The sequence below is a fragment of the Staurois parvus genome, unplaced genomic scaffold (genome assembly GCF_062004578.1).
Source record: "Staurois parvus isolate SC_StPar_1 unplaced genomic scaffold, SC_StPar_1.0 ptg003631l, whole genome shotgun sequence".
NCBI classification, from domain to species: Eukaryota; Metazoa; Chordata; class Amphibia; order Anura; family Ranidae; genus Staurois; species Staurois parvus.
In genome coordinates, this window is record NW_028321427.1 from 1 (window position 1) to 53,494 (window position 53,494).

Consider the following 53,494-nt stretch of genomic DNA (forward strand, 5'->3'; position numbering starts at 1 on the left):
ATCATGAAATCTGAGGATTACCAAAGGATTTTGGGTCGCACTGTAGGGCCCAGTGTCAGAAAGCTGGGTTTGCGTCCAAGATCCTGGGTCTTCCAGCAGGACAATGACCCCAAACATACGTCAAAAAGCACTCAGAAATGGATGGCAAAGAAGCGCTGGAGAGTTCTGAAGTGGCCAGCAATGAGCCCAGATCTAAATCCCATTGAACACCTGTGGAGAGATCTTAAAATTGCTGTTGGGAAAAGGTGTCCTTCCAATAAGAGAGACCTGGAGCTGTTTGCAAAGGAAGAGTGGTCCAAAATTCCGGGTGAGAGGTGTCAGAAGCTTATTGATGGTTATAGGAAGCGACTGATTTCAGTTATGTTTTCCAAAGGGTGTGCAACCAAATATTAAGTTAAGGGTGCCAATACTTTTGTCCAGCCCATTTTTGGGGTTTTGTGTGACATTATGTCATATTTGCTTTTCTGCCTCTGTTTTATATTTGTTCCAATACATACAAAGGGAATAAACATGTGTATAGCAAAACATGTGTTAATGCAATACCTTTTTTGTGTGAAATACTTGATTTTCAGGAAAAATATCAAGGGTGCCAACAATTTCGGCCATGACTGTATATATTATACAGTATTTATAAAGTGCCGATAGTTCGCTCAGCGCTGTATATATATGATGGGCAGAACTCCCCCCTGTTTGGTTCACATGGTACCCCCACCTATTCACAAAAAAAAAAGTGTAGTGAAAAAATGACAGGAGACCGTCCCTGATAAGTCCTTTATTAAAAAATAAAAAAATGTCCCCCAAAGTAGATCTGTTCTTAAATACTGTCATGACATCACAAGGAGGTGGGGTGAACCCCGCCCCTTGTGACATCATCACACACTGTGATTGGTCACAGCATTGCACCTAACCTGTGGACAGGTGTGTTGCTTTGGACCAATCACAATGCGCTGTTAGATATGGATGGATATAAATATGGATGGATGGATATGGAGATGGATGGATGGATGGATAGATATGGATATGGATGGATGGATGGATATGGATGGATAGATATGGATGGATATGGATGGATAGATATGGATGGATGGATGGATATGGATGGATAGATATGGATGGATGGATGGATAGATATGGATGGATGGATGGATAGATGGATGGATGGATAGATGGATGGATGGATAGATGGATGGATGGATGGATATGGATGGATGGATGGATAGATATGGATGGATAGATATGGATGGATGGATATGGATGGATGGATATGGATGGATGGATAGATATGGATGGATGGATGGATAGATGGATGGAGAGATGGATGGATGGATGGATAGATAGATATGGATGGAGGGATGGATGGATAGATATGGATGGATGGATAGATGGATGGATGGATAGATGGATGGATGGATATGGATGGATGGATAGATATGGATGGATAGATATGGATGGATGGATAGATATGGATGGATATGGATGGATGGATAGATATGGATGGATGGATGGATAGATATGGATGGATGGATAGATGGATGGAGAGATGGATGGATGGATGGATGGATGGATATGGATGGATGGATGGATATGGATGGATGGATATGGATGGATGGATATTGATGGATATGGATGGATGGATATGGATGGATGGATGGATATGAATGGATGGATAGATATGGATAGATATGGATGGATATGGATGGATGGATGGATATGGATGGATGGATATGGATGGATGGATAGATATGGATGGATATGGATGGATGGATATGGATGGATGGATAGATATGGATGGATATGGATGGATGGATGGATATGGATGGATGGATAGATATGGATGGATGGATGGATGGATGGAATGGATGGATATGGATGGATATGGATGGATAGATATGGATGGATATGATGGTAGAATGGATGGATGGATGGATGGATGGTGATGGATAATGTGTATGAGAGAAAGTGATACAGAGATACGTATAGAGCATAGGGAGAGATTATTATATATCCATCAGATGGGGGGCTGTATGTACAGAGCGGGGGAGATATTAGGGGGGGAGATATTAGGGGGGGAGATATTAGGGGGGAGATATTAGGGGGGGAGATATTAGGGGGGGGAGATATTAGGGGGGAGATATTAGGGGGGGGAGATATATTAGGGGGGGAGATATATTAGGGGGGGAGATATTAGGGGGGGAGATATTGGGGGGGAGATATTAGGGGGGAGATGGACGGATACATTGGAGATAGTCTGCAGAGATACAAAGATATATCAGAGGGAGATGGAGACTGATATATGAGATGGGGTATATACTGTATACAGGGGGGGAGGGCTGTGTGTGGGGGGTATATACTGTATACAGGGGGGGAGGGCTGTGTGTGGGGGGTATATACTGTATACAGGGGGGAGGGCTGTGTGTGGGGGGTATATACTGTATACAGGGGGGAGGGCTGTGTGTGGGGGGTATATACTGTATACAGGGGGGGGAGGGCTGTGTGTGGGGGGTATATACTGTATACAGGGGGGGGAGGGCTGTGTGTGGGGGGTATATACTGTATACAGGGGGGGGGGGCTGTGTGTGGGGGGTATATACTGTATACAGGGGGGGAGGGCTGTGTGTGGGGGGTATATACTGTATACAGGGGGGGAGGGCTGTGTGTGGGGGGTATATACTGTATACAGGGGGGGGGCTGTGTGTGGGGGGTATATACTGTATACAGGGGGGGAGGGCTGTGTGTGGGGGGTATATACTGTATACAGGGGGGGAGGGCTGTGTGTGGGGGGTATATACTGTATACAGGGGGGGAGGGCGGTGTATGGGGGGTATATACTGTATACAGGGGGGAGGGCTGTGTGTGGGGGGTATATACTGTATACAGGGGGGGAGGCTGTGTGTGGGGGGTATATACTGTATACAGGGGGGGAGGGCGGTGTATGGGGGGTATATACTGTATACAGGGGGGGAGGGCGGTGTATGGGGGGTATATACTGTATACAGGGGGGGAGGGCTGTGTGTGGGGGGTATATACTGTATACAGGGGGGAGGGCTGTAGAGATATTAGAGGGATGTAAAACAAGTGATGGAGATACAAGATATATATTGTTAGAGGGAGAGATTGGATGGATTTGTATAAGAGACATTCATACAGAGAAATCTATGAAGCAGTGAGAGAAATAGAGGGAAAGATGGAGGAATTTGATAGATACACTATATTGCCCAAAGTATTGCCCCCCCCTCCCAATCCAGTGATTCAGGTGTTCCAATCCCCTCCCAATCATGTGATTCAGGTGTTCCAATCCCCTCCATATCATGTGATTCAGGTGTTCCAATCCCCTCCATATCATGTGATTCAGGTGTTCCAATCCCCTCCATATCATGTGATTCAGGTGCTCTAATCCCCTCCATATCATGTGATTCAGGTGCTCTAATCCCCTCCATATCATGTGATTCAGGTGTTCCAATCCTCTCCATATCATGTGATTCAGGTGTTCCAATCCTCTCCATTTCATGTGATTCAGGTGTTCCAATCCCCTCCATATCATGTGATTCAGGTGTTCCAATCCTCTCCATATCATGTGATTCAGGTGTTCCAATCCCCTCCATATCATGTGATTCAGGTGTTCCAATCCCCTTCATATCATGTGATTCAGGTGTTCCAATCCCCTCCATATCATGTGAATCAGGTGTTCCAATCCCCTCCATATCATGTGATTCAGGTGTTCCAATCCCTCCATATCATGTGATTCAGGTGTTCCAATCCCCTCCATATCATGTGATTCAGGGTGTTACAATCCCCTCCATGGACACAGGTGTATACAATCAAGCCCCTAGGCATGCAGACGGCTTCTACAAACATTGGTGAAAGAATGGGTCGCTCTCAGGAGCTCAGTGGCTCCAAGTGTGGTCCCGTGATAGGTTGTCACCTGGGCAATAAGTCCATCCGTGACATTTCCTGGCTACTAAATATTCCACCAACTGTTAGTGGGATTATAACAAAGTGGAAGCCACTGGGAACAACAGCCACTCAGCCACCAAGTGGTAGGCCACGTGCAACCACTGGACTCTAGAGCAGGGGAGGCGTGTTCTCTGGAGGGACCAATCACACTTCTCTGTCTGGCAATCCGATGGACGTGTCTGGGTTTGGCGGTGGCCAGGAGAACGGTACTTGCCTGACTGCATTGTGCCAAGTGTAAAGTTTGGTGGAGGGGGGATTATGGTGTGGGGGTGTTTTTCAGGGGTAGGGCTTGGCCTCCTAGTTCCGGTGAAGGGAACTCTTAAGGAGATATTTTGGACAATTTCATGATCCCAACATTGTGGGAGGAGTTTGGGGATGGCCCCTTCCTGTTCCAACATGACTGCCCACCAGTGCACAAAGCAAGGTTCATAAAGACATGGAGGAGCCAGTTTGGGGTGGAGGAACTTGACTGTCCTGCACAGAGTCCTGACCTCAACCCCATAGAACACCTTTGGGATGAATTAGAGCGGAGACTGCGAGCCAGGCCTCCTCCCCCGACATCAGTGCCTGACCTGACAAATGTGCTTCTGGAAGAATGGTCCAACCTTCCCATAGACACCCTCCTAAACCTTGTGGACGGCCTTCCCAGAAGAGTTGAAGCTGTTATAGCTGCAAAGGGCGGGGCCAACTCAATATTGAACCCTACAGACTAAGACTGGGGGGCCATTAAAGGTCATGTGTGTGGAAAGGGCGGGGCCAACTCAATATTGAACCCTACGGACTAAGACTGGGGGGCCATTAAAGGTCATGTGCGTGGAAAGGGCGGGGCCAACTCAATATTGAACCCTACGGACTGAGACTGGGGGGCCATTAAAGGTCATGTGCGTGGAAAGGGCGGGGCCAACTCAATATTGAACCCTACGGACTGAGACTGGGGGGTCATTAAAGGTCATGTGTGTGGAAAGGGCGGGGCCAACTCAATATTGAACCCTACGGACTGAGACTGGGGGCCATTAAAGGTCATGTGCGTGGAAAGGGCAGGGCCAACTCAATATTGAACCCTACGGACTAAGACTGGGGGGCCATTAAAGGTCATGTGTGTGGAAATACTTGGGGCAATATAGTGTATATTATATGGTGATATATAGATAAAACAAGAGATAGATGGATATTTGTGAGAGAAATAGAGGGAAAGATGGAGGAACAGAGATAGATTGATAGAGATCAGATGGGGAGATATATATATATACAGGTGAAACTCGAAAATGAGAATCTGGTGCATTCATTCATTCATTCATTGATTTCAGTGCAGCAACTTAAAAGGTGACACTAATATATGAGACTCATTCCATGCAAAGCAAGATAGTTCCAGCCGTGATTTGTCATCATTGTGATGATTATGGCTTACAGCTCATGAAAACCCCAAATCCACAATCTCAAGAAAATGAGAATATTGTGAAAAGGTGGAATAATCTCGGCTCAAAGTGTCCCACTCTAATCAGATAATTCAGCCATAACACCTGCAAAGGTTCCTGAGCCTTTAAATGGTCTCTCAGTCTGGTTCAGTAGGAATCCCAATCATGGGAAAGACTGCTGACCTGACACCATCACTGACACCCTCCATAAGGAGGGAAAGCCTCAAAAGGGAATTGCAGAAGAAGTTGGATGTTCCCAAAGTGCTGTATCAAAGTACATTAATAGAAAGTTATGTGGAAGGGAAAAGTGTGGAAGAAAAAGGTGCACAAGCAGCAGGGATGACCGCAGCCTGGAGAGGATTGTCAGGAAAAGGTGCACAAGCAGCAGGGATGACCGCAGCCTGGAGAGGATTGTCAGGAAAAGGTGCACAAGCAGCAGGGATGACCGCAGCCTGGAGAGGATTGTCAGGAAAAGGCCATTCAAAAGTGTTGGGGACTTTCACAAGGAGTGGACTGAGGCTGGAGTCAGTGCATCAAGAGCCACCACACACAGACGGATCCTGGACATGGGCTTCAAATGTCGTATTCCTCTTGTCAAGCCGCTCCTGAACAACAAACAACGTCAGAAGCGTCTTACCTGGGCTAAAGAAAAACAGACCTGGTCTGTGCTCAGTGGTCCAAAGTCCTCTTTTCTGATGAGAGCAACGTTTGCATGTCATTTGGAAACCAAGGACCCCGAGTATGGAGGAAGAATGGAGAGGCCCAAGGACCCCGAGTATGGAGGAAGAATGGAGAGGCCCAAGGACCCCGAGTATGGAGGAAGAATGAAGAGGCCCGAGGACCCTGAGTATGGAGTAGGAATGGAGAGGCCCAAGGACCCCGAGTATGGAGGAAGAATGGAGAGGCCCAAGGACCCCGAGTATGGAGGAAGAATGGAGAGGCCCAAGGACCCAGAGTATGGAGGAAGAATGGAGAGGCCCAAGGACCCCGAGTATGGAGTAGGAATGGAGAGGACCAAGGACCCCGAGTATGGAGGAAGAATGGAGAGGCCCAAGGACCCCGAGTATGGAGGAAGAATGGAGAGGCCCAAGGACCCAGAGTATGGAGGAAGAATGGAGAGGCCCAAGGACCCCGAGTATGGAGTAGGAATGGAGAGGACCAAGGACCCCGAGTATGGAGGAAGAATGGAGAGGCCCAAGGACCCCGAGTATGGAGGAAGAATGGAGAGGCCCAAGGACCCCGAGTATGGAGGAAGAATGGAGAGGCCCAAGGACCCCGAGTATGGAGGAAGAATGGAGAGGCACAATTAACCCGAGTATGGAGGAAGAATGGAGAGGCCCAAGGACCCCGAGTATGGAGGAAGAATGGAGAGGCCCAAGGACCCCGAGTATGGAGGAAGAATGGAGAGGCCCAAGGACCCAGAGTATGGAGGAAGAATGGAGAGGCCCAAGGACCCAGAGTATGGAGGAAGAATGGAGAGGCCCAAGGACCCCGAGTATGGAGTAGGAATGGAGAGGACCAAGGACCCCGAGTATTGAGGAAGAATGGAGAGGCACAAGGACCCAGAGTATGGAGGAAGAATGGAGAGGCCCAAGAACCCCGAGTATGGAGGAAGAATGGAGAGGCCCAAGGACCCCGAGTATGGAGGAAGAATGGAGAGGCACAAGGACCCCGAGTATGGTGGGAGAATGGAGAGGCCCGAGGACCCCGAGTATGGAGGAAGAATGGAGAGGCCCGAGGACCCCGAGTATGGAGGAAGAATGGAGAGGCACAAGGACCCCGAGTATGGAGGAAGAATGGAGAGGCACAAGGACCCCGAGTATGGAGGAAGAATGGAGAGGCCCAAGGACCCCGAGTATGGAGGAAGAATGGAGAGGCCCAAGGACCCCGAGTATGGAGGAAGAATGGAGAGGCCCAAGGACCCCGAGTATGGAGGAAGAATTGAGAGGCCCAAGGACCCCGAGTATGGGAGGAAGAATGGAGAGGCACAAGGACCCCGAGTATGGAGGAAGAATGGAGAGGCCCAAGGACCCCGAGTATGGAGGAAGAATGGAGAGGCCCAAGGACCCCGAGTATGGAGGAAGAATGGAGAGGTCCAAGGACCCTGAGTATGGAGGAAGAATGGAGAGGCACAAGGACCCCGAGTATGGAGGAAGAATGGAGAGGCCCAAGGACCCCGAGTATGGAGGAAGAATGGAGAGGCCCAAGGACCCCGAGTATGGAGGAAGAATGGAGAGGTCCAAGGACCCCGAGTATGGAGGAAGAATGGAGAGGCACAAGGACCCCGAGTATGGAGGAAGAATGGAGAGGCACAAGGACCCCGAGTATGGAGGAAGAATGGAGAGGCCCGAGGACCCCGAGTATGGAGGAAGAATGGAGAGGCCCAAGGACCCCGAGTATGGAGGAAGAATGGAGAGGCCCGAGGACCCCGAGTATGGAGGAAGAATAGAGAGGCCCAAGGACCCCGAGTATGGAGGAAGAATGGAGAGGCACACACTGCAAGATGCTTGAAGTCCAGTGTGAAGTTTCCACAGTCTGTGTTGATTTGGGGAGCCATGTCATCTGCTGGTGTTGGTCCACTGTGCTTCATTAAGTCCAAGGTCACCGCAGCCGTCTACCAGGAGATTTTGGAGCACTTCATGCTTCCTTCAACAGACTAGCTTTATGGGGATGCTGACTTCATTTTCCAGCAGGACTTGGCTCCGCCCACACTGCCAAAAGTACCAAAACCTGGTTCCATGACCGTGGGATGACTGTGCTTGATTGGCCAGCAAACTCTCCTGACCTGAACCTCATAGAGAATCTATGGGGCATTGCCAAGAGAAAGATGAGAGACATGAGACCCAACAATGCAGAAGAGCTGAAGGCCGCTATTGAAGCATCCTGGTCTTCCATAACACCTCAGCAGTGCCACAGGCTGATAGCTTCCATGCCACGCCGCATTGAGGCAGTAATTGCTGCAAAAGGGGCCCCAACCAAGTACTGAGTACATATGCAGCTTCTACTTCTCAGAGGTGCGATATTGTTCTATGTACAATCCGTGTTTTATTGATTGCATGGAATATTCTCATTTTCTGAGATTGTGGATTTGGGGTTTTCATGAGCTGTAAGCCATAATCATCACAATGATGACAAATCACGGCTGGAACTATCTTGCTTTGCATGGAATGAGTCTCATATATTAGTGTCACCTTCTAAGTTGCTGCACTGAAATCAATGAATGAATGAATGAATGAATGAATGCACCAGATTCTCATTTCTCCGGTTTCCCCTGTATAGTAGATGGAGAGATCTATTAGAAGTGAGACAGACCAGAGATCGCTATAGACAGACAAGAACAGCAAGAACTATATATAAGATCAGGAGGGATCGATCGATCGACAGACTGGAGATAGATTCAATGGATCGATCGATAGAATACATAGAGAGGGATTGTGATTTGCTTTCCTTGTGATTGCTGGAAGGATTTTTTTTTTCTTTTTTGTTGGAATAGTTTCCCTTCCATGGGGGGAAGGGTCACACCACTCAGTGAAGCCCCCCTCACCCCTCAGTGAATCCCCCCTCTTTCCTCAGTGAAGCCCCCTCTCCCCTCAGTGAAGCACCCCTCAGTGAAGCCCCCCTCTCCCCTCAGTGAAGCCCCCCTCACCCCTCAGTGAATCCCCCCTCTTTCCTCAGTGAAGCCCCCCTCTCCACTCAGTGAAGCCCCCCTCACCCCTCAGTGAATCCCCCTCTTTCCTCAGTGAAGCCCCCCTCTCCCCTCAGTGAAGCACCCCTCAGTGAAGCCCCCCTCTCCCCTCAGTGAGGCCCCCCTCACCCCTCAGTGAAGCCCCCCTCTCCCCTCAGTGAAGCCCCCCTCACTCCTCAGTGAAGCCCCCCTCACTCCTCAGTGAAGCCCCCCTCTCCCCTCAGTGAAGCCCCCCTCACCCCTCAGTGAAGCCCCCTCTCCCCTCAGTGAGGCCCCCCTCACCCCTCAGCGAATCCCCCCTCTCCCCTCAGTGAAGCCCCCCCTCTCCCGTCGCCTCCTTGCTGTATGACAAGTAGCGGTTCGCTCTTCATATAGGAATTGACAGTTGCCGTCAGGGGCATGTTGCCTAGCAACCCCTCCACTGGCCAGCTGGTCATGTGACCGTGTTAGAATCCCGAATTGATTTCTTGACGGAACGCGGAATGAGAATCTCCTAAACTGACGATGTTCCAGCGGAGCGGCTGGTGCCCCCCCCATCAGTCTGCTCAATGAACTGATCTGTGTCATCTACCCAGGAGAGAGACACATGGGGGGGTAACATGAATAGACAGTATACGGGGGGGGGACATGAATAGACAGTATATATGGGGGGGGACATGAATATACAGTATATAGGGGGGGACATGAATAGACAGTATATAGGGGGGACATGAATAGACAGTATATATGGGGGGGGACATGAATATACAGTATATAGGGGGGGACATGAATAGACAGTATATAGGGGGGGACATGAATAGACAGTATATATGGGGGGGGACATGAATAGACAGTATATATGGGGGGGGGACATGAATAGACAGTATATAGGGGGGGACATGAATAGACAGTATATAGGGGGGGACATGAATATACAGTATATAGGGGGACATGAATAGACGGTATATAGGGGGAGGGGGCATGAATAGACAGTATATAGGGGGAGGGGGCATGAATAGACAGTATATGGGGGGGGGACATGAATAGACAGTATATAGGGGGGGACATGAATATACAGTATATAGGGGGGGACATGAATAGACGGTATATAGGGGGAGGGGGCATGAATAGACAGTATATAGGGGGAGGGGGCATGAATAGACAGTATATGGGGGGGGGACATGAATAGACAGTATATAGGGGGGGACATGAATAGACAGTATATAGGGGGGGACATGAATAGACAGTATATATGGGGGGACATGAATATACAGTATATAGGGGGGGACATGAATAGACAGTATATAGGGGGGGACATGAATAGACAGTATATAGGGGGGGACATGAATAGACGGTATATAGGGGGAGGGGGCATGAATAGACAGTATATAGGGGGAGGGGGCATGAATAGACAGTATATGGGGGGGGGACATGAATAGACAGTATATAGGGGGAGGGGGCATGAATAGACAGTATATGGGGGGGGGACATGAATAGACATTATATGGGGGGGGGGGGACATGAATAGACAGTATATGGGGGGACATGAATATACAGTATATGGGGGGGGGACATGAATAGACAGTATATATGGGGGGGGACATGAATAGACATTATATGGGGGGGGACATGAATAGACAGTATATAGGGGGAGGGGGCATGAATAGACAGTATATGGGGGGACATGAATAGACATTATATGGGGGGGGGACATGAATAGACGGTATATAGGGGGAGGGGGCATGAATAGACAGTATATAGGGGGAGGGGGCATGAATAGACAGTATATGGGGGGGGGGGCATGAATAGACAGTATATAGGGGGGGGACATGAATAGACAGTATATAGGGGGAGGGGGCATGAATAGACAGTATATGGGGGGGGGACATGAATAGACAGTATATATGGGGGGGACATGAATAGACAGTATATAGGGGGAGGGGGCATGAATAGACAGTATATGGGGGGGGGACATGAATAGACATTATATGGGGGGGGGGGACATGAATAGACAGTATATGGGGGGACATGAATATACAGTATATGGGGGGGGGACATGAATAGACAGTATATATGGGGGGGGACATGAATAGACATTATATGGGGGGGACATGAATAGACAGTATATAGGGGGAGGGGGCATGAATAGACAGTATATGGGGGGACATGAATAGACATTATATGGGGGGGGGACATAAATAGACGGTATATAGGGGGAGGGGGCATGAATAGACAGTATATAGGGGGAGGGGGCATGAATAGACAGTATATGGGGGGGGGGGCATGAATAGACAGTATATAGGGGGGGACATGAATAGACAGTATATAGGGGGGACATGAATAGACAGTATATAGGGGGGGACATGAATAGACAGTATATAGGGGGGGACATGAATAGACGGTATATAGGGGGGGACATGAATAGACAGTATATAGGGGGGGACATGAATAGACAGTATATAGGGGGGGACATGAATAGACGGTATATAGTGGGGGACATGAATAGACAGTATATATGGGGGGGGACATGAATAGACAGTATATAGGGGGGGACATGAATAGACAGTATATAGGGGGGGACATGAATAGACGGGTATATAGGGGGGGACATGAATAGACAGTATATATGGGGGGACATGAATAGACGGTATATAGGGGGGGACATGAATAGACAGTATATATAGGGGGGGACATGAATAGACAGTATATAGGGGGGGACATGAATAGACAGTATATATAGGGGGGGACATGAATAGACAGTATATATATGGGGGGACATGAATAGACGGTATATAGGGGGGGACATGAATAGACAGTATATATAGGGGGGGGACATGAATAGACAGTATATAGGGGGGACATGAATAGACAGTATATAGGGGGGGACATGAATAGACAGTATATATAGGGGGGGACATGAATAGACAGTATATAGGGGGGGGCATGAATAGACGGTATATAGGGGGGGACATGAATAGACAGTATATATGGGGGGGACCCATGAATAGACAGTATATAGGGGGGGACATGAATAGACAGTATATATGGGGGGGGACATGAATAGACAGTATATAGGGGGGGACATGAATAGACAGTTATATATGGGGGGGGACATGAATAGACGGTATATAGGGGGGGACATGAATAGACGGTATATAGGGGGGGACATGAATAGACAGTATATATGGGGGGGGACATGAATAGACAGTATATATGGGGGGGACATGAATAGACAGTATATAGGGGGAGGGGGCATGAATACACGGTATATAGGGGGGGACATGAATAGACAGTATATGGGGGGGACATGAATAGACAGTATATGGGGGGGACATGAATAGACAGTATATAGGGGGGGACATGAATAGACGGTATAAAGGGGGGGACATGAATAGACAGTATATAGGGGGAGGGGGCATGAATAGACGGTATATAGGGGGGGACATGAATAGACAGTATATGGGGGGGACATGAATAGACAGTATATAGGGGGGGACATGAATAGACAGTATATAGGGGGAGGGGGCATGAATAGACAGTATATGGGGGGGGACATGAATAGACAGTATATAGGGGGAGGGGGCATGAATAGACAGTATATGGGGGGGACATGAATAGACAGTATATAGGGGGGGACATGAATAGACAGTATATGGGGGGGACATGAATAGACAGTATATAGGGGGAGGGGGCATGAATAGACAGTATATAGGAGGGGACATGAATAGACAGTATATAGGGGGAGGGGGCATGAATAGACGGTATATGGGGGGGGGGACATGAATAGACAGTATATAGGGGGAGGGGGCATGAATAGACAGTATATAGGGGGGGACATGAATAGACAGTATATAGGGGGAGGGGACATGAATAGACGGTATATATGGGGGGGACATGAATAGACGGTATATAGGGGGAGGGGGCATGAATAGACAGTATATAGGGGGGGACATGAATAGACAGTATATAGGGGGAGGGGGCATGAATAGACAGTATATAGGGGGGGACATGAATAGACAGTATATAGGGGGAGGGGGCATGAATAGACAGTATATGGGGGGGACATGAATAGACGGTATATAGGGGGGGGACATGAATAGACAGTATATAGGGGGGGACATGAATAGACAGTATATAGGGGGGGACATGAATAGACAGTATATGGGGGGGACATGAATAGACGGTATATAGGGGGAGGGGGCATGAATAGACAGTATATAGGGGGGGACATGAATAGACAGTATATAGGGGGAGGGGGCATGAATAGACGGTATATGGGGGGGGGACATGAATAGACAGTATATAGGGGGAGGGGGCATGAATAGACAGTATATAGGGGGGGACATGAATAGACAGTATATAGGGGGAGGGGACATGAATAGACGGTATATATAGGGGAGGGGGCATGAATAGACAGTATATAGGGGGGGACATGAATAGACAGTATATAGGGGGAGGGGGCATGAATAGACAGTATATGGGGGGGGACATGAATAGACAGTATATAGGGGGAGGGGGCATGAATAGACGGTATATAGGGGGGGACATGAATAGACAGTATATGGGGGGACATGAATAGACAGTATATAGGGGGAGGGGGCATGAATAGACGGTATATAGGGGGGGGCATGAATAGACGGTATATAAGGGGGGACATGAATAGACAGTATATAGGGGGAGGGGACATGAATAGACAGTATATAGGGGGAGGGGGCATGAATAGACGGTATATAGGGGGGGACATGAATAGACAGTATATATAGGGGGGGACATGAATAGACGGTATATAGGGGGAGGGGACATGAATAGACAGTATATAGGGGGGGGGGACATGAATAGACAGTATATAGGGGGGACATGAATAGACAGTATATAGGGGGAGGGGACATGAATAGACAGTATATAGGGGGAGGGGGCATGAATAGACAGTATATATGGGGGGGACATGAATAGACAGTATATAGGGGGAGGGGGCATGAATAGACAGTATATATGGGGGGGACATGAATAGACAGTATATAGGGGGAGGGGGCATGAATAGACGGTATATAGGGGGGGACATGAATAGACAGTATATAGGGGGGGACATGAATAGACGGTATATAGGGGGGGACATGAATAGACAGTATATAGGGGGGGACATGAATAGACAGTATATAGGGGGAGGGGGCATGAATAGACGGTATATAGGGGGGGACATGAATAGACAGTATATAGGGGGGGACATGAATAGACAGTATATAGGGGGGGACATGAATAGACGGTATATAGGGGGGGACATGAATAGACAGTATATGGGGGGGACATGAATAGACAGTATATAGGGGGAGGGGGCATGAATAGACGGTATATAGGGGGGGACATGAATAGACAGTATATAGGGGGGGACATGAATAGACAGTATATGGGGGGGGGGACATGAAATAGACGGTATATAGTGGGGGACATGAATGGACAGTATATAGGGGGAGGGGGCATGAATAGACGGTATATAGGGGGACACACAGTATATAGGACACCCCATACACCCATATACCGGAGATACGAGGACTCAGCGAGCGGATCCTTCTAGAAGTGAATGGCCCCCATTGGGTGGAGCGCCCCCACAAAGGTTACTTCTTGTAATGGGAGGAATGACTTCGGATACATTGTATCACCTGGACGGCCCTTTTGTTACATCGGACACTTTGTGCTGCACCACAGGAGATGATGGAGCTATAGAAATAGAGAATATTAGTATTTAAAATTCCATCAACCCGTCTGAGCCGAACAGATTTAAAGTAAAGGTCGTATAGCCGGGGGGGATATTCTCCAAACAGCCCCCCCCCCCGGATTGTACTGCCAGATGTCGCTTTTCAACTCCGCTTCAGTTATTCGAAAATGGGAAGTCGGATCAGACACAAAGTTTATAGAAATGTCAAACCTCTCATTTGCAGGCGTGTGTGTGGGGGGAGTACATAACATGTGGGGGGGTGTATATGACATGTGCGGGTGTGGGGAGGGGTGTACATAACATGTGCGGGTGTGGGGGGGTACATAACATGTGGGGGGTGTATATGACATGTGTGTGGGGGGGGGTACATAACATGTGGGGGTTGTACATGACATGTGCGGGTGTGTGGGGGGGTACATAACATGTGGGGGGGTGTACATGACATGTGCGGGTGTGGGGAGGGGTGTACATAACATGTGGAGGGGTGTACATGACATGTGCGGGTGTGGGGAGGGGTGTACATAACATGTGGGGGGGTGTATATGACATGTGCGGGTGTGGGGAGGGGTGTACATAGCATGTGGAGGGGTGTACATGACATGTGCGGGTGTGGGGGAGGGGTGTACATAACATGTGGGGGGTGTACATAACATGTGGGGGGGTGTATATGACATGTGTGTGGGGGGGGTACATAACATGTGGGGGGGTGTACATGACATGTGCGGGTGTGGGGAGGGGTGTACATAACATGTGCGGGTGTGGGGGGGGGTACATAACGTGGGGGGGTGTACATGACATGTGCGGGTGTGGGGGGGGGTACATAACGTGGGGGGGTGTACATATACTGTATATTGGAATGTCTTTAGCAGAACTTCTATCTAAATGAAGTTCTGGGGTTTAGATGTATATGGAGGCTGTGCAGTGACATCATAGCAAAGGGGGTGTGATGATGTCATAAGAAGACAGGGATCAGGGACATGGAATGGCTGCTCTCTGTCTAGTCTATCCTTCTAATCTCTCTTCCTTCTCCATCTCTGTTTGGTCTCATCACTCCCTCTATCTAGCGCCATCTACATCTCTCTCTGTCTGCTTTAGTCTTCCCTTTCCCTCGTCCCTTTTATTTTTCCTTTCCGCTTTCCTTCCCTTTTTCTATCCCCCCCCCCTTCCCCATTTTTCCCTTTTTTCCTCACTTCCCTTTTACCCATTCCTTTGTTTCCCTTTCCTTTCCTTTTATTTTCCCTTTTCTTTTCTCCTTTCCGCTCTCCTTCTCTTTTTCTGCCCCCCCCCCTTTTCCTCTCCTCTTCCCTCCATCTGTATATCTGTCTTCTTTATTTCCTCTCATTTCCTCTTTCTTTCTCCCTTCCTTCTATTTCATTCTCTTTCTATCTCTCCCCCTTTTATCTCTCTGTATATTTATATTTTTATACTTTTATTCTATGTCTTTCTGTCTATCTGGCGTTCTGCCCCCCCCCCCCCAGTATTTGTAGCGGTTCCCGTGTACCACGTTCTGTAGAGTCGGATGCGGTTCCATTAGTCAGGTTTGTTTTGTTGAATTTGGTTTTCACGGATGGAGATGAGCGGGAAGCCTGTGGCTGAGCCATGACCCCCCTCCTGTATTACAGAGTCCTTCTTACTGTCCCCAGGGTCTGCGAGTGATGAGGGGGAGTCGGACTCGGTGACCGTGGCGTTTGACGATGGAGATCGGGGAAGAATCACACTCAACAACATCCGCCTGCTGCCTCCCGACTTCACCATTCAGTGTAAGTGTTGATCCACCTAATCCGAGTCCGGGGGGGGGGGGGGGGGACCGCAGCTTGTACCGTGTGTCTTCCAGTCTGGGGGGGGCTGCAGCTTGTACCGTGTGTCTTCCAGTCTGGGGGGGACTGCAGCTTGTACCGTGTGTCTTCCAGTCTGGGGGGGACTGCAGCTTTTACCATGTGTCTTCCAGTCTGGGGGGGACTGCAGCTTGTATTGTGTCTTCCAGTCGGGGGGGACTGCAGCTTGTATTGTGTCTTCCAGTCGGGGGGACTGCAGCTTGTACCGTGTGTCTTCCAGTACGGGGGGGGGGGGCTGCAGCTTGTATTGTGTCTTCCAGTATGGGGGGACTGCAGCTTGTATTGTGTCTTCCAGTCTGGGGGGGGCTGCAGCTTGTGCCATGTGTCTTCCAGTATGGGGGGGACTGCAGCTTGTACCGTGTGTCTTCCAGTATGGGGGGGACTGCAGCTTGTACCATGTGTCTTCCAGTCTGGGGGGGACTGCAGCTTGTATTGTGTCTTCCAGTCGGGGGGGACTGCAGCTTGTATTGTGTCTTCCAGTCGGGGGGACTGCAGCTTGTACCGTGTGTCTTCCAGTACGGGGGGGGGGGGGGCTGCAGCTTGTATTGTGTCTTCCAGTATGGGGGGGACTGCAGCTTGTATTGTGTCTTCCAGTCTGGGGGGGGGCTGCAGCTTGTGCCATGTGTCTTCCAGTATGGGGGGGACTGCAGATTGTACCGTGTGTCTTCCAGTCGGGGGGACTGCAGCTTGTACCGTGTGTCTTCCAGTACGGGGGGGGCTGCAGCTTGTACCGTGTGTCTTCCAGTCTGGGGGGGACTGCAGCTTGTACCGTGTGTCTTCCAGTCTGGGGGGGGCTGCAGATTGTACCGTGTGTCTTCCAGTCTGGGGGGGACTGCAGCTTGTACCGTGTGTCTTCCAGTCTGGGGGACTGCAGCTTGTATTGTGTGTCTTCCAGTCTGGGGGGGACTGCAGCTTGTACCGTGTGTCTTCCAGTCTGGGGGGACTGCAGCTTGTATTGTGTCTTCCAGTCTGGGGGGGACTGCAGCTTGTACCGTGTGTCTTCCAGTCTGGGGGGGGACTGCAGCTTGTATTGTGTCTTCCAGTCTGGGGGGGACTGCAGCTTGTACCGTGTGTCTTCCAGTCTGGGGGGGACTGCAGCTTGTACCGTGTGTCTTCCAGTCTGGGGGGGACTGCAGCTTGTACCGTGTGTCTTCCAGTCTGGGGGGGACTGCAGCTTGTATTGTGTCTTCCAGTCGGGGGGGGACTGCAGCTTGTACCGTGTGTCTTCCAGTACGGGGGGGACTGCAGCTTGTACCGTGTGTCTTCCAGTCTGGGGGGGACTGCAGCTTGTACCGTGTGTCTTCCAGTCTGGGGGGGACTGCAGCTTGTACCGTGTGTCTTCCAGTCTGGGGGGGGACTGCAGCTTGTACCGTGTGTCTTCCAGTACGGGGGGGACTGCAGCTTGTACCGTGTGTCTTCCAGTCTGGGGGGGGGACTGCAGCTTGTACCGTGTGTCTTCCAGTCTGGGGGGGGACTGCAGCTTGTACCGTGTGTCTTCCAGTCTGGGGGGGGACTGCCAGCTTGTACCGTGTGTCTTCCAGTCTGGGGGGGGACTGCAGCTTGTATTGTGTCTTCCAGTCTGGGGGGGACTGCAGCTTGTACCGTGTGTCTTCCAGTCTGGGGGGGACTGCAGCTTGTACCGTGTGTCTTCCAGTCTGGGGGGACTGCAGCTTGTACCATGTGTCTTCCAGTCTGGGGGGGGGGACTGCAGCTTGTGTGTCTTTTACATTTCTGCTCGATAAATGGAGCTGCGATTTAGAATTCAGGACTAATGACAAACCAGGGACCAGATTGTGTTTTTCTGTCGATGTTCTTGGAGCCAACCTGGATGGAACTGGCCCATGTGACCTCTGACAGTAGATACTTCTGGCCATATTATGGATTGATTGGAGCTCCCAATGGTGGTGTTGGGTCCCTCAGCCTTGGGAACTACCATAGAGAAGAAGGTGGAAGTCTAGTCTCTGAGTTGTTAAGCCATTTCTTGGACCTACTGTGGTTCAGCAGCTTTGCAGGGACAGTGCACCGAAGCAACTCCTCACCCCGCTGGTTTCCTCTACAGTTTCTTGATGGTTCTGTTTGCAGGCCCTGGGCCCAGATAGAGCTTTCTTGTCAACACATCATATAATAAGGTGGTCCAAATGCAATTAACAAAGAGCTGGGGCCAGTGCGACACAGGTCCCTAGGTGTTCTGGCTAGTGCACTAAGGAACCCACATGGTCACCACTCTGGCCCATGTAAATGATCACCACCAATCATATCTATAAAGCAGCTGGTCATGGGTTGTCCCAGGTATAGGCTTAGGCGTAAGTGTGTGTCAGGTCCATCTCCGGCCCTTGGGATGGCATAGGGCTTTCATGCACAACCTCCATGTTCCCAAAGCCATGGTTGTGGTTTCCCCTTCTGTGCCATAGGCCCCACCACATGGGCCACTATGAAGAGGTCCACACTGCTCCATCTTCCCCTCCAGACCCCAAACCCCCCATCTCTGGCCCCTTTCACGCTTCATATGGGTCTCCCCCTTAGCTCCACACCAATGGATGGGTACAATCTATCAAGGGCAGTAACCCCCGTCTTACAGGCTGGCAAGTTAAAGGTAGCATGGAAACCCCTTTAAAACTCTTTAGACTTTAATTTAAAACCCGAGGCCTTCTTGAACCCTTCCTTTTACCCATGTAAGGTCAATATTCATAGTAATAAACTGTTCCCAATACACAGTTTGATTTATCGGCCTTCCTATTGATCTGCAGGCACAGAACCCTCCCCAGCTCTACTGCTGTCAGCTGAAAGCCGTAGAACTAAGCGGTTTGCCAGTAACACAACTACTACATCGGAGTCCTCACAGACCCCAGGCCTGGACAACCGAGAGGCAGCAGACACATCGAGAAACACTGGCAAGAAAACCTTGAGTAAGGAGAAATCAGGTGAGTGACAGGAAGTGAAAGCCACGAGTAAAGCATCCATTGTTCCGAAAATATCACTTTTGAGTGGATTAGATACAAATTTTGCATTTAGAGGCAGAATATATACGTTTTATAAGGAGTCTTGCTGTGGACACGTGCCTGCTGGGATTTGGAGCCTAGTCAAGGGTACGGCTACAGTTCGGATAAAAAAAAAAAAGTAATTGTCATTTTACTAAATTGTTTCATTATGGATCATTTATATGTCATGTTTCTCTTTTTCCTGCAGATAAAGTGGATGTGTTCAACTCAGGTGCAAAGACTCCACTGCCTGCCACCAACTTCCTGGGTCGCTCGAGCAGTATGGAGTTGAGCTGGCCTTCTCAAGGCAAGCGTCGAGCTGGAAACAAGACAAGCGGTGGTCTTCACGATCCCTTCCAATCCCAAGGGAGCATCAAAAAACAAAAATCTCGGGAGCAGCCACATGTATTCGGTAATGGTTTTGGGGCAGACTCCTTCAGCAGCCTGGCCAACTCCTACAGCCCCTTTGGAGGCAGTGCCAACAGTGGCATTGCAGCAGGACAAAAGCCAATACGGACAAAGAAAGGGGAGAGGCCGGAGGAGGAGGACAAGGGCAAGGGCGGGAAACGCAAGTCGGGTAACGAGTTTCTAGTCAAGCTTGACCACGAGGGAGTTATGTCTCCGAAAACAAAGAACGGTAAAGCCCTCCTGCTGTGCGACAAAGACTTTGGGCTGCGGATTGGACAGAGCTATGGTGCTTCATCGGGATTGGCCAAGGACAAGAAACGGAAGCCACCTCTGCACGAGCACCTGTCCATGGGCCTTGCACTTGGGAAGTACACTGGGCAAGCCGAATATGGCGTGAACTGTGACAGTGACTGCTCATTCTCTGATCAGGATGAGGAGGATAGTGCGGGGGGACTGCGAGCAAGGGTTCAGTCTAGATTTCTGGCAGGACTATCGGTTTCTTCTTCCTCCTCTGGGTCTTCTTCATCTTCTAGCTCTGGCTCCTTATCCAGCTCCAGCATATGCTCTACGGACAATGAGGACTTTTCGGAGAGTTCAGACGAAGCGGACTCTGCCATGCTTTTGCAGCCCTGCCTCACGCATCCTGTGCCTGCTTTGTTAGCGCAGCACGCCGAGGATGGCGGACAAGGGTCCCGGGGTTGCTTTGTCTCAGGACAAAAAGCCAAACAGAGGAGGAAAGGGACCCCTTCAAATTTTCCTAAAACCAAAGAGCCCCTACCTAGACAGCAACGCCTGCCCTCTGTGGAAAACCGGCCAAAGATTTCCACCTTCCTACCCGCACGCCAGCTCTGGAGGTGGTCCGGAGAGCCTACTCAGGTAAGACGTCTTCCTTACGGCACTTGACACCCGAATCGGTACACTTGTTATTTGTTCTACAGTTCACAAAAACATCCCTCAAGTTCAGCCTTTCATCTTCCATAATCCCAACGTCAGGACTAGGACTGGTCATCCTTTAGATTGAACATTAGGAGAGATTTGAAATGTGTGACGCCATTGGCCTTCTGTGAGATCCTGGAAAGGTGAAGAATCCCAAATATAGTGAGAAGGTCCATACTGTGCTGGAACATCTTCTCATGAGATTTGGGATCCTCAGCTTTTCTGGTCGGAGGACCCGTGAAGGACTAAGAGCACAAGATGGAGTAAGATGAGTAGGTTCTTCCCTTTTCTGCTTAGGTTTCATTTTATCATGGAGGAGTGGAAATTTAGAATGTAAGTGGACCTGTCATTTTATAGCCCAGGGTTTACCTTTATTCTCTCTCATTCTCTTCCAAAATATCTATAACATCCAGCTGGTTGGAAGATTTCTATCTACATTTTATCTTCATGTGTGCCACTGTTTTGATAGAATGGTTCTTATAATATTCCCTTACCTCCTCCTCCCGGTGGCCCTTTAGGTGGGCATTAATGCCCAGGAGAAAATAGAGGAGAGAGAGGTGCGCCAGACTGAGCGTAGAAGGAAGGTAAACGTTTATTGCACACAGGTTTAAAAAAACTCACAAGAGGTTGGTGTATATCAGGCATCAAATATTGAATTGGAGGACGTCATCTGAGCGGGATCTCTGGAGCGGATGGCTGAGGTTCCAGGGGCCAAGGCTACTGTGATAGCTGGTGCTCATTAGCGGGTCCCAAGGGAGGAGTGAGGAGGGCAGATGGATGTCCAGGGAGTCGCGGTGCCGGGAGGAACCGGATCTCTAAAGCAGGTGTGCCTGGCCTCTCCAGCCAGCGTGGGTTAGGTCACGTAGGGAAAAGCCAGCCGGGAACGCAGCCAAGATGGCCGCCGGGCGGAAGTGACGTCAGGACGTAGCATGGAGCCGCAGGAAGGGGCGGTCTCCGCGACTCCCTGGAGTCTGCAAGATCCCCCACTCCCACCCAGAACTACCAAAGCTGCATGACCCCCACCATACATCCCATACCCCCTCCACTATCATTTCTTTCCCCCCCTTCCCTCTTAGTCCCACGGAGAAGTCCCTATATTCTCCTACAGCAGAACTTCCTCATCTCCTTATGACTTTTATGGGTATTATACCCACAAGTACCTCTCCTGCGCCAATACGCACTTCTGTCCCTTAATGCCCAGGAGGCTGCAAAGCTTCTGTACCATATGATTGGCTCTCACAGCGGTCATGTGATCGTAAACCTGTCCCGGAAAAAAGACACAAGTCCACCTAGCGCAACCAATAGTAAAAAAAAATAGATGCCCACGAATGATCGGGAGGAAGGCTTCATCCAGTTTGCTCCATAGACGGACCAGCACTGTGCTATTCAGATGATTGGCTCCTTGTACTACCGCTCCCTCTACCAGTCTGAGCTTTACTGTATAGGCCAAGAAAGAAGCTGAAGTCAAGACAAATTCTAGTACTTTCCTATTTTGCCTTCATGAAAAAAATGATTTTGTGTATTAATATATATGTAGAGCGGCCATACAGTGAGGAACAGAAGTATTTGAACCCCCTGCGATTCTGCAGGTTCTCCCACTTCTCCATCATGGAGGGTCTGACATTCACATTGCAGGGGATTCCCACTCTGAGGACAGAATTCAGGAGATCACATTGCAGGGGATTCCCACTCTGAGGACAGAATTCAGGAGATCACATTGCAGGGGATTCCCACTCTGAGGACAGAATTCAGGAGATCACATTGCAGGGGATTCCCACTCTGAGGACAGAATTCAGGAGATCACATTGCAGGGGATTCCCACTCTGAGGACAGAATTCAGGAGATCACATTGCAGGGGATTCCCACTCTGAGGACAGAATTCAGGAGATCACATTGCAGGGGATTCCCACTCTGAGGACAGAATTCAGGAGATCACATTGCAGGGGATTCCCACTCTGAGGACAGAATTCAGGAGATCACATTGCAGGGGATTCCCACTCTCAGGACAGAATTCAGGAGATCACATTGCAGGGGATTCCCACTCTGAGGACAGAATTCAGGAGATCACATTGCAGGGGATTCCCACTCTGAGGACAGAATTCAGGAGATCACATTGCAGGGGATTCCCACTCTGAGGACAGAATTCAGGAGATCACATTGCAGGGGATTCCCACTCTCAGGACAGAATTCAGGAGATCACATTGCAGGGGATTCCCACTCTGAGGACAGAATTCAGGAGATCACATTGCAGGGGATTCCCACTCTGAGGACAGAATTCAGGAGATCACATTGCAGGGGATTCCCACTCTCAGGACAGAATTCAGGAGATCACATTGCAGGGGATTCCCACTCTGAGGACAGAATTCAGGAGATCACATTGTATGATTTGTAAAGAATGTATTTGTCTCGCACGGCTGAACAGAAGTATTTGAACCCCTGAGAAGCAGCAAGAATTCTGGCTCTCAGAGACCTGTTACTGCACCTTTATAAAGCCCCCCTCTACTCCACTCATTCATCTCACTTAGTAGCACCTGTCTGAGCTCTATAAAGACACCTGTCCACCCCACAGTTAGTCAGATGCCAACTACTACCATGGGCAAGACCAAAGAGCTGTCAAAAGACACCAGAGACAAAACTGTGGACCTCCACAAGGCTGGAAAGGGCTACGGGGCAATTGCCAAGCACCTACAATGTGAATGTCAGACCCTCCATGATGGAGAAGTGGGAGAACTTGCAGAATCGCAGGGGGTTCAAATACTTCTGTTCCTCACTGTACTTATTGTTCATATCTGCCCGGAGTTCGGTGATGAGGGTGGGCTCTTGAAATGTAAATCCTGGCATGGTTTTGAAACAACATATATGGAGTTGCAAAAAAAAGATTGCAAATGCTATATAGAGGTCCTTTGACTCGAATAATCTCCTCTGATAGGATTGCCAAATGTAGCCAACCAGATTGTTTCTCTTCTCTCCAGAGGCGGGGGATGAAAGGAAAAGCAAGAAAACTCTTCTACAAGTCAATTGTGCGGGGGAAGGAGACCTTGCATGTGGGCGAATGTGCAGTTTTCCTGTCGGCCGGACGCCCAAACCTGCCCTACATTGGACGCATCGAGAGCATGTGGGAATCCTGGGGCGGCAATATGGTGGTGAAAGTCAAGTGGTTTTACCATCCTGAAGAAACGAAACTGGGCAAAAGGCACAGCGATGGCAAAGTAAGAATCTAGTGATGTTCAATTGAGCTCTTTAAGGATTGTCTAGTCGAAGGCCAACACCACCCAAAACCCATCTCAGCCTGAGTAAGAAAGACATGTTGTCTGTGAACATACGACTGTCTAGGTTGGTTGGAGCTTGGCCGTAAAGGGCAGCTTCACTCACTCGTAGGCGTAATAACCCCTCCAACATCTAAAACGGCCTTTCTCAATAAAGCTTCTGTGGAACCCTTGGGTTCCTCCAGAGGTTCCCAGGGGCTCCTTGAGCAATGGGCAATTTAAGCCTCTCAGATAAGTAGCCACTGACACCAATGGTCTTTTTATCTATCTATACAGTGGCTAAATGGTTAGCACTTCTGCCTGGCAGTACTCTGGTCGTTGGTTCAAATCCCAACCACGGTGCCACCTGCCTGGAATTTGCATGTTCTCCCTGTGCCTATGTGAGTTTCCTCTGTGTACTCCGGTTTCCTCCCACACTCCAAAGACATGCTGGTAGGTTAATTGGCTCCTGTCTAAATTGGCCTTAGTATATGTATGTATGAATGTGAGTTAGGGACCTTAGATTATATGCTCCTCGGGGGCGGGGACTGATGGGAATGTACAATATATATGTAAAGTGTTACCAAAATTGATGGTGCTATAAAAGTACCTGAAATAAAGGTGAATTATTCCCAGTGGCCACAAGGTTGGTTTGAGCTGAACCTTAACGGCCATCTTCACAACCCCTCCAACATCTAGTACAACCTTTCTGAACTAGGGGTCCTCCAGAGGTTGCCAAGGGTTCCTTAAGCTAGGGGCAAATCAAGCCTCTCAGATAAGTAACCACTGACACCAATGGTCTTTTTATCAATCTATAAGGGGGAGTTATTCCCAGTGGCCATAAGGTTGGTTGGAGCTTGGCTGTAAAGGCCAGCTGCACTCACTAGTAGACTTTATAACTCCTCCAACATCTAGATCAGCCTTTCTCAAAGAAGGGTTTTATGGAACCCTGGGGTTCCTCCAAAGGTTGCCTGTAGGGTTCCTTGAGCAATGCCTCTCAGATAAGTAACCACTGACACCAATGGTCTTTTTTTTCTATCTATAAAGGTGAATTATTCCCAGTGGCCACAAGGTTGGTTTGAACTGGACCTTAACGGCCAGCTTCACTCACTAGTAGACTTTATAACCCCTCCAACATCTAGTACAACCTTTCTGAACTAGGGGTCTTCCAGAGGTTGTCAAGGGTTCCTTAAGCTAGGGGCAAATCAAGCCTCTCAGATAAGTAACCACTGACACCAATGGTCTTTTTATCAATCTATAAGGGGGAGTTATTCCCAGTGGCCACAAGGTTGGTTGGAGTTTGGCCGTAAAGGCCAGCTTCACTCACTAGTAGGTTTAATAACTCCTCCAACATCTAGAGCAAATTTCTCAAGTAAGGGTTTTATGGAGCCCTAGGGTTCCTCCAGAGGTTGCCTGTAGGGTTCCTTGAGCAATGGGCATTTCAGGCCTCCCAGATAAATAACCCCTGATACCAGTCATCATTTTATCTATCTATATGGAGGGGGGTTATTCCCAATGGGCACAGATGTAAGTAGCCCCCTCCCCTGTGATAATCACACCAATGTACAGTGAGCTGTAGGTAGTCATTATTAGAAGGGGCCTAAAAAGTCACTACAAGGGTTCCTCCATGTTAGTTTGAGGTCCGGTCTGGTCTGCCTTGGACAGTCCATTGTTCTGATTTCTCTAGTTTGCTCCTTCTGGACCTGCAATGACCATCTATAATGGTGTTACTATCAAAAATCTCGAAAAGTTGTAGGCCTGTTTTATGTTTTGTAGAGTTCACTAGGAGAGGGTTCCACCATATTTTGGCTTTGTAATGTCCCAACAGTTGGACTAAGCCGGGGGTTTTGTTGGGAATATCCCAACCTTGGAGTCCTGAAGATATAAGAAGTCAGAATGGTGGTGTCCATTTTGTCAGATGTACCTACCATGAATGATTTACATCGCAGACCAATCCCCTCAACCACAAGGCAACCCTGAGAGAGGGTCATGTTCTGGACCCTTCACAATCAGGGGCGGACTGACCATTTGGAAACGCAGGCACTGCCCAAGGGCCCGGGGTCAGTAGGGGGCCCCATGAGATGCCCCTGGTACCTTTTTCATAGGCTGTTTTGAGTTTGGGCAAGGACACAGGGGCCACATGATCCCCTATTGCCCAGGGGCCCCATGCGCTGTCACTCCGCCTCTGTTCACAATCATGTTGGCGCAGGGGTCTTCAGTCATCCTCCATAGCCATCTGTCTGAGTTCTGGTGCACTTGAGTTAGGATTTGCCCTTTGTCACATGACTTTCTCAATGCGTTTTCCTGAGTAACTTCTGTTCTTTTCCCCGCCCCCGCAGAACGCATTGTACCAGTCGTCGCACGAGGATGAAAATGACGTACAGACAATCTCACACAAGTGCCAGGTGGTGAGCCGCCAGCAGTATGAAAAGATGAGCCACAGCAAGCGCTACCAGGACCGGCAAAACCTCTATTACCTGGCAGGGACCTATGACCCGGGAACTGGGAGGCTGGTGACCGCAGAGGGTGTGCCGGTGCTGTGCTGAAATGCCACTCGGGAGTTAACTGAGGGGGGAAGGGTATCACTCTTACTAGACAGCACTTCGCACCATCGGTAGCATGTACCAATCCAGAATCCTCGATTTACACGATCGTTCACATCCACCAACCCTCACAGAAACGAATACGCACAATTCCCGGCCACCTAAGAGGCGAACAACGCGTGGAACCGCCACGCAAACACTAACCCAAGACCACGGCCTCCTGATGCCCCTCCGGGAGTGGCACGGACTCGGGCCGTTCCTGAAATCAGTCGATCTTTCTCCGTTAGGGAGATCCGGTTACACATTTCTGATCAGGTTTGACGCTCCATGATGTACGAGGCATTGGGGGCACCCCACACTAAAGAACTGTCGCTCGGGCCTCTTCACACCACAGCGACTCTTTATATTCCTTTTTGTTTCATTTTTATTTCCTTTTAGTAAAAACCTCAGTGATGTTATCACAGATGTGTCCAGATGTCGCCACACACCAGACAATCGTAGAAGACCAGATCTCTGACTGTCCAACTTTGTGTTCTCCATAATTCTCTGAAGGCACAATTGCACAGGTTCTGTTGCTTGGGCCATTTTTAAGCCGATGTTTTTGAAGAGCAAACATTTTTTTAAAAAATTGGTTTGTTCCTTCGGGCAATCGTCTAGACGACAGAAACATTTCAAACTCTACAGGAGCCGTATGTCTCTCCTTGGACCTCTTTCAATCATGGTCCAAAAATCCAAATCTTTGAATAGATTATTTTGGATTCATTTTGATACTGGTCCAAAAATCGATATTTTTTTGGGATCTATTTTGATATTGGTCCAAAAATTTCAATCTTCAAATATTTTGTTTTTTTAGATTCATTTTAGAATTTATAAAAAAAAAAAATCTGATATTTTTTACATTAAAATTAATGTATGTATTGTTCCAAAAATCAGAATCTTTGAAGAGATGTTTTTGGATCCACGCTGACATTTGTCCAAGAAAAGGAATCTTTGAATGATTGATCTTTGGATCTATTTTGATATTGGTCCAAAAATTTAAATCTTTAAATATTTGTTTTTTTTAGATTCATTTTAGAATTTAATAAAAAAAAAATCTGATTTTTTACATTAAAATTAATGTATGTATTGTTCCAAAAATCTGAATCTTTGAATAGATGTTTTTGGATCCACGCTGACATTTGTCCAAGAAAAGGAATCTTTGAATGATTGAGCTTTGGATCTTTTTTGATATTGGTCCAAACATTGAAAGATTTGAATAGATTTTTTTTATTTTTTATATTGGGTCAAAAATCAAAATCTTTAAATAGATTCATTTTAAAACTGGTCCAAAGAAATCTGAATTTTTACAGTTTAAAAAAAATTTTGTATTGTTCAAAAAATTTGAACTTTCGAATATGTTTTTGGATCCATGTTGAGGAATCGTGGAATGACTAATTTTTGGATCTGTTTTGATGTTGGTCCAAAAATGTAAATCTTTAAATAGATAGTTAGATCCATCATGAAATTGGCCCAAGAATCCTAACTTTAGAATGGATTGTTTTAAATTCCTGTTTGTTGTGCTTCAAAAATCAGAATCTTTGAATAGATTCTTTTAGATCTTTTTAGATATTGATCCAAAAATCAGAATGTCTGACAGATTTTTTTGGATCTATTTTGATATTGGTCCAAAAATTGAAATGATTGAATTGATGGTTTTCGGATCTATTTTGACATTGCTCAAAAATTTTTTAAATAATTTAATAGATTTTGGATCTTTTTTTGATCTTGATCCAAAAATTAAAACGATTGAATTGATGGTTTTTGGATCTATGTTGACATTGGTCCAAAATGTAAATCTTTAAAATAGATGTTTTTTGGATCCATCTTGAAATTGGTCCAAGATTCTTCATTTTTTAATAGATGGTTTTACATTCCTGTTTGTGATGCTCCAAAAATTGGAATCTTTCAATAGATGTTTTTAGGTCTCTGAAGATTTCGTTTCCTGGATGAATATCTAAAAAGACTGATTTTTTTTTTTACGAGTTTTAACATTGGTCCAAAAAATCTGGAATTTTTTTTTTTTTTTTTTTTTTTTACAAGTTTTAACATTGGTCCAAAAAAAAAGAAATCAGGATTTTTTTTTTCAAATGAATGGTTTTTGGGCAAGTTTTGATAATAGTAAAAAAAAAAATCTGAATTTTTGAATAGGTGTTTTTGAATTTTGAGGCCGGTGTTGAACAAATTTGACGGACAAAATGGTGCAACCAATCCTGTGCAGTCGAGCCTTGCTAACATCTCGTTTTTTGTAAGCCAACTTGGCCGATTTCCCCCCCCAACTCTCGATCGTTGCAGAGCAATGTATCTTCCAGAACAAATGCAAGACCGAACCCCGGAGGGAAGGGCTACAGGCAGCAAATGCTGGGATCGCCCTTTATTTGATTCCTGCCCAAAAATAGGTCTGCTCCTTAACAGTTTACAGTATTAATTTTTTTTTTTTTTTTTTTTTTTTTTACTTCAACCTCAGAGAACAGTTTCTGGTCAGGTGGTACAATGTAGCACTTCAGAACACTACATAAAAAAAAAACATACTACAGGAAAATGTCTAATAAACCACGGGGTGCTTATAATTTAAGGCACTTAACAGTATTTGCAGACGAAAAAAATACTGAATTACACGGTGCCCAAATTATACCGCTTTCACACACGGAGCATTAAAACTGCTGTGAAACTTTGTTTTTTATTTTTTGCCTTCAGGCTGCTCAAAAAAAAAAAAAAAATGTCCTCAACATTTTGTCGATTCTGAGATGCACGTATCAAACTGGTTTCTTTCCTAGCAAAACTGCTACATCCATCTTTTTTTTTTTTTTTTTCCATTAAGTTTTTTTTTTTTTTGTAATTATTTGTTTTTTTTTTTGTTTTTTTTCTGGGGAGGGAAGGGCGTGTTTATTTGTATTATTCCTAATTTATCTTCAACAGCCTCAAGTTTCAAGCCATATTCTCCCCAGTACCTCTTTCAGCTTTTCTTCCCGAAAGGCAAGATCAGGTGTAATAATTATCTATTTATTCACTGTGTAAATACAGAACTTCTTTTGGAAAGTTTTTATTAACAAAACAAAAAGTACAAAAAAAAAATCCTCAAAAAAAAATTTAAAAAAACTCGACGGGGGGGGGAAAAAAAAACAAAAAACCTTATTTTGCTGTCGCTAAAGTATAAATTATGCACTGTGTCCTCTTGGCAAGGCTGGGAATATTAGGAATTATGTATAATTTGTAATTATATCGGGAGTTGAAGAAAGTAAAAAAAAAAAAAAAAGCACTTGGGGTCTAGGCAGGGACTTGAAGGGGGCAATGAGAGACAATTTAAATATCTTAAAAATAAAAATCGTCACATTTAAATGCTTTTATTGTTAAAAAAACAAAAACAAAAAAACACCAAATTCCTGAAAATATGTAAATAGATTTGTCTGAAATATTTTTTTTTGTGTTGTTTAAGACATTTTTTAAGGAAAAAAAAGTAAAAGAAAATGTATTGGGAATGTCAATATGGTCCGATGGAATAAAAAGGAAATTATTATATAAATATATATTATATAAATTAAGAGTGGTTTGGTCTTTTTTTTTTAAGCCTTCGATGACGGATTCTACGCATTTTCACGTATTATTATTTTTTTATCAGTGGTCAGATATTATATTATGAGGATCTAATAATTTGCTATGAAGTTCTATAGGCTTTCTTGGATGGTTAGACAAAGGTGGCTTTTTAATTTTTAATTAATTTTTAATGATTAATTTAGACATTGAAATCTCTACACGTGCGTTCCCAGCTCCACCCCCTTGCTGTGGCCATAGGCAGGGTAATGATATTTTAAGACCTGGATTTTTTTTCGGTGAAATTACAAAGAATTTCAGGGGTGTGATTAGACTTCAGTAATGGAGTCCAGGAAATACAAACAGGGAATGTGAAAATAGAAGGTCTGCTTCACTTACACCTCCCCGCCCCCCACCATCACCCAAAATATAAATGGACTTGTAAGGCATTAAAAACCAAAGCTTATGCAAAAACAATTAAAAAAGAAAAAAAAAAAACTTCAGCTTTCCATGCTTTGGGAGGTGCCGGTGATGCCATGGGGGGGTCCCAGTACAGTTTGGTGCTCAAAACCCCTTTAGAATAGGTTCACGCCTATAAGAAGAGCACAGCGTTGTAGCATTTTGGGCGTCAAGGACTTTTTAGGCCATTAAAACCCACCCCAAGCAGAAAAAAGAAAATTCTGAAAATACCTCACCCCAGCTTTCCATGTTTTGAGGAGTGCTGGTGATGCCACAGGGGTCCCAGTGCCGTTGGGTGTTCAAAACCCCTTGAAAATAGGTTCAAGCTTATACCAAGAGCACAGCGTTGTAGCATTTTGGGCGTCAAGGCCTTTTAGGCCATTAAAACCCACCCCAAGCAGAAAAAAGAAAATTCTGAAAATACCTCACCCCAGCTTTCCATGTTTTGAGGAGTGCTGGTGATGCCACGGGGGTCCCAGTGCCCTTGGGTGCTCAAAACCCCTTGAAAATAGGTTCAAGCCTATAGCAAGAGCACAGCTTGTAGCATTTTGGGCGTCAAGGACTTTTTAGGCCATTAAAACCCACCCCAAGCAGAAAAAAGAAAATTCTGAAAATACCTCACCCCAACTTTCCATGTTTTGAGGAGTGCTGGTGATGCCACGGGGGTCCCAGTGCCGTTGAGTGTTCAAAACCCCTTGAAAATAGGTTCAAGCCTATAGCAAGAGCACAGCTTGTAGCATTTTGGGCGTCAAGGACTTTTTAGGCCATTAAAACCCACCCCAAGCAGAAAAAAGAAAATTCTGAAAATACCTCACCCCAGCTTTCCATGTTTTGAGGAGTGCTGGTGATGCCACGGGGGTCCCAGTGCCCTTGGGTGCTCAAAACCCCTTGAAAATAGGTTCAAGCCTATAGCAAGAGCACAGCTTGTAGCATTTTGGGCGTCAAGGACTTTTTAGGCCATTAAAACCTAAGCTTCTGCAAAAAAAAAAAGAAAAAATGTAGGAAATCCCTCAGCCCAGCTTTCCATGCTTTGGGGGACGCTGGTGACATCACCGTGTGTTCCAGTAGAGTTGGATGCTCACAATTCCTTGAGAATGAATTCCAGCCTATAGTAAGAGAACGATCTTCTGAAATTTTTGCTATCAAGGCTTTTGAGCCATTAAAAACCAAGGATATGCAAAACTATTTTAGATAAATAACCTCCGGCCCAACTTTCCATGCTTCTGGAAGGTGCTGGTGATGCCACCGAGGTCCAAGTAGAGTTGGGTGTTCAAAATCTCATGAGAATGGGTTCCAGTCTATAGCAAGAACACAATCTTGGGAATTCCTGGGTGTTTAGGCCTTTTAAATCATAAAAAAAAAATCCTATACATAAAAAAAAATTAAAAAAGACCTCCTCCCAGTTTTCTATGCTTTGGGAGGTGCCAGTGACAACATCATGTGTCCCAGCAGAGTTGGGTGTTCAAAATCCCTTGAGAATGGATTCCAGCCCATAGTAGGAGCACGGTTTTGTGAAATTTCAGGTATTGAGACCTTTTAGGCCATTAAAAACCAAAATAAATAAATAAAAATACCTCTGCTCGGCTTTCCATGCTTTAGGGGGTCATGGTGACGGTACAGAGGTCTCAGTAGAGTTGGGTGCTCAACAGAATTTGAGAATGGGTTCCAGCCCATAGCAAGTGCACATTCTCCTGAAATGTCGAGCCTCAAGGCCGAGCTGTTTCCTACTTCAGCATTTTGAATTACTGACCTGGAACAAGTCTGAGGATTAGGAGGTCAAAGTGAGAAACTTGTGCCCTCCATCCTTCCAGGTCAGTGAATCCAAATATTGAAGCCACTGGATTGGCAAAGGTGATCTTCAAGATTCTCTTAGTACAGCGCCCTGGCACCATAGTTATGGCCCGTGGTGGGGTACTTAGAACCATTTGACCATCTTCTAGATTGGGCTCCTCCAACCTAATGACAGGTATATTGTGGACGATGGTGAAGACATGTTGCACCAGTTCATTGGTGGGATCCAGAAGATATCCCAATGTATTTCATGAGGAGAATGTAGAGATTGTGTAAGTATCTAAATGAATAAACAATGAAGTTGTCACCGTGTGGACATCTGTGGAGACCACGATTGATCACCTACAGCACACAATACATACCCAATGCTTGTAGACCAGCCCATGTACTTACCCCACCAAAGCTCCCAATCCGTGTCGTACTAATAAACAGCCACCTGATGACATTTTCGGAAGTGTCTTATTTCTGGTCTCTTCCAATCCCTACTCTGTACTCTGGGGGTTGTAGAGGCTGGTGGGAGGAACTCCGGAGAGCAATGGCAGACCGGAATCTCAACATTCTCAATGTCCGTTTCTGAAGAAGAGTCCCATCCTTGCATCATTTTATTGGAAGTTCCATTTAAGGCTGAAGTTGCCTCCATGGGTAAATATCCCGAGGTATGTTCCCACAACAGAGTCATACTCAGCAGCCAATCAGATAATCGGTGGAACTAATTATTGCTGAACAATTCCTGATGAGTGTGACCGATGTATGAGCTCTGCCGTGGCCCGTATGAGCTCTGCCGTGGCCCGTATGAGCTCTGCCATGTCCCGGATGAGCTCTACCACGACCCGTACGATGGATGGGAGCACTATGGATGTTGTGCAGCAGGATGGGGGGGGGACTGTTGGAGATTAAGCGACACTGTGGATGGTGGGGAGGTCACTGTTGAGGCTGGGGGCACTGTAGACCACTATGGGAGGTTGGGGTGCATTATGGGAGCTTTGTGTCACGGGGGGGTTCCTGGAGCAGACTTGGTGGCCCTGTAGAAGACGAGGTTTCTGGAGTAGGATGGGGAGCACTGTGGAAGGTTGGGGGCACTATGGATGTTGTGCAGCAGGATGGGGGGGGTTGTTGGAGATTAAGCGACACCGTGGGTGGTGGGGGGTCACTGTTGAGGCTGGGGGTACTGTAGACCACTATGGGAGGGTGGGAGATACTGTGGAGGCTGAGGGCCTTGGTGGGCACTGTGGGCCACTATGGGAGGTTGGGGTACACTATGGGATACACTGTCACTGTAGGGGAGATGGGGGTTAGGGGCCCTGCAGCAAACCTGGTGGCCCTGTAAGGGTTGAGGTTTCTGGGGGGAACTGGAGGCAACTGCGGGGGAATGGGGGTGGAGGGTCTCTCTAGGAGGCTTGTGATTTTGCAGGGGTTGGGGTGTTCTGGGAGACACTGTTGGAGGATGAGGGCACTATGGGAGGGCAAACTAGGAAGCACTGTAGGGAGTTGGGGGTCTGTGGGAGGTTGGGCAGCACTGTGGAGACTCGGGGCCCCTAGGGGCCACTATGGGAGGTTGGGTGGCACTAGAGGAACTGGGAGGTCTTGTGGCAGGTTAGGTATCTGCGTCTGGCTTGAGGCCCAGAAGGGGAGGCTGTGGCCCATCAGTGGGATCCGTTGCTGTAGAGAGAGGCCCCTCGAGGTCTCAATGGTCTCTCACATTCCTATCCATCATGGAGGAAATACGAGGAAGAATCCACAGAGCAGAGAAGACGAGATACGCATCAGATTCCAGCACACTGCATCGCACTGCTCATCCGAGCGGACGTGATGACGTCACACCTGAGCTCTCCCGACGCGTTTTGTCACAAGGGACGTCCTCCAGGGGCATAGGACTGCTGTGGGTGGAGAGCTCCTGTACTATGCAGAACCTCTGACTTTTATTGACTTTCCTGTCCCGCATACTTGCCCCAGGTCACTGACCCCAGCCAGGAAAGTAGTATTTTCAGACGGAATCAATGATGGCGGCCTCTGAATTACAGGCTTAATGAAGCGCCATTGCTGGACCTCTGAAGATGCTGGATGCCTGGCTGTGCGGGGTCACAGGAAGAAGCATGCTCACATGTATGAATCACACTCCATGCGTTTCCTACGCACATCCAGACGATGAGGGCCGGTTCACACTCCATGCGTTTCCTACGCACATCCAGACGATGAGGGCCGGTTCACCCTCCATGCGTTTCCTACGCACATCCAGACGATGAGGGCCGGATCACACTCCATGCATTTCCTACGCACATCCAGACGATGAGGGCCAGATCACACTCCATGTGTTTCAGTTGCTTTTTTCTGCATCCAAAACGCAGAGAAAGTCGGTGATCTGGTTATCAGCGCTTGCAGTTCCTGCACAGAAGAGTACTGGACGGCGGTAAAACGCATAAAAACCGCACTGGAACGCACATGTGCCTATACAGCCCTGGTTCACACCATAGAAACGCACTCCAGATGCATTGTGGATGCATTTCTGCATGCGTGTTTTTTGCGTATTCCAGTATGTTCTTAATGAGTTTTTAATATGTTCCGGTGCGATTTTGATGCTTTCCGATTCATTTTTCCCTTCTCCTTTTCTTGAATTTAAACAAAGACCTGGGCATTTTTCATGCGTTTTTGGTGCATTTTACCGCGTTCCAGTGCAGTTTTGTGCAGGAAAAATGCCGCTTGTTCTACTTTTTTTTCCTGCATCCGGAATGCACCGGAACTGCGAGCGCTGATGTGATCTGTCACACCGACCACCATATCACCGACTTTCTGTGCGTTTTGGATGCAGAAAAAAAGCAACTGAAACGCATGGAGTTTGAACCGGCCCTAAAACTGAAGAAAATGAGAAAAATGAACCGGAAAGCACCAAAAATGCGCATGGCAAAACGCATCCGGAATGCATCTAGACTGCGTATCTATGGTGTGAACCGGCCTGGAGAGTCAGTGAGTGAGGTCACCAGGACAGCGGGTGTCTGCCTTCGGGTGCCCTGTCACGGGTTCCCCACGTGCCACGCCCACAGCGACCGTCCGCCTTCGGGTGCCCTGTCACGGGTTCCCCACGCGCCACGCCCACAGCGACCGTCCGCCTTCGGGTGACCTGTCACGGGTTCCCCAGGTGCCACGCCCACAGCGACCGTCCGCCTTCGGGTGCCCTTTCACAGGTTCCCCACGTGCCACGCCCGCAGCGACTGTCCGCCTTCGGGTGCCCTGTCACGGGTTCCCCACGCGCCACGCCCACAGCGACTGTCCGCCTTTGGGTGCCCTGTCACAGGTTCCCCACGTGCCACGCCCACAGCGACTGTCCGCCTTCGGGTGCCCTTTCACAGGTTCCCCAGGTGCCACGCCCACAGCGACTGTCCGCCTTCAGATGACCTCTGACCCCCGACATTCTGACGGAAGAGTCGGGCGCGGGCCACGTGGAGGGTCCACAGCGGAATCTTCCATTCGTGGCGCCCGCACACTTAGAACGCGGTTCACTTTAAATCTGTGGTGTGTGGCGTCGCCCGGCGTATGTTCGCCTCCCGCGCAGTCACGTGCGTCTCACACTTCCCCAAAGCAGCGCTGTGATGACCTGCCAGGAGATGACGGCCGCGCTGACACCCATCCAGACGCACAGATGTTGGCCGCCTTCGCCGAGGAACTTGTTTACCAGAAGCTCTGAAAAGTGACAAAGAACTCGCAGTTCCCGTCGCAGAGAACTTTCCTTTCCTCTGATTGGACGCTGCGCACCCAGCGGCCTCCGTGGCACCGCCGCAACGCAGAACACGCGACCTGCTGATCGGAGAAAAGATTTAATAGAAAAGTAAAAAAAAAAATTTCTAATAAATATTGTAGATATGGATACATTGTATAGGAGCAGAGATTGGAGCATACGTCCGCCGTCATCCAGACCCCCCCCTGTCATCCAGACCCCCGCCGTCATCCAGACCCCCGCCGTCATCCAGACCCCCGCCGTCATCCAGACCTCCGCCGTCATCCAGACCTCCGCCGTCATCCAGACCCCCGCCGTCATCCAGACCTCCGCCGCCATCCAGACCCCCGCCGTCATCCAGACGTCTAATTGTAGGGATCCGGCTGATTGTGGGGATCCGGCTGATTGTAGGGATCCGGCTGACTGTGGGGATCCGGCTGATTGTAGCGATCCGGCTGCTTGTGGGGATCCGGCTGATTGTGGGGATCCGGCTGACTGTGGGGATCCGGCTGATTGTGGGGATCCGGTTGATTGTGGGGAACCGGCTGATTGTAGCAATCCGGCTGACTGTGGGGATCCGGCTGATTGTGGGGATCCGGCTGATTGTAGCGATCCGGCTGCTTGTGGGGAACCGGCTGATTGTAGCAATCCGGCTGACTGTGGGGATCCGGCTGACTGTGGGGATCCGGCTGATTGTGGGGATCCGGCTGATTGTAGCGATCCGGCTGACTGTGGGGATCCGGCTGACTGTGGGGATCCGGCTGATTGTGGGGATCCGGCTGATTGTAGGGATCCGGCTGATTGTAGGGATCCTACTACAACATACTGACGTATAATTTGCTGTTAGGGCTGATTTAAGCTGAGTGTCTGGATTGGAGGAGAAGTCGCAGGAGGGCGGAGTCCTGACCCCGGGATTTCTGAGGCCGAAGGATGGAGTGCGGTCACGTCTGCGATACGTTGTGGCAACCGGATTTCTATTTGTTAGGAAATGAGCGCAAAAATAGAAATCTGCTGCTTTGCGCATTAAATCGATGAAATATCTGCACAGAGCGATCGATGTCCTCGGCTGGTGACATACAGGAGCAGCAACAGCGCCACCTACAGATGAGAGAGAATGAACACATGAATGGATCGATCCATTGTTGTATCTTTTATATCTGCCTGAAGATCAGCTCTAATCTCCTGTGTATGGCTGCGTTCGCATCCGAGCAAAACCGCACTCTCCCGACACGCAGAGACACACGACTCTCCCGCAGAGGGGTAATGCCCCCCCCCCCCCCCCCCCACATCAGCAACTGCGTGCAATTCAGTGCAGCAAGAACAGTCGGGGACTTCTTTACCTGCATTACCTGCTGGTGGTGTAAGGGGGAACTCTGTGGACTCTGATGTAAGGGGGAACTCTGTGGACTCTGATGTAAAGGGGAACACTGCAGACTGTCGATGGTGTAAAAGGGAACTCTGATGATCACCAGAGCCCCCCTCTTCTTTACATCAGAGTCCACAGAGTTCTATTTTACAGTGCAAGGGGGAACTCTGCGGTCCCTGATGTAAGGAAGACTGCTGCAGACTCTGCTGTAAAGGGGAACTCTGATGTAAGGTGGTCACTGGTCACCTTATGTCAGAGTCTGCAGTGTTATCCTGTACAGCGTCTGATGTAAGAGGGGATGCTGCAGACTCTGATGTAAAGGGAAACTCTGATTTAAGGGGGTCTCTAGTCACCAGAGCTCCCCCTCCTTACACAGGAGTCCACAGAGTTCCCCTTTACATCAGTGTCCACAGAGTTCCCCCTTACATCAGAGTTCCCCCTTACATCAGAGTCCACAGAGTTCCCCTTTAAATCAGAGTTCCCCCTTACATCAGAGTCCACAGAGCTCCCCCTTACATCAGAGTCCACAGAGTTCTCCCTTACATCAGAGTCCACAGAGTTCCCCTTTAAATCAGAGTTCCCCCTTACATCAGAGTCCACAGAGTTCTCCCTTACATCAGAGTCCACAGAGTTCCCCTTACATCAGAGTCCACAGAGTTCCCCCTTACATCAGAGTCCACAGAGTTCCCCCTTACATCAGAGTCCACAGAATTCCCCCTTACATTACAGTCCACAGAGTTCCCCTTTTCATCAGAGTCCACGAGCTGGAACTCTGCAGACCCTGGTGTAAAGGGGAAAATTATGGACTCCAAAGTAAAGCGGAACGCTGATGTAAGGGGATCTCTTGTCACCAGAGCCCCTCCCCTCACACAAGAGTCCCCCCACAACATATTAAATGGTACAATCCCATTACTGGAAGCCTGATTTCACCTTTCAGCTGACACGTGGCCGCTCGGTATAAAGTCAGATGATCAGGAAACTGTTCCCATCACCAGCAATGAGCCAATTGTTTTGCAGTCCCGGCGAGTCTGTGAATTGTCCTCTTTGCCCCGACTCCGGTCTGCAGAGAATCGCGCTATTCGCCAATCATCGGCTCGCCTCCCAAACCGATACATTTGCGTCAATCCAAAAAATGTGGAATTTGCAGATTCTCTGGATTTGTGTTTCTTTTTTTCTCATCTGTTGGACTGTCGTGGTTCAGGAAACAGCGATTTTGTAGGAAGGACGCGCGAACGCTGCGGCAGGGTATTGGGGGCGGTCAGCGGCGGGAAAGCGGGAAACACGACAAAAAGCTGCAGATATTTCTACCTGAGGGTGACCTCCACCTAGAGCTCGATTGTAGGTGAGCTCGTGACCCGCCATTCCGCAAGGGTCGAAGGTGAAGGGTGGCAGGACGTTTCGCGGGGTCGAAGGTGAAGGGTGGCGGGACGTTTCGCGGGGTCGAAGGTGAAGGGTGGCAGGACGTTTCGCGGGCTCGAAGGTGAAGGGTGGCGGGACGTTTCGCGGGGTCGAAGGTGAAGGGTGGCGGGACGTTTAGCGGGGTCGAAGGTGAAGGGTGGCGGGACGTTTAGCGGTGTCGAAGGTGAAGGGTGGCGGGACGTTTCGCGGGGTCGAAGGTGAAGGGTGGCGGGACGTTTAGCGGGGTCGAAGGTCATGTGAAGCCTGAGGGGGAGGAGACCGGCGTCCTGATCGTTCATCGTGGTCTGTGTACTCATGTGGCGGGGTAATCCCCGGATATCACAGGAGGCACAATGATGGAGGAGCGGCTGGACATGAAACAATGCGCCTGAAATCGCACGCAGCGCCGATGGATTGCAAAGCATCGATCGTCCTCTCACGTCGGGAAAATGACAAATCGAAAGCCATTTACTGACGTGTGACAATTTCTGACAGAGCTGGAAGGTGCGCAGAGCCGCAGACGCTGCATTTAAAGGGTCAGAATTCGCCTGATCACCCATTAAAACTGGTTGCCGTGGGATACCACAGTCTATGGAATTCACTCAACACTGTTTTTGGAAAAAAAAAACTCCATAAAAACCGCGTAAAGCGCGGGCAAAACCGAACGTTATTAGCCACTTTCTCTCCAGGTCGAACGTTCTGCATTCCCAAGTATAGAGTGAACTATCACATTACGGCCACTAGATGGAGTATTTCATTGCAAGGATCATCAGCGCCATCTACTGGCCATATCGATGCACTTTCCTGATTTGTTCATGAATGAAGAACATTTGATCTGGAGAGAATATAGCTTACTAACATTCGATTTCTGCCCCCCCCCCCCCCCCCCAGTGTCGGCTGCATTGCTCTGCCTGATGGTGACAACGCTGAACCGTGACTGCGTAACGTGTGACGGCACGGCTGCTTGGAATCCCCCCCACAGGCGCAGCCCACTAGGAGGCGGTGGTCACCCTGTAACAGGACGTGACCTCCATGGCAGGATCACCAGGATGCAGGGACTGAACATGCTGACTGGGTCCGGACTCCTCTTCATTCCTCCTGCAGTGGTGTTCTCAGTCGATTGACCATCCACTGATTGGCAAGGAGGCAAGAATCCCGCCCTTTCCATAGGAACGGCTCCAATCAGAATGGAGAGATTTGGCAGGCTGGGCATGGAGGCGAGCGCCCACAACTGCAACATGTTAGGCACAGATGTGAGACTAGCAGGTGATCCCAGGCACCAGCCACATGTGGGAGGGGCTATCCAGTACATGTGGGAGGGGCTATCCAGTTACATGTGGGAGGGACTATCCAGTACATGTGGGGTGGGCTATCCAGTACATGTGGGAGGGGCTATCCAGTTACATGTGGGAGGGGCTATCCAGTACATGTGGGAGGGACTATCCAGTACATGTGGGGTGGGCTATCCAGTACATGTGGGAGGGGCTATCCAGTTACATGTGGGAGGGGCTATCCAGTTACCTGTGGGAGGGACTATCCAGTACATGTGGGGTGGGCTATCCAGTACATGTGGGAGGGGCTATCCAGTTACATGTGGGAGGGGCTATCCAGTACATGTGGGAGGGACTATCCAGTACATGTGGGGTGGGCTATCCAGTACATGTGGGAGGGGCTATCCAGTACATGTGGGAGGGGCTATCCAGTTGTGGTTCTGAGTTCTGGTCTGTTTTGCTGTCCGATGATTTCTTATCAGTTGGATTTGGAGGAAATTCACCTAAAATGAAGTTTTCTTATCGCTGATCTCGGCTCCGTGTAACCCGAGAGGTCGCACCGGTACACAGGAGGTACACAGGGGGTACACAGGAGGTACACAGGAGGTACACAGGGGGTACACAGGAGGTACACAGGGGGTACACAGGAGGTACACAAGAGGTACACAGGGGGTACACAGGAGGTACACAGGGGGTACACAGGAGGTACACAGGGGGTACACAAGAGGTACACAGGGGGTACACAGGAGGTACACAGGGGGTACACAGGGGGTACACAGGAGGTACACAGGGGGTACACAGGGGGTACACAGGAGGTACACAGGGGGTACACAAGAGGTACACAGGGGGTACAGGAGGTACACAGGAGGTACACAGGAGGTCACATAGGGGGTACACAGGGGGTACACAGGAGGTCACATAGGGGGTACACAGGGGGTACACAGGAGGTACACAGGGGGTACACAGGAGGTCACATAGGGGGTACACAGGAGGTACACAGGGGGTCACACTACAGGCCAGGTTGTCACGATATAACACAAGTAGTCACCCTGCAGCCCAAATCACATTACTGTAGCCACCTATCCCAGGCCGGTGGCATTGGTTGTCCTGCACACTCGGCATCATATACAGCACAGTTGGGCAGATCACCGGGTCCCCTGGGGGCCACACACACGCATTGCATACAATCTGCACCCAGAGAACACAGATGCTGATTGGTCGGTCGTCTGGAAATGTCTTGAAAGCTTCTTGTTGGTCATATATGTCCCGACACACCGAAATCTTCTCCGGAGCGATTTATTGGCGGCGTATAAATGTCTCAGAGTTACTGCAGAGTCTCCTTCACTGCGCCTTAGTGATCGTTAATGCGGCTGAAACCCCTCCCCCCGTACCTGCGCCAATCTCCTCCCGTACCTGCGCCAATCTCCCCCCGTACCTGCGCCAATCTCCCCCCGTACCTGCGCCAATCTCCTCCCGTACCTGCGCCAATCTCCCCCCGTACCTGCGCCAATCTCCTCCCGTACCTGCGCCAATCTCCTCCCGTACCTGCGCCAATCTCCCCCCGTACCTGCGCCAATCTTCCCCCGTACCTGCGCCAATCATCCCCTGTACCTGCGCCAATCTCCTCCCGTACCTCCGCCAATCTCCCCCCGTACCTGCGCCAATCTCCTCCCGTACCTGCGCCAATCACCCCCCGTACCTGCGCCAATCTCCTCCCGTACCTGCGCCAATCTCCCCCCGTACCTGCGCCAATCTTCCCCTGTACCTGCGCCAATCTCCTCCCGTACCTGCGCCAATCACCCCCCGTACCTGCGCCAATCTCCTCCCGTACCTGCGCCAATCTCCCCCCGTACCTGCGCCAATCTCCCCCCGTACCTGCGCCAATCTCCTCCCGTACCTGCGCCAATCTCCCCCCGTACCTGCGCCAATCTCCTCCCGTACCTGCGCCAATCTCCTCCCGTACCTGCGCCAATCTCCCCCCGTACCTGCGCCAATCTCCTCCCGTACCTGCGCCAATCTCCTCCCGTACCTGCGCCAATCTCCTCCCGTACCTCCGCCAATCTCCCCCCGTACCTGCGCCAATCTCCTCCCGTACCTGCGCCAATCACCCCCCGTACCTGCGCCAATCTCCTCCCGTACCTGCGCCAATCTCCCCCCGTACCTGCGCCAATCTTCCCCTGTACCTGCGCCAATCTCCTCCCGTACCTGCGCCAATCACCCCCCGTACCTGCGCCAATCTCCTCCCGTACCTGCGCCAATCTCCCCCCGTACCTGCGCCAATCTCCCCCCGTACCTGCGCCAATCTCCTCCCGTACCTGCGCCAATCTCCCCCCGTACCTGCGCCAATCTTCCCCTGTACCTGCGCCAATCTCCTCCCGTACCTGCCCTAATCTTCCCCGTACCTGCCCTAACCCCCCCCCGTACCTGCGCCAATCTCCTCCCGTACCTGCCCTAATCTCCCCCGTACCTGCCCTAATCTCCCCCCGTACCTGCGCCAATCTCCCCCCGTACCTGCGCCAATCTCCTCCTGTACCTCCGCCAATCTCCAACCGTACCTGCCCTAATCTCCCCCCGTACCTGCGCCAATCTCCCCCCGTACCTGCGCCAGTCTCCCCCCGTACCTGCGCCAATCTCCCCCCGTACCTGCGCCAATCTCCAACCGTACCTGCCCTAATCTCCCCCCGTACCTGCGCCAATCTCCCCCCGTACCTGCGCCAATCTCCCCCCATACCTCCGCCAATCTCCCCCCGTACCTGCCCTAATCTCCCCCTCCCCCCGTACCTGCGCCAATCTCCCCCCGTACCTGCGCCAATCTCCCCCCGTACCTGCCCTAATCTCCCCCTCCCCCCGTACCTGCGCCAATCTCCTCCCGTCCCTCCGCCAATCTCCAACCGTATCTGCCCTAATCTCCCCCGTACCTGCGCCAATCTCCCCCCATACCTCCGCCAATCTCCCCCCGTACCTGCCCTAATCTCCCCCTCCCCCCGTACCTGCGCCAATCTCCCCCTGTACCTGCGCCAATCTCCCCCCGTACCTGCCCTAATCTCCCCCTCCCCCCGTACCTGTGCCAATCTCCTCCCGTACCTGCGCCAATCTCCCCCCGTACCTGCGCCAATCTCCCCCCGTACCTGCGCCAATCTCCTCCCGTACCTGCGCCAATCTCCCCCCGTACCTGCGCCAATCTCTCCCCGTACCTCTGCCAATCTCCCCCCGTACCTGCCCTAATCTCCCACCCCCATACCTGCCCTAATCTCCCCCCGTACCTGCGCCAATCTTCCCCCGTACCTGCGCCAATCTCCTCCCGTACCTGCGCCAATCACCCCCCGTACCTGCGCCAATCTCCCCCGTACCTGCGCCAATCTCCTCCCGTACCTACGCCAATCACCCCCCGTACCTGCCTAATCTCCCTCCGTACCTACGCCAATCACCCCCCGTACCTGCCTAATCTCCCTCCGTACCTGCGCCAATCTCTCCCCGTACCTCCGCCAATCTCCCCCCGTACCTGCCCTAATCTCCCACCCCCATACCTGCCCTAATCTCCCCCCGTACCTGCGCCAATCTTCCCCCGTACCTGCGCCAATCTCCTCCCGTACCTGCGCCAATCACCCCCCGTACCTGCGCCAATCTCCCCCCGTACCTGCGCCAATCTCCTCCCGTACCTACGCCAATCACCCCCCGTACCTGCCTAATCTCCCTCCGTACCTCCGCCAATCACCCCCCGTACCTGCCTAATCTCCCTCCGTACCTCCGCCAATCTCCTCCCGTACCTGCGCCAATCTTCCCCCGTACCTGCGCCAATCTCCTCCCTTACCTGCGCCAATCACCCCCCGTACCTGCGCCAATCTCCCCCCGTACCTGCCTAATCTCCCTCCGTACCTCCGCCAATCTCCTCCCGTACCTGCGCCAATCTTCCCCCGTACCTGCGCCAATCTCCTCCCTTACCTGCGCCAATCACCCCCCGTACCTGCGCCAATCACCCCCCGTACCTGCCCTAATCTCCCTCCGTACCTGCGCCAATCTCCCTCCGTACCTCCGCCAATCTCCACCCGTACCTGCGCCAATCTCCCCCGTACCTGCGCCAATCTCCCCCCAAACCTGCGCCAATCTCCCCCCGTACCTGCCCTAATCTCCCCCTCCCCCCGTACCTGCACCAATCTCCCCCGTACCTGCACCAATCTCCCCCGTACCTGCGCCAATCTCCCCCCGTACCTGCCCTAATCTCCCCCTCCCCCCGTACCTGCGCCAATCTCCCCCCGTACCTGCGCCAATCTCCCCCCGTACCTGCGCCAATCTCCTCCCGTACCTGTGCCAATCTCCCCCCGTACCTGCGCCAATCTCCCCCCGGTACCTCCGCCAATCTCCCCCCCGTACCTGCCCTAATCTCCCCCCCCGTACCTGCCCTAATCTCCCCCCGTACCTGCGCCAATCTTCCCCCGTACCTGCGCCAATCTCCTCCCGTACCTGCCCTAATCTCCCCCGTACCTGCGCCAATCTCCCCCCGTACCTCCGCCAATCACCCCCCGTACCTGCGCCAATCTCCTCCCGTACCTGCGCCAATCACCCCCCGTACCTGCGCCAATCTCCCTCCGTACCTCCGCCAATCACCCCCCGTACCTGCGCCAATCTCCCTCCGTACCTGCGCCAATCTCCCCCGTACCTGGGCCAATCACCCCCCGTACCTGCGCCAATCTCCCCCGTACCTGCGCCAATCACCCCCCGTACCTGCCCTAATCTCCCACCCCCGTACCTGCCCTAATCTCCCCCCGTACCTGCGCCAATCTTCCCCCGTACCTGCGCCAATCTCCTCCCGTACCTGCGCCAATCACCCCCCGTACCTGCGCCAATCTCCCCCCGTACCTGCGCCAATCTCCTCCCTTACCTGCGCCAATCACCCCCCGTACCTGCGCCAATCTCCCCCCGTACCTGCGCCAATCTCCTCCCGTACCTGCGCCAATCACCCCCCGTACCTGCCTAATCTCCCTCCGTACCTCCGCCAATCACCCCCCGTACCTGCCCTAATCTCCCCCCGTACCTGCGCCAATCTCCCTCCGTACCTCCACCAATCTCCCCCCGTACCTGCGCCAATCTCCCCCGTACCTGCGCCAATCTCCCCCCAAACCTGCGCCAATCTCCCCCCGTACCTGCCCTAATCTCCCCCTCCCCCCGTACCTGCCCTAATCTCCCCCGTACCTGCACCAATCTCCCCCGTACCTGCGCCAATCTCCCCCCGTACCTGCCCTAATCTCCCCCTCCCCCCGTACCTGCCCTAATCTCCCCCGTACCTGCGCCAATCTCCCCCCGTACCTGCCCTAATCTCCCCCTCCCCCCGTACCTGCGCCAATCTCGCCCCGTACCTGCGCCAATCTCCCCCCGTACCTGCGCCAATCTCCCCCCGTACCTGCGCCAATCTCCTCCCGTACCTGCGCCAATCTCCCCCCGTACCTGCGCCAATCTCTCCCCGTACCTCCGCCAATATCCCCCCGGTACCTCCGCCAATCTCCCCCCCCGTACCTGCCCTAATCTCCCCCCGTACCTGCGCCAATCTTCCCCCGTCCCTGCGCCAATCTCCTCCCGTACCTGCCCTAATCTCCCCCCGTACCTGCGCCAATCTCCCCCCCCGTACCTCCGCCAATCACCCCCCGTACCTGCGCCAATCTCCTCCCGTACCTGCGCCAATCACCCCCCGTACCTGCCCTAATCTCCCCCCGTACCTGCGCCAATCACCCCCCGTACCTGCGCCAATCTCCCTCCGTACCTCCGCCAATCACCCCCCGTACCTGCGCCAATCTCCTCCCGTACCTGCGCCAATCACCCCCCGTACCTGCCCTAATCTCCCCCCGTACCTGCGCCAATCACCCCCCGTACCTGCCCTAATCTCCCTCCGTACCTGCGCCAATCTCCCCCCAAACCTGCGCCAATCTCCCCCCGTACCTGCCCTAATCTCCCCCTCCCCCCGTACCTGCGCCAATCTCCCCCCGTACCTGCCCTAATCTCCCCCGTACCTGCGCCAATCTCCCCCCGTACCTGCGCCAATCTCCCCCCATACCTCCGCCAATCTCCCCCCGTACCTGCCCTAATCTCCCCCTCCCCCCGTACCTGCGCCAATCTCCCCCCATACCTCCGCCAATCTCCCCCCGTACCTGCCCTAATCTCCCCCTCCCCCCGTACCTGCGCCAATCTCCTCCCGTACCTCCGCCAATCTCCAACCGTACCTGCCCTAATCTCCCCCGTACCTGCGCCAATCACCCCCAGTACCTGCGCCAATCTCCCCCCGTACCTGCGCCAATCTCCCCCCGTACCTGCCCTAATCTCCCCCTCCCCCCGTACCTGTGCCAATCTCCTCCCGTACCTGCCCTAATCTCCCCCTCCCCCCGTACCTGCGCCAATCTCCCCCCGTACCTGCGCCAATCTCCCCCGTACCTGCCCTAATCTCCCCCTCCCCCCGTACCTGTGCCAATCTCCTCCCGTACCTGCGCCAATCTCCCCCCGTACCTGCGCCAATCTCCCCCCGTACCTGCCCTAATCTCCCCCGTACCTGCGCCAATCTCCCCCCGTACCTGCGTTAATCTCCCCCGTACCTGCCCTAATCTCCCCCTCCCCCCGTACCTGCGCCAATCTCCCCCGTACCTGCGCCAATCTCCCCCGTACCTGCGCCAATCTCCCCCCATACCTCCGCCAATTTCCCCCCGTACCTCCCCTAATCTCCCCCTCCCCCCGTACCTGCGCCAATCTCCCCCCGTACCTGCCCTAATCTCCCCCGTACCTGCGCCAATCTCCCCCCGTACCTGCGCCAATCTCCCCCCGTACCCGCCCTAATCTCCCCCGTACCTGCGCCAATCTCCCCCCGAAATCTGCAAATCCACTGCAACCATCACACCTGAGCCCCCCCATCACATCAGTGGTCCCCCATCACACCTGAGCCCCCCCATCACATCGGAGGTCCCCCATCACACCTGAGCCCCCCCATCACACCTGAGTCCCCCCATCACATCTGGGGTCCCATCACATCAGAGTCCCCCCATCACATCAGAGCCTCCACCCCCCTGGCTGTGGGCTAAAATCTTCTAGTGGGCTGGATGTGGCCCCCAGGCCTAAGGCGATCGAATATTCGTGGATCAGCATTCCCGGAGTTTTCTGTTATATTCTCAGCAATTTTTGCTCCTGACAATGAAAGTCGGACAACAGCGATGGGGGATCTCCGTGTGTGTGGAGTCGTTCGTTTGTTCAGTCAGGAATCGCACTTTGTGGTCGATCGTATTTAAACTGATGATTTGGTTGTACAGCTGATCTGTCAGAATGGAGCTCCCTGATTGGACAGGACTGACACTTCTGGGGTCCCCACCATAGACGATCGTTGGTACGTTTTTCCAATCTGCCAGATGGAATCTGAAACAAAATCTGATAGTTTGTGGCATAAAAATTGTACAGAACCGGTCCCCCGCAGCAGAGAGAGACGCCCGGGTTTTCCCCGCCCCCAGCGACCTATTAGATTGTCAGCTCCTAGTGCTCAGTGCGTCTCTGGGCCCGGAGCGCTCGCCTTCCCGCGGGATAACGCGCTTCCAGACAAATGATGGTGATTGGAGCGCCGAGCGCGTCGCCCGCCGTTGTGGACTGTAAATCCGGGAAACATTTGCATACATCATTTATATGACGGCATTAAGCCGGGATTATGTCCCTCTGTATTCGCACAAAATCGCATTATCCCATTCCGTGTCACCGGCGTGTTTTATAACTGCGGCGGCCGAGATGGACGGCGACGCCGCGTGAAGACGGAGAGCGCTGCTAATCACCGCGCTTTAAAGGGAGATGACATTTCCGTGACGGGGAGACCACGGGGGCCCCGGAGAAACCAGCGACTTCCGTCACCTTCAGCACCGCACTCTCTAAACTCAGTCTCACTTCTCCAGCTGCATTTATTTCAGCTATGTGGTGCTGACGCATGAAATCCATCTGCATTCGTTCCCGCCCTAGAGGAGCTCTAAAGTCCAGCCCACAGCCAGGGGCGGACTGACCAATCGAGCACTCGGGCACTGCCCGAGGGCCCGGGCTCAGTATGGGGCCCCATGAAATGCCCCTGGTAGCTTTTATAGACTTTTTTGGGTGTGCTTTGAGTGTGGGGAGGACACAGGGGCCCCATGATCCCCTATTGCCCAGGGGCCCCATGAGTTGTCAGGCCTCCCCTGCCCACAGCTAAGATACATGCCTGAAGCAGCCAATGCTTGCTGGTGGGCAGAGACTCCAGCTCTTGGGGGGAGGTAATATCTTGCCACAGCCAGCCTTGTGCACCGTTCTGCAGATTTGCGTCAGATTGCGCCTGAACATTCGGACATCTTCTCACCAAATGCGACGTTGAAATCAATCACTTGAAGGAGCGCGAATATAAAGCTGAGCGATTTGACACGCAGCTCGCCTCTGCGACTTCATGACGTCAATGCAAGCTGCACCTGAAGTAGTGAAGTGATGGAGTCGGAGTCGCACCGAGTTGAACATTTCCAGTTCCGAGGATACGGTGCGACGTCTGCTAATCACCGCGCTTTAAAGGGAGATGACATTTCCGTGACGGGGAGACCACGGGGGCCCCGGAGAAAACAGCGACTTCCGTCTCCTTCAGCACCGGACTCTCTAAACTCAGTCTCACTTCTCCAGCTGCATTTATTTCAGCTATGTGGTGCTGACGCATGAAATCCATCTGCATTCGTTCCCGCCCTAGAGGAGCTCTAAAGTCCAGCCCACAGCTAAGATATGCGCCTGAAGCAGCCAATGCTTGCTGGAGGGCAGAGACTCCAGCTCTTGGGAGGAGGTAATATCCTGCCACAGCCAGCCTTGTGCACCGTTCTGCAGATTTGCGTCAGATTGCGGCTGAACATTCGGACATCTTCTTAGCCCAAATGCGACGTTGAAATCATACCAATTCACTGGAAGTCGAGCGATTTTAAAGCTGTGCGACTTCATGCTCAGATGTCAATGTAAGTCGCACCTGAAATTGCCAAAAATAGTGAAGTGAAGTCGGAGTCGCACCAATTTGAACATTTCCATTCCCAAGGATACAGTGCGACGTCTGCTGCGATTTGGAACTCTCAAATCGCATGACAAGTCGCCTTGGTGTGAAGCAGATGTCTTTGGATTGGACAGCCACTCTCAGGCCGCAGCTTCTGCAGATTTGCGTCAGAACATCTTCTTATCCCCGAATCGCACCAAATGCGATGTTGAAATCATGTTATGTCACTTGCAGTAGAGCGATTTTAAAGCCGCAGACCCGGAGCGTTCTGTACAGATGACAATGCAAGTCGCGCCTGAAATTGCCAAAAATAGCGCGGTGACGGAGTCGGAGTCGCACCGATTTGAACATTTCCATTACTGATGATAGATTGCGACGTTGGAACTTTCAAATCGCATGAAGCAGATGTCTTTGGATTGGACAGCCACGTGCATTCTCCAGCCAATAGGAGGAGAAGTCAATTCATCTACCGGCGCGGTTTGCGGCTGATGGAGATCGCAGGAGGTGGGAACAAAATGGCGCATGTTTAAAGCGAACGTGTATACGGCAAACCAACAGGTGCGATGTCATAGCGACCCTTCCATAACATACTACCATCTCCATCACCCCCCCCACCGGGATCATAGAGAAATGTCTGGAACGACCCCCCCACCGGGAACATATAGAAATGTCTGGTACGACCCCCCCTACCGGGATCATAGAGAAATGTCTGGTACGACCCCCCCACCGGGATCATAGAGAAATGTCTGGTACGACCCCCCCACCGGGATCATAGAGAAATGTCTGGTACGACCCCCCCCACCGGGATCATAGAGAAATGTCTGGTACGACCCCCCCACCGGGATCATAGAGAAATGTCTGGAACGACCCCCCCCCCACCGGGAACATATAGAAATGTCTGGAACGACCCCCCCCCACCGGGAACATATAGAAATGTCTGGAACGACCCCCCCCCCACCGGGAACATATAGAAATGTCTGGAACAACCCCCCCCCACCGGGAACATATAGAAATGTCTGGAACAACCCCCCCCCACCGGGAACATATAGAAATGTCTGGAACAATCCCCCCCACCGGTATCATAGAGAAATGTCTGGTACGACCCCCCCACCGGGATCATAGAGAAATGTCTGGAACGACCCCCCCCACCGGGAACATATAGAAATGTCTGGAACAACCCCCCCCCCACCGGGATCATAGAGAAATGTCTGGTACGACCCCCCGGGATCATAGAGAAATGTCTGGAACGACCCCCCCCCCCCACCGGGAACATAGAGAAATGTCTGGAACGACCCCCCCCCCCACCGGGAACATAGAGAAATGTCTGGAACGACCCCCCCCACCAGGAACATAGAGAAATGTCTGGAACAACCCCCCCACCGGGAACATAGAGAAATGTCTGGAACAGCCCCCCCCCACCGGAAACATAGAGAAATGTCTGGAACAACCCCCCCCCCCCACCGGGAACATAGAGAAATGTCTGGAACACCCCCCCCCCCACCAGGAACATAGAGAAATGTCTGGAACAACCCCCCCACCGGGAACATAGAGAAATGTCTGGTACGACCCCCCCACCGGGATCATAGAGAAATGTCTGGAACGACCCCCCCCCACCGGGAACATAGAGAAATGTCTGGAACGACCCCCCCCCCACCGGGAACATAGAGAAATGTCTGGAACGACCCCCCCCCCACCGGGAACATATAGAAATGTCTGGAACAACCCCCCCCCCACCGGGAACATAGAGAAATGTCTGGAACAACCCCCCCCCACCGGGAACATAGAGAAATGTCTGGAACAACCCCCCCCCCACCGGGAACATAGAGAAATGTCTGGAACAACCCCCCCCCCACCGGGAACATAGAGAAATGTCTGGAACACCCCCCCCCCACCCGGGAACATAGAGAAATGTCTGGAACAACCCCCCCCATCGGGATCATAGAGAAATGTCTGGTACGACCCCCCCCCACCAGGATCATAGAGAAATGTCTGGAACAACCCCCCCCCCACCGGGAACATATAGAAATGTCTGGAACAACCCCCCCCACCAGGATCATAGAGAAATGTCTGGAACAACCCCCCCCCCACCGGGAACATATAGAAATGTCTGGAACAACCCCCCCCCACCGGGATCATAGAGAAATGTCTGGAACGACCCCCCCCCACCGGGAACATATAGAAATGTCTGGAACAACCCCCCCCCCACCGGGATCATAGAGAAATGTCTGGTACGACCCCCCCCACCGGGATCATAGAGAAATGTCTGGAACGACCCCCCCACCGGGAACATATAGAAATGTCTGGAACAACCCCCCCCCCACCGGGATCATAGAGAAATGTCTGGTACGACCCCCCGGGATCATAGAGAAATGTCTGGTACGACCCCCCCACCGGGATCATAGAGAAATGTCTGGAACGACCCCCCCCCCCACCGGGAACATAGAGAAATGTCTGGAACAACCCCCCCACCGGGAACATAGAGAAATGTCTGGTACGACCCCCCCACCGGGATCATAGAGAAATGTCTGGAACGACCCCCCCCCCCACCGGGAACATAGAGAAATGTCTGGAACGACCCCCCCCCCCACCGGGAACATAGAGAAATGTCTGGAACGACCCCCCCCACCAGGAACATAGAGAAATGTCTGGAACAACCCCCCCACCGGGAACATAGAGAAATGTCTGGAACAGCCCCCCCCCACCGGAAACATAGAGAAATGTCTGGAACAACCCCCCCCCCCACCGGGAACATAGAGAAATGTCTGGAACACCCCCCCCCCCACCAGGAACATAGAGAAATGTCTGGAACAACCCCCCCACCGGGAACATAGAGAAATGTCTGGTACGACCCCCCACCGGGATCATAGAGAAATGTCTGGAACGACCCCCCCCCACCGGGAACATAGAGAAATGTCTGGAACGACCCCCCCCCCACCGGGAACATAGAGAAATGTCTGGAACGACCCCCCCCCCACCGGGAACATATAGAAATGTCTGGAACAACCCCCCCCCCACCGGGAACATAGAGAAATGTCTGGAACAACCCCCCCCCACCGGGAACATAGAGAAATGTCTGGAACAACCCCCCCCCCACCGGGAACATAGAGAAATGTCTGGAACAACCCCCCCCCCACCGGGAACATAGAGAAATGTCTGGAACACCCCCCCCCCACCCGGGAACATAGAGAAATGTCTGGAACAACCCCCCCCCATCGGGATCATAGAGAAATGTCTGGTACGACCCCCCCCCACTGGGATCATAGAGAACTGTCTGGTACGACCCCCCCCCCACCGGGATCATAGAGAAATGTCTGGTACGACCCCCCCCCCCACCGGGATCATAGAGAAATGTCTGATACGACCCCCCCCCCCACCGGGATCATAGAGAAATGTCTGGTACGACCCCCCCCCACCGGGATCATAGAGAAATGTCTGGTACGACCCCCCCCCCCACCGGGATCAGAGAGAAATGTCTGGTACGACCCCCCCCCACCGGGATCATAGAGAAATGTCTGGTACGACCCCCCCCCCCACCGGGATCATAGAGAAATGTCTGGTACGACCCCCCCCCCCACCGGGATCATAGAGAAACGTCTGGTACGACCCCCCACCGGGATCATAGAGAAATGTCTGGTACAACCCCCCCCCCCCCCCACCGGGATCATAGAGAAATGTCTGGTACAACCCCCCCCCCCCCACCGGGATCATAGAGAAATGTCTGGTACGACCCCCCCACCGGGATCATAGAGAAATGTCTGGAACAACCCCCCCCCCCCCACCGGGATCATAGAGAAATGTCTGGTAAAACCCCCTCCCACCGGGATCATAGAGAAATGTCTGGAACAACCCCCCCCCCCCCCACCGGGATCATAGAGAAATGTCTGGAACAACCCCCCCCCCACCGGGATCATAGAGAAATGTCTGGAACAACCCCCCCCCACCGGGATCATAGAGAAATGTCTGGTACGACCCCCCCCACCACCCCCCCCCATCCCTTTCACACAGGAACAGAGCTGAGGCTTTTAATCGCAGGCTGTGTGCTGGAGCTCCTCCCGTCACCTTTGTATCTCTTGGTGTCAGAAGTGACTCATGTGGCTAGCAGAGGAAGGAGGCAGCAGACAGGAATGACACTCAGTGCTCTGGACTGGGACAAGGACACACTACAGAGGGATCGGCTTTGGTCACATTTCAGCCACTTAGAATACATGTTAAAAAACAACAACAACAACAACAACAACAAACAA

At 51.1% G+C, this 53,494-nt stretch overlaps 1 protein-coding gene across 1 annotated transcript; it reads left to right on the forward strand.

Moving 5' to 3' along the window:
* Window positions 1-16,368: 16,368 nt before the first annotated feature.
* LOC149427605 (BAH and coiled-coil domain-containing protein 1-like) lies at window positions 16,369-30,269 on the forward strand (the record flags this gene model as incomplete). Its single annotated transcript, XM_089667860.1, has 5 exons — window positions 16,369-16,506; window positions 19,329-19,502; window positions 19,768-20,843; window positions 23,876-24,112; window positions 26,488-30,269. Coding segments are annotated over 5 exons (1,832 nt in total), but the record flags the coding sequence as incomplete, so codon positions are not given.
* Between the last annotated feature and the right edge of the window lie 23,225 nt (window positions 30,270-53,494).